The following is a 72,089-nucleotide window of genomic DNA, read 5'->3' as shown; positions in this document are numbered from 1 at the left end:
ATATTTATAAAAATGTGCACATAACTTTTTATACAAAAAATATTAATACTGCTATTCTTTAACCCAAATTTTATGCATTTTGCTCAGTGTATTTTATGTACATGTAGATATATACACAACAAAAAAAGTAAGCCCCCCTAAACCAAATTGTAGTAACCTTTGAACCGAATTATTTAGAAATATGATATTTCATGGACGGTTTTCTACACTCAGTAGGCAACCCCTGGAGGACCATGAGGTTGATCGGTTGAGTCATGCATGAATAATTGAAAATAGAAGTAAAAATGACCATTTTTGAAAGTCACAAGAGTCGTTTTTCAAATTGTGCAAATACAAAGTGGGGCAAAAGTTGTTTTTAGGTGAATTTTATGGTGTAATACTGTTTTACTATAGATCATTTAACCACTTCAGACCAAATTTTGATATCGTATGTTCATGGATGAGTGAGCACAATGTATCGCAGGGGCCGCGAAACAGGGGAGGGGGCTTCTGCCCCAACCTTTTCCAAAAGGATGTAAAAAAAATTAAAAATGACCACACGATTGTGATTTTTCTTACATGATCAGCCCCCCCCCCCGAAGATAGTCACTTTTGGCTCAGTTCCCCCCCCCCATTTAAAAACTGTTCCGCGGGCCCTGTATTGTGACGTATCACCATAGGGGTTGATGGTAGTATCCTCTACAACTTGCTAGATCATTTTAAAATTTGAAAATGTTGGTGGCTCCCCCAATTATAGGCCCCTCCCTCATTTTAAAATTCTAAATCCAACACTGATTTGTCCATACATTCAACTAATCCTGAGAATTTTTTAGGACAATGATACATTTATGCATTATAAAGAGTATTCATTCCTAAGTTTTTGAATGTGCTCGCTCAACCATGACAATGCTAAAAGTTCGGAAAGTGTGTGGTGATAGAAAGGATGGATGATAAAAACAACAGCAATTAGAATCACATATGAAACCGAATTTGCCCCTAATATTCACTTTGTTACCATTAAAGAGAAATTCCAGTAGTTGCAGTAAACACTGATTTCATGAGAAAGTCTGTAAAATAAGGCTTAATTGTCAGTATATCATCGAGCATCTAGATTTGGTACAGTTACATTAACTGAACTTGTGAAATCTTGAAATCTACGCTGAAAAATGTTCACACCGAAGATCCCCAACACAGAAAAGCGCACGTGGGACAATGTATAATTATTGCTTAGAGCGTCGGGCCCGACGCCCTACTCGAATCCTGTGCTTATTTGCTGATTTCTCAGCAATTACACAATTTCTTCCAGAATCCTTTAGCACATGCGTTTTATTTATACAAACAGACATTTGGTGGTCATTTCATTGGATTCTGTACAAACTCATTTTGATATCGTTACCAAAACTAGCATTTACCTTTAAAATGAGTCTGTAACATTGAAAATGTTCCCACTTTGATGCGTGCTCACTCATCCATAAATAAAGAAATCGATTTCATATTTGCACATAATTCTGTCCATAGATTGATTAACGACGTTGCTATAAAGACAGCCTTGAAAACCTTTTACAAGCCTCCTGACTATGTTTCATGATGAGAATGTGGAATTAGTTACAATAAAATGGAATCAAAGTTATGATATTTGGCTTGCGACTTTTGAAAAGTAACATTTTTTTGCCTTATGATGGTGCTCACTGAAGCATGACATAAAATACGTCCATAACATTTACTCAGAAGGTAGCTTATAAAATTTACTACATGCTCATGTAAAAATATATTAACAACTAGCATGGGTTCGGAAATAATTGATGTTTGTTTAAGGGGGGACTTATTTTTTATTTTGTTGTGTATACATGTAATTATTTTAATTTATTGTTGCAACAAACATAATTTTGGCGTATTGTTGCGTAGGAGTGGCGTAGAGTTGCGTAGGATCGGCGTACAGTTTGGTAGTTTTGCGAAGGAGTGGCGTGCAGTTGCGTAGTGTTGCGTAGGCTTGCGTTGACTACGTTAACTTGGCTCTACGCCAACGTACAGTGCGCAAAAAATAACATCTTTAATTTTTGCGTTCCTCCCACGTACCCATTTTGCGTAGAGCTGCGTAGAATTGCGTAGCCATTGGACTGCTGACTGCCATAATGTGTATATAATCTATCTGTGCTGAGCCTATATAATACACACTCAAATTTTATTACATAGCAGGTGGCTTTTAGTCCACTCATTTGAAGTTCACACTTGGAACAAATTGCAACAGAATTTATTCCAATGCCGAACATTTGTTGAGGTCCATAGGAGACCATACTAAAAGTCCCAGAAAATCCGAATAGGGGTAAGTGTTCTAATTTACATAAACATAATGGTTAGTTTTGGTCATATCTTATTTAGCTTACGTAGCAGACGACGCTAGTGTATACTATGTACTCAGACCCGATTATAAATCATATCAATTTCGGCCTCGATACTAATATCAACATTTGCCTCTTCAAACTATAGCTATATAATAAATATCAGTAGGCAAATATTTATACTACAAGAACATTGTGACTATTAATATTAAATTCGATTCTATTTGGATTGTATTAATTATTTTACATGAAGGGTCAAGGCTACGAAACAATCATATGCTAGTCATGTGATGCTGTACACCCATAAAATAAGATGTAGCTATTCCACCTGCCACGTCCCATTATACTACTCTTAATCTATCGAGGTCACTCACCCCCCCCCCCCTATTTGTGGGGAAAATCTGTCAATTTAGAGCCCTGAAGAGGGAAGGGATCGATGCGCTGAGAAACAAAAATTGTTCCAAATAATAGAAGTGACTTAACCATATAGCAGTAATGCCTTTTGCCTGAATGGGGGGGGGGGGCTCAAAAAATGCGGTTTTGTTTAATAAAGTAGGAAAATGGCAAAAAGGGTGGGGAGACTTGGGGAACCCCGAGGGGGTAGGTTTTGCTGAACCAGCACTTCTTTATTCGTAATAGATATACATGTACAGTGCGTATCAAAAAACGGGACAGTTTTGAAAAGTCTATAAAAAATCGTTTCAAATTATTATTTACATGTTGATGTTAATAGATTTTCTGAGATGTTATCTTTTAAAAATGTCATTAAAACAAATAAATTTTGTTCATGCTTGAGCCAACATGGGACGTGTTTGTCGGGGTATCGAAAAGAGGCTTGCACCAAAATGGCAGAAATGAGAAATTTGATGATTAGACTTTTGGCTTATCAGCAGATTTACTCTTATTCTTTTTAGTGTTTTTGCAATAATTTTCAGATGATGCTGTCAAATTTAGTTTTCAAAGTTATTGATTTACCTGAATTATTTTGTGTTTCATTTAAACTTCATTTACCTGTGAAATTGTCTTCTTAAGTAAGAAAAGAAGACCCTTTTCAACCCAAGTAAAAAGATTTGCATTATTAATTGGGAGAGTTTGTAATTATTCAAATCCTTTTATTATGTAAAACAAATTATGTTATGGTACCTTTTATGATTATTAGGTGAAAAAATATGGTATGGTACCTATAAAAGACATGAATCCTATTTTAAAGGGGTAAAGAATCCTTCACCAAGCTTATGTGCTTGATCTAGGACAAACATGAAAAGGCTTCGTATCCTTAAACGGCAATGGTGTAACGAGTCAGTTTTGAAGGAGCAAGATATGGCAGATCGGGTAAAATATATATTAAAAAGTTGTGAAGCCATCAAAGCAAAAATTTCTACTTTAATATTAAAATATAAAATTGTGTGATTTTGACATAATATTCTGAAAATGATTTTGCTTTCAATGTTTTCTATTGTTTTCCTTTCCACATTTTTTTTTCTTGGATATGATTTTTTAATATTTTATTAGGGGTGCCCCAATCTATCAGTATGCCACTGTTCAATGGAACCATAACCTTTGTAGGATTTGAAGAAAGAAATATGCTCTCCCATACCTCAGATTCAAAGAAATGTTCTTGCCTAAAGAAGAAATACTCCAAGCTAAAAGAGAGCATATTAAAAAGGAACAGTACAAGGTAATAAGTATATAAGAAGGATCAGCTAAGAAAAAAACATTCTTGACAAGACGTCGAATAGGAAACAAGGAATAGGAGCTGATCTGAAAGGAAGAAGTAAAAAACTGACTTTCTTTAAACTGGAAAGCCGAAAAATTATTAGTGAGAACCTAGAAAGCTAATTAGGGGGCTTCCAAAATATATCATTTTAATAAGTCTTAAATATTAATAAGTCTTAAAAAATTAATACAAAATAATTATTAGAATTTCTTAATAGTTAATCAATTAATTATTTGATAAATTAATTCATTAATCAAAGAACACAAGATTGATTGACACACAAAATGAACAATCAACTTTAAACAACAACAGAGTTGAAAACAAGTTTGATAACAAACAAAGGACGACGCTCCTTTCTGTCCAACATGGCCTAATTAGCTGTGGAGAGGGGAATACAATCAATTCAAGACGAAGCGAAAGGAGCAAATCAAGAATAATTAAGAATTATAAAGAAAAAATGAAGCGTCGGACCAATGCCCGCGGCACGTAGGAGAGCGCTGAGCTGCGGGGAAGGAAAACGGAGGCAACAGTCTTTGAGGAAACGAATCTGACGGTTCAGAACTTACAATGTTTGTTTCAAGAGAGACCTGAAAGGGAATCAATCTAAGGCCAAAAGGCAAAGGATTCGAATAAGGAATAAAAGCAAACTATATGCCAAAAAAGGATCAATCAATCGTAACTCTATGGTAATCCATCATTGTTATTGTTTACATGAAAATTGCAAAGTGTCTTTTGTAATGAAACGCGAACACACCAAATGTTCAAGAGAACGATGAATGTATTAATACACATTAGATCTAGAAGATACTTTGAACAAACATGCATTATATATAATGGGCATTGTTGGCTTTCCATAGTTGAAGTTGGTCAGACCAATCTCAACTCTTTGTAAGACGGGAGCAAGGATCGATTCATTGCAATCATACCTATACTTTGGCAATAATCAGAGTTCATATCTCCGCATATACCTCTTGATAAACGTTGTTTCATATTACATGCAAAAAGAAAGATTAAGCGGCAGAAGGTAGCCTACTCTTTAATTAATTAATTAAATATTCACTAGATTGTAATAGTTTTTCCACGAAAATTATTTCTATTTTTTTTTAGGTGCAAGGTTTTTTTTTCTTGTACTCACTCGGGTTTTTAGACAGACTCATCTACCGAGGCATATTTCTTTTTTATTTCTTTTTCGTCTCACTTCCTTCCGCTCCAGACAACCTGGAAGCGCCAATGATTTATCGATCATACGAATACAGCCATGAATCGGACTCAATTGAAGGCACGTATATCAATTTTCCAATGACATCACTATGGCTGCAATCGGATATCAGAGAAATGACATCGGCTGTGAAGGTATACGAGTCGTGTGTGAATGGTAAGTAGAATGGTAGTTTTCGCAATTACGGCTCGCCCGCTCTTTTCACTACGCACCCAGCATTCCTATAAAATTCAAGTCATATCACAATGGAGAGTTCAGAGGCTTTTGTCGAAAGTTGATGGAACTGGGCTCCGTGACACAAAGGTTTGCGATGAATGGTAAATATGAAAGAACACTTCTGACTTGTTCCTGGTCAGTATCTTGCGCCAAATTTGCGTGTAAACTTGATCTTGATTGGTCAGTTCATTTAGCGATTGATCGCTAATCTTTGTGTTACGGAGCCCAGGACGCGAAATTACTTTCCCCACCGCAGCTTCTCTATACAAAATTGTGGTCGTCTGCGTTGCCATCAATACCCTCAAATTGCCGGTACCCTTTTATAGGCCTTAGTATAGGCTGATCATGGGGGTCCGAGCCCCCCCCCCCCCCCCTATTGGCGGAGCAAAAAGGGGAAAAAATAAAAGAAAGAAAAAAGGAAGAAAAAATAGGGACAATAGAACAAAAAAAGGAGAAACACAAAATGAGGAACACGAGTGAATACAAGGCAAAAGCGATTTTCTGTCTAGCCTACTTGTGAAAATAACCAGAGATATCGTATCGTGATTGGCGAGGGCACGCATCAGAATTCTATCGAAACTTCATTGTGAAATGACTGGAGTGGAATAACGGTTGTCATAAGAGCCTTGCACGTAAACTTTAATATTGACCTGAAAATGACCTTTGACCTTACCATGTGACATTCGACTGCGGCAAAACATGCCGGTCTCCTAAGTACATCTACCATCCAATTTTTGTTGAAAAGTGACTTACATGTACGCTTGCGGAGTATAGGTGTCATAAGAGAGTCTTGCGTGAAAAATTTAATTTTGACCTGAAAATTACCTTTGAGCTTACCATGTGACCTCCGACTGCAACGTAACATGCAGGTCCCCCAAGTCCATCTATCATCCAAGTTTGATTGAAAATAGACTTACGGTTGCGGAGTTAGGTGTCATTAGAGAGTCTTTCATGTAAACTTTAACGTTGACCTGAAAATGACCTTTGACCTTACCATGTGACCTCCGACTGAAGTATTACATGCAGGTCTCTTAATTCCATCGACCATCCAAGTTCAATTGAAAAGTGACTTCCGGTTGTGGAGTTATGTGTCATTAGATTTGTGGCGGACGGACGGACGACATTTGGATCCCTGGTGGGCGAGACAAAAATGAGGGGAAGGCTTGGAAAATGATGATAAAAATCTTTCATGCCCAGAAGGAAAAAACAGTAAGACCAGTAATTTTTTACTGGTTTCCAATATAATTTTACTGGTTTCTAGTATATTTTTACAGGGCCAGTTGATTTTTAACTGGACCAGTAAAAATCAACTGGAGACCAATTCCAACAATTGTATTCCAGTTGAAGCAATTAGTAATACCAGTTAAATTGTTTTTCATTAAACTGGTGTTACTGGTCCAATAATTGGTTTCCAGTAATTTTTTGCTGGTTTCAAGTATATGTTTACTGAACCAGTTGATTTATGACTGGACCAGTAAAAATGAACTGGAGACCAGTTCAATCAATTGCATTCTGGTTACTGGTCCAATAAATAATGATTTTAATTCAAGTCAGATCATTTAACAAATTATGAAAAATGAATCTTGGAATTCAAAGAAAGTCATTACCGTTATTATTTATCATTGTTATCATCATTGCTCTTATAATTATTACAATTATTATTACCATGATTATTGTGATTTATGTTGTAATCATTCTTATTACTCTTATTGATATTGTAATTATTATCATTAATATCATTATAATTATCAAGTATTAATATTATCATAAAAAATTCCTCTAATTATGATGAAGATCACAGCAAGATGTATTCCTCTGATATAGTCAACTGGTCTAAAGTAATTCAATGTTTGAAATTAAACTGGTCAAGACCAGTAATACAGTAGTGTATTGTTACATTACACAATAAACATTTTTATCATAACTTTATGAAAATAATTTTCTCAGGGCCTATGCCTACACTTTTCCTGGTACTTGCATTGTCTGTTTAATGAGATATATAATCCAGTTGTACTAAAACCTCCCGTTTTCAAGTCAATATACACCAAATATGCACAACAACAATAGTAAGTCCCCCCTAAATCAAATTGTAACTTTTGAACGGAATTATTTTGAAATATGATGTTTCGCCGGTGGTTTACTACATTCATTACGCAACTCCTGGAAAAACATGAGAGTGTTCAATTGAGTCATGCTTGAGTAATTAAAGATTAAATTTAGAATGACAATTTTTTTTTAAAGTCACAAGAGTCGTTTTTTTCAGATTGTGCCAATACAAAGTTGGGTTACAGTTGTTTTTAGGTGGAATTTTATGGTGCTATGTTGTTTTACTATCCATCATTTAGTCAATCCACACTTAATTTTGATATGGTACAGTTGTATGTTCATGGTTGAGTGACTGCAATGTATTGTATGGGCCGCAAAGGGGGGGGGGGGGGGGGTCAGCCCCCACTTTTTCAAAAGCATGTTAAAAAATGTAAAAATGTCCATTCGATTTTGATTTGTTTTGCATGGTCAGCGACAATAGAGACAAGGCGCTGCTTTTCCGACGGCGACGGCGGCGGCGGCGTCAACATCAAATCTTAACCAGAGGTTAAGTTTTTGAAATGACATCATAACTTAGAAGGTATATGGACCTAGTTCATGAAACTTAGCCATAAGTTTATTCAAGTATTACTGAACATCCTAATAGAGTTTCATGTCACATGACTAAGGTCAAAGGTCATTTATGGTCAATGAACCTTGGCCGATTTAGCTGTATCTGTTGAATTACAATCGAAAATTTAAAAGTTTATGGATCTGATTCATGAAACTTGGACATAATAGTAATCAAGTGTCACTGAACATCCTGTGCAAGTTTCAGGTCACATGATCAAGGTCAAAGGTCATTTATGGTCAAAAAGAACTTTGGCCGAATTGGGGGGTATTTGTTGAATTACCATAACAACTTTAAAAGTATGTTGGTCTAGTTCATAAGACTTGGGCATAAGAGTAATCAAGTATCACTGAACATCCTGTGCGCATTTAAGTTCACATGACCAAGGTCAAATGTCAATGAACTTTGGCCATAATGGGGGTATCTGTTGAATTACCATCATAACTTTGCAAGTTTATTGATCTGACTTTTGAAAATTGGACATAGGAGTAATCAAGTATCACTGAATATCCTGTGCAAGTTTCACGTCACATGATCAAGGTCAAAGGTCTAATGAAATAAATAAACTTTGGACAAATTCGGGATCATTGTTGAATTACCATCCTAACTCTGTAAAGTGTATTGGTCTAGTTCATAAAACGTGGAAATCAGAGTAACCAAGTATCACTGAACATCTTGAGTGAGTTATAGTAGTTTTCAAAGTCAGCACTGCTACTATGTTGAATCGCGTGATACAGGTGAGACGGCCAGAGGCATTCCACTTGTTTTCAATAAATGTTCATTGAACCGTGAAACGATGAATATTGTTGAAGATACTCTTCTAAAAAATATAATTAGCCGAAAAAGTTGTATCGTCTTTTAGAAAGTACCTTTTCAAGCCTTCTGTTTATTTTTCATGATGAGAATGTGGAATAAATTCCAAAAAATGGAATCAAAATCGTGATATTTGGCTTGTGACTTTTGAAAAGTGACATTTTTGCCTTCTGACAATGCTCACTAAAACATGACGTAAGATACGTCCACAACATTCACTCAGAGGGTAGCTTATAAAATTATCTACACGCTCATGTAAACATATACTAAAAATCGGCATTGGTTCGAAAATTATTGATGTTTGTTCAAGAGGTTACTTACTTTTTTTGTTGTGTATATATTTCTTCGCGTTTCGAGTTGTTATTGTTTTATGCAGTGACATATGCTGATTTTTCACGACTACTTAAATGATTGCCCCATGTTAAGTTTTTAATATAAATCATTCCTGTCCGTGATTATGTTCGCATTAGTGGATTGGTGAGATATGTCTATTCTCCATGAACATGATGAATACGGTGAGTCCTTGAAATTTCCCTTTTTTCTTGTCTGAATATCAAAAATTTCAGCTCGCGCTTCGCGCTTTCATCATTTGATTAGTGAAATACGTATGGTCTTTATAAATTCCTATAAACAAGCCTTAAAATTTTCCTCTTCAGGTCTGAATTATCTAAAATTTCAGCTCGCGCTTCGCGCTCCCAATATTTCATTAGTGGGATGCGAATGATAATCATTATTACAATGACTACAAAAAGTGCTTCATGTTTTTAGATACAATTCTAGCAAAATCAGCAAGCGCTTGGCACTCGCATTAGATAACTATGGTTGGATATGTAAACTCTTAATGGATTCCTAGAATAAAGTAAAATCTCCTAGTTTGGGATCAATATATACAAAAATTGCAGGTCTAAAAATTGCAGGTCTAAAATCGTGCAGGTCTATTTCACCTCGGCCTTCGGCCTCGATGAAATAAACGTGCACTCGAAATAATTTTATATTTGTCGTACATTAATCCATTATATTGTACAATATTTATATGATATATGTGCTTTGCCTTCAAGGTTTGCTTTAATTAATCAACATTCTGGCATTCGAATCATACTTGTTGTTGTCAGATTGCGTAACCTAGAGCTCGTCACTTTACAATTTTTCATTTGTAGGGAACTGCCATCGTGGTACGTGTTCGTATGGTGTATGTTCTGACATCACTAACGAGTATTCTTGTCGATGTGAACCGGGCTATGGGGATGTAAACTGCGTCCAAGGTAAGGTACTCTTGTGAGGAAAGATATTAAAAATAAAAGATGCAAAATAAAGCATTGATCTGCGAGTGCAAATTAATGGATATTATGTACATATAAGTTATATCTTATGTATACTTGTTGTGAGGGTATGAAGGGGGTGTTTATACAGTATGCCCTTCCCTGGTTTCAATTGCTTGAAAGGGGACGTTTAGCTACTAAATATAGCCGAGCGTTATGAGTTCGGCCCATTTCTGTTACAACACAAATTTTCCCCACAAATCGCAGTTTTATTCAATTTATTATTTTGTTCTTATGTTTGACATCGTATGCCCGGAGAAGTATTTATATTCTGAAAATAAATTGTCGGAGGAATTGCAAAAGAAATGCAAATCAGAATAGGCCTTGGGAAATGACATAAGAGGTTAATGGTAAAAATATGTGGAAAACTGTGAAAAAAATACACTTCCTAATAGATCTTAGAATCAGAAATAAGTTTACATCCTATACAAAAATAACATGCATATTTCAACTCTCCTTAAAATGAGACCTTTCCAATGATATATAACTAGTTAGGGATAACTCTTACTTAAATGGTTTTGGGTATTCATTTTGAAGACGAAATTTCTCATCACAATTTTCGGATGAATATGTAACAATGTCTGATTTACCCCCAAATATTTTGTAGTCTTGCCTTTAGTACTAAGAATGTACTTGCAAACACTTACTATAGAATGGATGAGAAAATCCCTGCAATAATCTGATTAGTTGAGGGCTATGCAAGAATTTTTACTTTGCTGCATGAACGACATCCCGATAATCAAAACGATATTCACTGTAAACAAGCTACCCCCCGAAAAGGGCGATATTGTTAATATAACTTCCTCATTAATTAGTTTGATTGAAGAGTATGGAAAATCTTAACTTGAGTTTTATATACAGATTATAAGTTTATTTCCGTAATTTTGATTTTTGCTGTTGTACCCGGATTCTGTTCTGTATTTATCCCTTCGTAACTATAAGGTGTCAAAGAAATGTGAGCAGATTATTTCTAAGTTTACATTTGAAATTTATATATATTCCTTTTCTCAACATGTTAAAATGTTTATGTGTAAACTTGAAACAATTAAGTTTAAATGATGTCATGTTATATATATATATTTTTACATGTGATATGATGAAGAAATAAATATCACTTAAAACAAAAAAAGGGTCATTGTGATGTCATCGCGCATGTACTGTTACGCTTTTTTACGTCAAAATTTTGAATTTTCGATCAAAGCAGAATGAAACAAATGGAGGATGCATAATGATCTGTACGTCCGAGTACGGTACCTTAATTGTCATAGGGATTAAAACTGCCTTCATACTCGTTAGTCGAGAAGTACAGACATACGATCTAATGTTAGATCTACTGCCCTGGGCTGGCTGTGCACAGCCAAATCTCCACTGCAGGACCAGGGAGCCGCAGGTGCTGGTCCCCGGCGCGGCCCGGGCATACACACTCAGCTACTGGAGTTCGGAGGCTGCCTCAATATATTGTTAATGCAAAGCTGTATATCTGGCATTTTGGATAAAATAATGCCTTTGTGCCATATCCAGTTAAGTCCATATCTACAGTTTAGTAGTATCAAGTTGTAATAGGGTGTGCATACGCAGCGTATAAACCAGCAATCTTGCATCGTCTGCTACGTAAATTAAATGAGCGAACATGACCACAACCATCATGTTTCATGATTTACATGAATCAATTATACTTAGTAGCTTAATTAGGTATTCTTCAAACTCCAAAGTTCAAATTTGGCTCACATTTAATTAAAGAATAAGCCGATGAACCGTTAGGGAACAGAGCAAAAATATTATAGCGTGAAGCCTGCAGGGGGCATGGGGTGAACGCTAGGGCATGGGGTAATCAGAATTAATCCCCCATGCCGGATGCAGCCAGCGTGAACGGTTGTTACTAAGTAATTACCCCGTTCAGCATGCAAGCGGCAAGGGGTCAAAGCCAGGCGAAATTCAATTTAATCCCCCATGCCGGATGCAGCCAGCATGGGCCTCATTACAACCCCATTTAGCACGCAGGCAGCATGGGGTCAGATCATGGCGCATTTTCAAGTTAATCCCCTATGCCGGACACAGCCAGCATGGACACCCACTTCTAGGTAATTACCCCGTTCAGCGCGCAGTCGGCATGGTGTCAAAGTAAAATGCATTCAAAGCTAATCCCCAATGGGACGCAAGCCCCCCCCCCCTGTTTACAGTGCTTGTCGGGCAGGTTCATTTCACGCCCGTCACATGTCTTTTTACACGACCCACTTCAGCTCCAAGTCCGATCCCGGGGCAGCGGGCCCACTGAAACCATTGGAACAAGATAGCTTCTGTGAAAACAGATAAATCAAAGAAACAGATCAGCGAAAGTTTGAGAAAAATCGGACAAATAATGAGAAAGTTATGAGCATTTGAATATTGCGATCACTAATGCTATGGAGATAGCAAATTGGCAATGCGACAAAGATGTGTGATGTCACTTGTGAACAACTCTCCCCATTACTTCAGTACATATTTCACTTGAATTGCCTCTTTTATCACATCTATCCATAACTCATACTGTTCTTTCTACATGAGGGCATGTAATACATATTTTTTAAGAATACATCGTGGATAAGAGTTTGTATCATCATAAGAAAAGCTAAAAGAGACATTTTGAGGGTATTTTATAGTCCACCAAAGGGAAAGTTGTTCATCAGTGACATCACACATCCTTGTCGCATTGCCAATGTGAGGATCTCCATAGTATTAGTTATTGCAATATTCAAATGCTCATAACTTTCTCACTATTTGTCCGATTTTTCTCAAACTTTCTTTATTTTCATTCTTTGATTTTTCTGTTTCTACACAATCCTATTTGTTCCAAAGGTTTCATTCCCCTTTAACTGGAAATACGTATTTCCAGTTCAGTTCCACGGCTCGCTTCCAAATAACTAAATAAAAATATTATGCCACCCTCATAAACCCAAAATCGGGAAGTGGGTAGGTATGTTTTTTTCTTCTGTTGTAATACCTTTGCTAAAGCGCTGAACCTATTAATAAAATCACAGATGGAACTACTACATTCAAACCTGTCCAAAAGCATATCAAAATACACTTTTAGCCTAATGGAAATGAATGAATTCAACGTTGACTAAAGAATTCCCCCCAGTGGACATTTCTTCCACAAGAAGACGCATGGTATTTCGGGTCTCCTTAAAAGAGAAAGAGGGGGGGGGGGGAGATGAAGTGACTCCGTTTTCCCCTCATTACATTCGCGCATTCTGGAAAATATTTGATGTTGTATATAATTGCTCACTCCATGACTCTCCTGCATTTTTTTGTCGGAGTACCTCCCAGGGGAACTCGGCAAAGCAACAATTGTTCTGTCGCTTTCAGTTGATTTCATATTATTAATTTCCTTAGGTAGGGCTATAAAGCCCACTGATTTGATTCTTCATGCTTTATATACATTATTTCGTACGATAATAATTTGATATTATCCCTTATGAAGTGCAAAGGTATTTTCGCTTTCTTTTGTTTTGTTACATGTTAATGTTGTGTACAAGTCAGCTCATTGCTCGGGGGGGGGGGGCAATTTTAATTTACGACTGGATACCATGCGCAAAAGGGATGTATTTTTCAAGATCGAGAGTGTCAGAAAACACTGGATCAATGTAAAGGGTATATATTTCTATATTTCTACACGGTATAATAATCAAATAAATAATATCATGAACATACTACAGAGACGTAATTACTCTCGTCCACTCCAAGCTCCAATGGGTTTTGGAATAAATTACCACTCAGGCTATACCAATCCTGTATTCTTGGCACCATGTACTCTTGTGAGCGGCATCTTCATTCGACAAATTAAAATAATAAATAAATCATATTTTTTTATAATAGTTAGAATTTATTTTTGTCTCTATCGTTTTAATCGTTCAATCTAAAAGTACAGAGACGGCGGAGTTGGTAGGAAGTTTCAGTCCTCACCCCCTTCAGCAAACACGTACAAGTAAAAGCCAAAGTCTATACAAATTTGTGATTTTGTTGGCCGGTCCACTCCCTCTCACAATCAGCCCAACCCCTCTATTATAAAAAAACGCTCAACGGCCCCTGTTTTTTTTTATTTAAAAAATCAGATATTTTGGTTTTGATGCTAATCAGGGTAAGCCCCCAATGCGATTTTGTTTTTGTTGTAATGGGGGAAAACTGGCCAGGACGGTTGTTATTCTTATGTTGTCTACCGCTTTACAAACAGAACATCGGAGAGAAGAGACAAACAAGCAGCATGAGTGTAGGTCAGAACACTTCCATGGGGGGGGGCTAAGTCAAACAAGAATAATTATAAAAAAGCTATCAGTTCGACAAGGGTCTGAGGACCGAGTTGTGACAAACAAAACGTGTTTTTTAAAGTAATCTAACCAAAAAATAAAGTCATGTTCTAATTCGTTCAATTAGATATTCATGGAATTTTAGCAAAAGCGCACTTGTCTATTCCCCCTTTTATCTCTGTCTCTCATTCTCTCTCGTTCGCCGTGACATCTTAGCATTTTTTTCTAGAATTGCCCTAAATGATTCTTCCTTCATCCTTATATGATTTTATCACCTAGGGGAAGCGCTTTTACAATATGAATCACTGATGGATGTTATAAGCACCTGTGTTGTCGGTAAATGAAACAAAGTTAGATACTGGATGTTGGTCGAAAAAAAGGGTATTCATAAAAGCTTTTTGTATTGCTAAGTACGAAAAGCATTCAACAGGTCGTCCTGCTGATAAACACTAATCTTCCTTTTGTTCGGGGCGTTGACCATCTGTATCCTGCTCTTTTCGGAAGGAATTTGTTTGAGTGGCCGCCCTGACATTCTTTTGTTTGGGTAATGCCGATATATCATGAACTACATGGACGTTTCCCTTTTGAAAAGAGCATAAGGTGAATGGTGTGCTAAACTGCTTTCTTTTATCCCTTTTTTCAAAATAATGAGAAGGATGATGGGGAGGGAAAACGTTCAAAAGTGCACCGAGATCAGCTCAAAGTACTAAGACATTACTCTCGTACAAGATTTTTATTTTTCTGAAAATACAATTAGATATCATTCTAGAGATATATCTCCTTGGTGAAACAAATAATAAAACGAAAATGGTGAATAAACGCATAGCGTATTACGTGACGATCTTGCAGAAATGATATTAGCGTATCTATCAGAACAACGATATGGATCAAATTACGTGATCAGGGGCATGTTGTAGAAATAGTTGCAATCCATCGTAACTTTGAAAATCATGCGTAACTTGATTTTCAACCAATCAACAGCGCGCATTTGGGACTTACGGTTGTCTTTTTTGGCTTACGTTTGAACGCAACTCTTTCTGCAACGGCCCCTGGCCTAGTGCGCGCGTACGTGCTCGTCACAAAACTTATTTTCCCCGTCTGACTCCAACGAAAAAATCGAGTAAAGTCGAAATGATTTCCTTTTTTCAAGATTTTCCCCACGTAGGTGTATATTTTTCTTTTTTTTTATTGAAATAGGTTTATAAAGAAAATAGTGGCAGAGGTTTTAGTACATAACGACTTCGAAAAAGTTGAAAAGCTCCATCGAATTAAACCAAACAAATCTTTGGCTTTTGTAGAATTCCGTCGTAGCACGTTGCACACAAATGGTTAAAATTTATCACGGCAACACGCAGGGGGCATGGTGGATTATTTTCTAGAGCAACTGGTGGTAGGCTGCAGGTGGAATGGTGGATTAAATTGGAAAGATTTTGCACGGTAGCACGCAGGGGGCATGGCGGATTGTTATTTAGAACATCCGGTGGTAGGCTGCAGGGGAATGGTGGATTAATTTATAGAGATTAGACGCTGCAGCACGCAGGGGGCATGGCAGATTACTTTTAAGAGCAAGTGATGACCGCCTGCAGGGGGCATGGGCTTCTTAATTGGAGCGTGCTTGAGGGGGAGCCTGCAGGGGGAATGCTGTGATATTTTTGCTCTCATCCCTTAGAAATTTTACATATTGGGTAATGTTTTGTTAAATATTTAGTTTCTAAATACAATGAATATTTATGCTCCCCCTCATCTACCACCATGCACAAAATAAATTGTTCTGGTAACTGGTATAAAGATTCCCTAACAGATGATGTCAAATATGTCCACGAAGCACATACGTGTATACATTGATTAATTCATCTAAAATCTGAAGGTTATTCTGAGGTCAAAGCCAGTCTTCGTTTGGGTCCATTTTTTTGTGTGTAAGAATGGATTCCACCTTATGACGCTGTGCCCCCGACCACCCCCCCCCCCCTTCCCCCTCGAGATAAAAGATGACCTTGAAATATCAAGGTCTCGGAACGTAAAATTTAACAATTGAATGTAGGGGTGGTTTCTACGATTGATAGTGAAAATCAGCCTCACGCTCATTGGTAGGGTCCATGGTGTTACGGACCCAAGAACAGCTATTTCCTGACGAGTTCGTACATCATCGTTGTGGCGTGCGCCTGTAATCTAAGCTGTTGGGAAGTTACAAATTGATGCAGAGGTTCGAACCCTGGTCACGTCTTTCGTATGGTGACGTTAAAGGTCGGGCCCAGACGTAAATAATCATTTCTGATTGATACACGTCTGACAAAACACACACACCCATCATCAGTGTTTCATAAACTCATAATGGGCTTTATCACACATCACTCATTTCCCTCTCTTTGAATTGCTTGTAATTGGCACAGATGTCGATGTAAAGGAATGGATCCTGGATTGGCCCCATGGTAGACAGGAGCTACAACTGACACACAACATAACTTGCAAAGTGAATGTTCCTATGCCTGACTGTGGGATCGAGTACATCCTGGATAATCGTGAAGTAAATGACGACTCTTATCTATCGCTTGTCATACGGTCCTCGGACATTTCAGATGCAAAATCTACATTTCTGACCGATTCCAAAGGCAAATTCAACGAGTACGGATACTTTAACCGGTCAAACATCTGGTTCCAGCTGTATACTGCCGTATCTAAGAAAGGTGTATTAATCGTGTCAGCCAAGTGTGATACGTATGAACAAGGTATTTAATCATAATTTATTTTAGAGTAGATTGCTGAAAAAAGATTGACTTTTACACTAAGAGATAGGGGTGCAAAAAAGGTGCAATTTTGCGGGAAAAGGTGCTGAGAAAAGTATTCGAAAATTCCTTTCACTCCCCACCGCGCCTGCGCAAGCCCGCAGCGGGTGGCTTGGGTGCAAGTTTGAACCTTGCGTATAGTTTAAGCACCTGACGTACTTCATCTTTATCAAAATGCTTGCAAAGTTCAACCTGCTCGGCAATGAAAAAATAACCTTTCTCGTTTGCGAGGGGGTTGGTGTGTGTGTGTGCATTTTTTAAACGTGTAATGACATTGCAATTATGTTGTACTTGCGAAATTGCTCGTAAATGATATTGTATAGAGTTTATAGGGTCTGGAAAGAAACTACGCAGAAATCCTACGTTTCGAGTGGTCTGCAGGTTACCAATATAATTGCATAATTTGCATATTTCATGAACTCGCTACGCTTGTCTGATTGTTTTGGAAAGAGTACTTGTAGAAAAAAAATGATTTAAGCATGTTTCTTAGTTTTATTAGGGGGAATTATGTAGTTTGGAAGAGATAGTCATTTTACTGTTTCAGTAAGATTTTTGTAAATCGTGATATACGGAGAACCAAACATGGCAGTTATATGTGTGTGTTTTGAGGTTTTTAGTACTCCATACACACGATCCACCATTTTGTCCTGTTTGTTTGCCAATTAATCATTACGGAATTGAAGGTAAAATCAGCTAACTGTGATTATGTGCATCGCATAAGAATTCCGCAACCACCTGAAAATTTGGTCAAAAAGAAAAAGCAGACGGCCAGGCACAGTGGCATCCTGATATGGGGTGACATTATTCACCTTATAGGTGCTAATTTGGGGAGGAGTTCCATAGGTACCCCTGTTGCACCCACAAATGTAATAACGCCCACAAATGTAATAACACTTTACCCACAAATGTAATAACGCCCACAAATGTAATAACACTTTTACCCACAAATGTAATAATTTCACCCACAAATGTAATAATGCTCTTTACCCACAAATGTAATAAATTTTGATCGCCCACAAATGTAATAATGACTTTACCTACAAATGAAATAAATTTGAAGGGATTTTTGGCAAATCTGTTCTGAACTAAAATCGTATAGTAATGCGTTCATATAGCACAAAAGTGCAAAGTCTCTTTTCCTGACCGGGTTAATTAACAAATTATAATATAAATCCAAAGTCTTTATTCCAGACCCGGTTGTTTCAAAAATTATAACATAAATCCAAAGTCTTTATTCTAGACCTGGTTGTTTAAAAAATGATAATATGAGCCCAAAGTCTTTATTCCAGACCCGGTTGTTTAAAAAATTATAATATAAGTACAATGTCTTTATTCCAGACCCAGTTGTTGAAAAATAATCATATGAGCCTAAAGTCTTTATTCCAGACCCGATTGTTTCAAAAATGATAATATAAGTCCCAAGTCTTTTCTCCAGAACTGGTTGTTTAAAAAATTATAATATAAATCCAAAGTCTTTTTCCAGACCCTGTTGTTTAAAAAATAATAATATAAGTCCAAAGTCTTTTCTCCAGACCCGGTTGTTTCAAAAATTATAATATAAATCCAAAGTCTTTTTCCAGACCCGGTTGTTTCAAAAATAATATGAGCCCAAAGTCTTTATTCCAGACCCGGTTGTTTCAAAAATTATAATATAAGTCCAAAGTCTTTTCACCAGACCCGGTTGTTTCAAAAATTGTAATATAAATCCAAAGTCTTTTTCCAGACCCTATTGTTTAAAAAATTATAATATAAATCCAAAGTCTTTATTCAAGACCCGGTTGTTTAAAAAATAATAATACAAGTCCAAAGTCTTTATTCCAGACCAGAATGTTTCAAATATTATGATATAAGTCCGAACTAAGATACGATAATGATGTTCCGGTGGAATAAAAATAAGAATCGAGCCTAGTCTTTTCTCCAGCCCCAGTTAATTAAAACTGTTGGAATCAAAGTCTTTGTTGTTGTTTTAAATTATACTGAACGTATTGTGAATATACTCGCTATGAGTATATTGAGAATCAAGCATAGTCTTTTCTCCAGACCCAGTTATTTAAAACTAAAAACTAAAACCCTATAGTAATGCCTTCATATAGCACAAAAGTCCAAAGCGTTTTTCCAGACGCAGTAGTTTCAAAAATTATAATGTAAGTCCAAAGTATTTTTCCACACCCAGTTATTTCAAAAATTATAATATAAGTCCAAACTAAGATACTATAATGATATTCCAGTGGAAAAAAAGAAAATCGAGCTTAGCCTTTTCTCCAAACCCTGTTATTAAAAAAATGTAAATAACAATACAACAACAACAACAAAACCCGTATAAAGACCCCATAATCTTATTAATGCTGGATAACATGGACATATAGCGTAGTCTTTCAGCCAGACCCAGTCATTTGTTTTTCAAAATAAGGCTAAGAGTAAAAATATAAATAACTCCAAATCTAATATCAAGCAATCCTTGAACCTAAGAACATGTTTTTAAAAAGAGTTTTAGAATGTTGTCTTTATTCCAGACCTAATCATCACAGGTATTACGAAACAAAAATCTTCTAACATAAGACCCTATCATATTCTCTTGGAATGACATGAGTTGTAAAACGTACTTTTTTCTCCAGACCAGGTTATCTAAGAAATGAATTAAAAAGGAAAATCAAATCTTAAACCAGTTTTCAAAAGTTACACCCAGTAAAACATATGTCTGTACCCCACACAAAGATTATTTTCTATAATAATACTAAGACCCCTACAAAACATTGTAATTATGCATTTGCAAAGAAAACGTCAATTTTCCAGACTTGGTTATTATTTAAAAATAAAATTGTCTAAAACAAATACCCAATAATGTAACTACTGTGGAATAATATGGAGATCGATTGTAGACTTTCCTCCAGACACAATTATTTCAAGAATAAAAAAAAACAATAAAACCCAACCCCAACAACGAATCTAAGAACCAACAATCCTCCAAATTAATACCAAGTACAAAAGCACATGTTTAGAGCGTTGTCTCTATTTCAGACCCAGTCATTTAGAAATGAATTCAAACAATCTTAAAAACATAAGACTTTGTCATATTCTTATTCCTGTTGAATACCATTATTATTATGCTTAGAACTTCGTCTAGATCCAGCTATTTATAAGATATATTGCAAAAAATCAAAGCTAAGACCAATCTTTAGAATTAAACCCAGTTGAAATGCTTGGGTTTTGAGAGTTGTCTTTACAAATTAAGCAAAAGATTAATCTAAAAACTTAGACACCAGCATCTCCCAAACTATAAAACCCCGTGATAAGGCATACCGTAAGTTGGTATACAACTTGTTTTTGTTTGATGGAAGTGAAATAAATAAAATTGAATTGAATCGAGTACCACAAAAACGTCAAATTAATAAAAGGCGTAAATATTCAGATGTGAATGGTACGCGCCTTAAAAACCCAAAATAACAACAACAACGTTATTCTACATCAATTATATTGTGGCGTCTTTGTTAATATTGTTTGTCTGTTTTTATCGTTTCTAATAATTTCCTATTTTGAAATAACTGCATGGGTCTAGAGCAATGACTACACCATATTTAAAGACTGGGCGTTGTGGCGTGCGCCTGTAATCCAAGCTATGTGGGGAAGTTACAAATTGATGCAGAGGTTCGAGGTTCGAGCCCTGGTCACGTCTTTCGGATGGTGACGTTAAAGGTCGGTCCCAGACGTAAAAAAAATCATATCTGATTGAGACACGTCTGACAAAACTCAAACACACACACACACGTTTGCCCCCTGGAAAGATTAAACCTCAATATGTTGATGGACCTGAATCCACCGACGGGACAGCCTAACTCTGTAACTCTGGTACGGGTGTGGGAGGGGGCTCTTCTTTCTTTGCCTGTCTCTCTTTCAGTCATTTCAAATCAGTTTTTTCCTATCTTATCACTTCTTGATCACATAAATCCTCTCTCTCTCTCTTTCCTTAACGGGTCAATATAACCCCAGAAAATATATCTTAGGCCACTGAGATTATTGGAATTGTAACTAATTAAAAAAAATGCTGAATATATTACAAATGGTGCTTGGTACACTGAAAATTTAAAGTACCGAAGAACTTGTTAAAACGTTATCCCCTCTTGCTAGAATGATTTCTTCTATATAACATCTCATAGATCGTCGATCAACAACCTTATCGTTTACGGGAAGTTATCCCCATATTTTGTGCTGATATCTTATTCCTCAGTTTTTTTGTTTTATATGTTTTTAAAGGTTTTGTGTTTTTTTTCATAAAAAAAGGAATGAATATATAAGAAATAATAATAACAAACGAGTGGAATGCCTCTGACCGTCTCACCTGCATCACGCAATTCAACATAGCAGCAGTGCTGACTTTGAAAACTACTATAACTCGCACAAGATGTTAAGTGATACTTGGTTACTCTTATTTCCACGTTTTATGAGCTAGACCAATACACTTACAGAGATAGGATGGTAATTCAACAAATACCCCCGATGTGGCCAAAATTCATATACCTCACATGACCTTTGACCTTGATCATGTGACCTGAAACTTGCACAGGATATTCAGTGATACTTGATTACTATTATGTCCAAGTTTCAAAAGTCAGATCAATAAACTTGCAAAGTTATGATGGTTATTCAACAGATACCCCATTATGGCCAAAGTTCATTGACCTTTGACCTTGGTCATGTGACCTAAAATGCACACAGGATGTTCAGTGATACCTGATTACTCTTATGTCCAAGTTTAATGAACTAGACCAACATACTTTCAAAGTTATGATGGGAATTCAACAAAAAAAAAACAATTCGGCCAAAGTTCATTAACCCTAAATGACCTTTGACCTTGACCATGTGACCTGAAACTTGCCCAGGATGTTTTGTGATACTTCATTACTATTATGTCTACGTTTCATGAATCAGATCCAAAACCTTTTTAAGTTTTGATTGTAATTCATCAGATACCCCCAAATCGGCCAAAGTTCATTGACCCTAAATGACGCTTGACCTTGGTCATGTGACGTAAAACTCATGCAGGATGTTCAGTGATACTTGATTAACCTTATGTCTAAGTTTCATGAACTAGGTCCATATATTTTCTAAGTTATGATGACATTTCAAAAACTTAACCTCAGGTTAAGATTTCCCCCAACATGGTCTAAGTTCATTGACCCTAAATTACCTTTGACCTTGGTCATGTGACATGAAACTCTAATAGGATGTTGAGTAATACTTGATTAACCTAATGGCCAAGTTTCATGAATTAGGTTTTTATACTTTCTAAGTTATGATGTCATTTCAAAAACTTAACCTTAGGTTAAGATTTGATGTTGACGCCGTCGCCGTCGGAAAAGCGGCGCCTATAGTCTCACTCTGCTATGCAGGTGAGACAAAAAGAAGTAATAAAAATAATACTAAATAAAATTGTAACCCTACTTCTCATACAGTGGGTGGCAAAAATAGTCAATCATGACTTATTGCCAAGTAAAAACATGGAATGGAATGGTTATCCCCTCTTCTTGGAATGTTTTTCTTTTATATAATATATCATAGATCGTCAATCAACAACTTTATCGTTTTCGGGAAGTAATCCCCCTTTTGTTTACTGATATCTTTTTCTCAGGGTTTTTTTTCATATGTATTTTAATGTTTTGTTATTTAGGTTTTTTCATAGAAAAAAAGGAAGGAATATACAAGAAATTATTTTTTTTGAAGGACAGGTCTACTCCAACAACTACTTGATTTGAATAAAAAGAGAAAAATTCAACAAACATAACACTGAAAATTTCATCAAAATCGGATGTAAAATAAGAAAGTTATGGCATTTTAATGTTTCGCTTCATTTCACAAAACAGTAATATATGCATATCTCGGTCGGTATGAAAATGGGAACTGATAACATCACTCACTCACTATTTCTTTTGTATTTTCTTAAATGAAATATGAAATATTTTTATTTTCTCGTCATCGTCATGTGAAATGAAGTTTCATTCCTCCCTGCAACACGTGGAAATTTATTATTTTAACATTTTAACAAGGCAAGGAGGTCCTAATCGTCAAATTCGTAAAAATTGAAATATTGTTTAATTCAAACAATGAAAACCAAAAGAAATAGTGAGTGAGTGACATCATCGAAACTCTCATTTTGATGTAGCTGGCTCATTCATATAACTATTTTGTTAAAAATAGCAAAACTTTGAAATGTCATAACGTTCTTATTTTACATTTCAGCATTGTGCTTGTCTGATTTTTCTCTATTGATTCAAATCAACATTTTTCTGAGGTGGACTTGACCTTTAATGACTTTTATAAATGGGTCTGGAAAAAAGACTTTGGACTTGTATTATAATTTTTTAATTAACCGGGTCTGAAAAAAAGATTTCGCATTTTTGTGCTATATAAACACATTACTATAAAGTTTCAGCTTTTAGTTACCGGGTCTGGAGCAAACACTATGCTTCATTTTCAATTTACCATTAGCGTCTGGAGAAAAGACTAAGCTCGATTCTCATTTTTTATTCCACTGGAATATCATTAATGTATCTCATTTGGGACTAAAATTATAATTTTTGAAACAATCGGGTCTGGAATAAAGACTTTGGACTTATTATTTTTTTAAACAACCGGGTCTGGAATAAAGACTTTTGATTTATATCATAATTTTTTAAACAACAGGGTCTGGAAAAAGACTTTTGGATTTATATTATAATTTTTGAAACAACCGGGTCAGGAGAAAAGACTTTGGGCTCATATTATTATTTTTGAAACAACCGGGTCTGGCATAAAGACTTTGGGCTCATGTTATTATTTTCGAAACAACCGGGTCTGGAAAAAGACTTTGGATTTATATTATAATTTCTGAAACAACCGGGTCTGGGGAAAAGACTTTGGACTTATATTATCATTTTTGAAACAACCGGGTCTGGAATAAAGACTTTTGGATCATATGATTATTTTTTAAACAACCGGGTCTGGAATAAAAACTTTTGACTTATATTATTATTTTCTAAACAACCGGGTCTGGAAAAAAGACTTTTGATTTATATTATAATTTTTGAAACAACCGGATCTGGAATAAAGACTTTGGGCTCATATTGTTATTTTTGAAAAAACCGGGTCTGGAATAAAGACTTTGGGCTCATATTATTATTTTCGAAACAACCGGGTCTGGAATAAGGACTTGGGACTTTTATTATAATTTGTTAATTAACCGGGTCAGGAAATGAGACTTTGCACTTTTGTGCTAAATGAACGTATTACTATACGATTCTAGCTTACAACAGATTTGCCAAAAATCCCTTAAAATTTATTACATTTGTGGGTAAAGTGCATTATTACATTTGTGGGTGAAATTATTACATTTATGGGTAAAGTATTATTATATCTGTGGGCGTTATTACATTTGTGGGTAAAGTGTTATTACATTTATGGGCGTTATTACATTTGTGGGTGTAACAACCCCCCCCCCCCCAACTAAAATTGAAAAAAAAAATACAGAGAATGTTACAAATTATATATATCTAGCCCTACAGATAATATAGAATATACGTATATGTATATGACGGGAGAGTGAAAATAAATGGATTTTATATCGTCAAATTTTCAAGAAGGCTCAAGTGCGTGTAATTGAATATATAGGCATCGGCCTATTTTATAAAGTAAAATCTTATTATAGTCTAGACTATAGTCAAGCTAAAAAAACACGGCTTTTCTGGGATCAGCTATTCTAACTAGCATAACAGGAAGAGAACTTCACTAAAGTTACAACGAGGTGAGTTGGAGTCCAAAGCACGTAAGCAAAACTTACAAATCCATAGAAAATTTTAAAGTAAACGCACCAGAAGGCTCGACAAACTTTTGTTATTTTTGGTAGGGATTCGTTACCTAGTTTGAATCTGTCAGAGAGGTGCAAAGTTGCACCTTTCTAAAGAGGTACAAAGTTGCACCTTTCTAAAAAGGTACAAAGTTGCACCTTTCTAAAAAGGTACAAAGTTGCACCTTTCTAAAAAAGGTACAAAGTTGCACCTTTCTAAAAAGGTACAAAGTTGCACCTTTCTTAAAAGGTACAAAGTTGCACCTTTCTAAAAAGGTACAAAGCTGCACCTTTCTGAAAATTTACAAAGTTGCACCTTTCTAAAAAAGGAACAAAGTTGCACCTTTCTAAAAAGGTACAAAGTTGCACCTTTCTAAAAAGGAACAAAGTTGCACCTTTCAAAAAAGGTACAAAGTTGCACCTTTCTAAAAAGGAATAAAGTTGCACTTTCTAAAAAGGTACAAAGTTGCACCCTGAAGGTGCGCTTAGTGTGACATCAGGGGCCCATTTCATAAAGGTAGAGCGTCAGCGTCAAGTCCAAAAACAGCGTCAAATTTTCACTTGCAGCGTTAAGTTTAATATTTGACGCTGCAGCGCATTTCATAAAAAGTTGACGCTCCAGTAAGAGCGTCAACTTTTTACTGGAGCGTTAAGTAAGGTTAATGGAGCGTCAAATAGGGTTAAATGTTTGACGCTGGTCATGGGGGATCGTCAAGTTGACACTGTAACGGGTTTTTAATTGTTAAGAATGGCGTATGTTGTGCTCAGGCGTGCCCACAGGGCTCTTACAAGAGAACGGATATTTAGAGCAATGTCTGATGATAATAATGCTAATAGAATAAAGAACATATTAAAGTAATGCTTTCTAATAGAAATGCTTTTTTTGTCCTACCGACCGTAAACAATAAAATGCTGAAAAATTCCTCCGAGACAGCAAATTTTTCAGTTTATCCCAGGGCTGGTCGAAAAAAAGGAAGGTTATACTATAGTATAGACAGACTTTAAAAGAAAAAAGTCAAATGGAGAGGATTTTTTTTTGTGGGAAAAAAATCATGAAAATAGAGGAAGGTAGATCTATTATGTGGAATTGTTTAATTGAAGGCCTGAAAAAAAAGCCCTATTGCCCTAAAAATGATAAATTGCTTTTTTTCCGGTTTGTGACTTTCTCAAAAAAAGTCATGGCCGTTGGCATTGTTGAATCCATTCACTGAATGGTTATTCGCCGTTGACACTGATAACTTAAAAATAATTTCCATTATGAACAAGAATAATCTTTTAAGGTCATTTTCGATGCTTCATGCATAAATAGAGCGTACAAATTTACTTGTTTCAGGTGATTTTTAACAGCATTGCACCAGCAGTGGCCTGCGCCTGCCTTGTTGTTGATACAACCTTGCATTACCAACCCAAATAGTCAAGTGTGGGACTGGGATTAAAATTGTACGGTAGAAAATTTGTTGAAGGTGAAATTTCGACGGGCAATAATGAGACATCATCTTTTTCAAAATAATCTTTTCCCTGCCATAGGGCTAATATAAATAAATTCTCTTTTCTAAAACATACCCACTGGAGAAACAATGCTATGTCATCCTAAGGAAAAATAACATTTTCTTCTACTCTACCAGAATTGCAAGCCATCACCTTTGAACAATCACTCTGCTTCAGCGGCTAGTCTTATGCTGCAGACCCTGTTTGCAGTTGCTAAATAATAATTTCGCTCCCGAAAAGTTAACAAGCAAAAAATATATATATTCTCTTTAAATGATCTTCTAATTTTGCTTCTCAAAAATGGGGGGGGGGGCACGGCCGGGCCGTGCCCCCCCCCCCCGATCCGCTAGTGCTTTCTACCTTAACCTGACTTGTGACTTGAATTGAAAACAAAAAAAATGGAGAGAAAGGGGATTTCCCCTAATAAGCCTCGTACAAAAGCTGCTATTCTACCAGAGTTGGTATCATAGCAACTTGCTATGATAGCAACTATTTGTGAAATAGGCCCCAAGTCTGCACCTTAAGGTGTCACGTCGAACCCTTTTTTAAGTGTTTTCCCTGTCTTAGAAATTTTTCTACTTGCTAAAAAAATGATTCTGCATTGGTGAAATGATTACCCTAACATCTGCAAATTTTCTTTACTTCTGCTTCCGTTCCGAGATCATCCAAACTTTTGCCAAGCATCTAAAAATCGCAATATTGCGAGCAGAGATCTCAAACAAAAACACCAGCAATTTTTTGCATTTTGTCCTCCATATGATACAATTATCTTACCTGACCTTTGCCTGACTTTTTTTGAAGGATTTGAAAAAATTACGTCCGCAAGTTCATTTCACAATTTTTTTTATGACAAAATTACCAAAGGCTACCTGGTTGGGTGAGAAAGGGTCTAAAACTATTTGTATTTTGTACCATTTCTCAATCTTGCATTGTACATGCTGTCTTCTTTTCGATTAAGTGCCGCAAAAAAATAATAATAACAAAAAAAATCTAAAAATCGTCATTTTGCGAGCAGAGGTATCAAACCAAAATGTGACAACAGCGGTTGTCTGGAATCTCGTGTGCAAATTTAGTTCACACCATCTTATCTATCTTAACCTATTTTATCATTCTGCCGAGCTATTGTGATTATAGGATATTAACTTCCGTTTTTTATTTACGATTTTATTTCGAAATTTTCGATTAAATATCAACTTAATGATAATTGGTTGTTCTATCATTAATACAGGACAAGAGAGTCTTACACGTAAGCGTTTGAAGGACAAGTCCCTCCCACCCCCAACAAGAAAATTCATTTGAATAAAAAGAGAAAAATCCAACTAACATAACACTGAACATTTCATCGAATTCGGATGTAAAATAAGAAAGTTATGACATTTTAAAGTTTCGCTTAATTTCACAAAACAGTTATATCCACATCCTGGTCGGTATGCAAATGAGGAGACTGATGACATCATCCACTAACTAATGTTTTATTATATAATTATTGTGATTTTCTCCTCATTGTCAAGTGAAACCGTGATTAATTCCTCCCTGAATATGAGGAATTTGCATGTTTAATACAATATGAATCAGTCAAGTAGGTCCCTAATGTCAAATCTGTGAAAAAGGATATATTGTATAATCATAAAAAAATAATAAAATAGTGAGTGATGGACATCATCGACTGATACATTTGCATGTCACTGAGTTGTGCATATCAGTGTTTAGTAAAAAATAAGCGAAACTTTAAAATGCCATAACTTTCTTTTTTATTAGTTATGAAAGTTTATTTTTTCTCTATTTATTCAAATCAACGTTTTGCTGGGGTGGACTTGACCTTTAGTGTTGACTTCGAGATGACTTTGACCTTGCCAAGTGACCTACGACTGCACCATAGCATGCAAGTCCCCTTAATACGTCTAAAATCCAAGTATGGTTGAAAACTGACTTATTGTTGCAAAGTGATGTTTCATAATCTTTGTGACGTCATTTGGATCCTTAGTCTTGCTATCACCTCTAGTGGGCGAGACAAAAATGTATAAGTATCGATAGCGATAAAAACAACAATCAAAGCGATTAACCTACTGGAATGTATGCATTTCTCGGTCATACCGTTCCCGCGGGGGGGGGGTGTTATTTGTTTATTATTTTTGTATGGGAGTGTGCTTCTCGAAACTCTGAAATGGGGCTCTATGGAACTTAATCAAACGGGTAAAGTGGGGGCCACTTCCATTGACGAGTGGATACCATGCGTGACCATGGGGTTTCGAAAACACCTTTTAACAAGTATTTTCCATGTTCTGAAAATGCACCCCTGTATTGGCGTGTGAACCTCCCCCCCCCCCCCCCCTCCCACATATTTAACAAGTATTGGAAACAAAACGGTACCCTTGGCAAGTAGTCCCAGAATTGACCCCCCTAAGCAAGTAAAACAAGATCTTAATTATGTCACGAACGTCGAGTTTACCTTTGCTTTACTGAGTACCATCCTACACACCTCGCTCAAATCGGACTCAAAACGTAGTGTTCGGGCTAAACGTACATCCTCTATGAATTATATTTTAGTTTTTTTATACCCTCGCAAATTGGACCGTAAACAAGTAGTATTCCTCTCCAAATAAATACCCCTTTTCATTACTTTAGTGTTTTTGAAACCCTTTTTATGGTACGTACCTAACGTGCTCTATCTTGAAAAAGAGATCCTTTTAAAGTTTTTTTTTTTGGGGGGGGGGTCACGATTGGTATGCACTTGTAAAAAACATTGTCTGCAGAATTTTGAGATTGCCTTTTGAGTTATTTTGTTTGGCAATAACTTGGCAAATTGGGAAGTGTTATATCTCTACCCCTCCAAAAATATAATAATAATAAATAAATATTAATAATGATACAGCGTGTTGACGTTTTATATCATACCTTAATCACACTGAGACATAGATGACATACAATTTGTGTAGATTCTCTTTTGGTGTGAAGTTTGTTGATAAAATTCAGATTTCTAGACAATGAATTCGGAGATTTTCAAAAAAGATACACAAGCTTTTAGATCACTAAGCATTACCTGAGATAGAATGAATCAACTTACCACAGATCAGGCTGTTCTCAAAGACTCCCATTGGTTGTCCATAAAGGATCGCTTAGTTTCCAAAATTATCCTTGGACCCGCACCAGATTAAAACAAGTATCTACGATGCCAGTATCAACCTGTACGCACCTTGTGATCTTCCCAAGCAATTCTTATCCTCTGCACCATCCTTTAAGAGCAACTTAAAATTGCATTTGTTACTCAGTAGGTACTATAGGTTTCAAGACGGAAATTTCCCTCTATTATTTTTTTTGTACTTATCCTTAATTTTTTGCTTTGTTGTTTTCTAAAAAGTGCCTTGAGCATTTAATCAAAATAAAAAAAGATGCTTTATAAATTCTACGTTTCATTACATATAATCATTATCTAAACAACGTATTTTGCTTGATGAGCAGATTTTGGACAAGTTTGTATATTGCCAGGATCACTTTAACTTGGCATCTAGACTTCAGATTTAGAGCTGTTATCAGAAGTGCTACGATACAGATTTATATCAATCCATATTGTCTTGAACCGAGTGTAGTTGACAAAGAATCCATTTTAATGTCTTTACAGGGATCAATTGTGCATCGAATCCATGCAGCGAAAATAGCGATTGCTTTGATCACGATGCTGGCTATAAATGTGTTTGCTATTTAGCATACACTGGTGTAAATTGCAGTGAAGGTGAGTTAACCTACGTCAAATCAATTGTTATATTATTATTCTTTTAAAGGATAGGTCCACCCCAACAAAAAACCTTATTTGAATAAAAAGAGAAAAATCAACAAGCATAACATTGACATTTCATCATGATCGGATGTAAAATAAGAAAGTTATGACACTTTAAAGTTTAGCTTCATATTACAAAACAGTATATATGCACATTTCGGTCCGTATGCAAATGAGGGAACTGATGACATCACTCACTATTTCCTTTGTATTTTATGATGTGAAATATGAAATATTTTGATTTTCTCGTCATTGTCATGTGAAATAAAGTTTCATTCCTCCCTGAACACGTGGAATTCCATTATTATAATATTTTGTCCTTCAGGCAAGGAGGTCCTAATCATCACATTCGTAAAAATTGAAATATTGTATAATTCAAACAATTAAACAAAAAGAAATAGTGAATGAGTGACATCATCGTCTCTCTCATTTGGATGTAACTGCATGGCTTGTTCATACAGCTATATAACTATTGAAAAAGTGAATAGTCATATTGATTGAGAAAAAGAAATCGAGATCAGTAGAAAGCAATTGAAGATGGGACTACTAGAAATTATCATAATAAACAGTTAAAGTCCCTACTCTGCACACTAAGAATTAAAGGTGCAGTGTAAGGTCCAATTTCGTCTTTTTTCACCCCTATCTCGACGAGGGTTGAATGTTATATCCATACGGGTTCACTTTGTACGGACTGGGGTTCAATTTGTAAGGTTAAATCACGAACCTTCATTAGTCTTGTAAAGAAAACTACAGAAAAGGGATTCTCATTATTATATTTACATGTTACAGCCATATCTGTTATGAAAGTGAATTGATTAAAAGGTTACAGAAAGAAAATGAAGCAAAATTATCAAATGATCAATACCAATTAATTTTCTGCGTAAATCAGTGTAAACGAAACATGTACATTAGGTTACAAGTCTTTGTAAAGAAAGAATAACCGTACACAGACTAATGTCAACGCGACTGGAAGGCCTAGGTCATCCAATTATTCCAATTTACAATGAAACGGGGGAAAGGGTTCCTTTGCGACAGACACTCAACATTGAAAATAAAAATATGGAGAAGGTTCAAAATACTATATATGGAACAAAGATGATGGGAGAGTGGAAATGCATACCAAAATATGGCTTTATTCTGTCAAATTTTGCGTGTAATTGTCCATAGACATCGGTTTAATTAATCAGTAAGGATGTGAAAGCCTACTCTATTTAAAGTATTGGCTCAAAATCGCTAGAAAACCTCTTCCGCTATCAGTACTACTGGCTGACAAAGTGGGAAGAATCTTATCTGCAGATACATCAAAACGGGTTCGACCCCTAACTAAGGTAAAAAAAATCACCGCGATAGAGAAACAGCAAGTGAATAAGTCTCGATGGTCTTGTTATTTAGGGTGGCTGTCTCAAAAAGAACTCTATGATTTAATATGGTGGAAAATGCACCCTAAAAGTTGCAAAAATAAACCTTTAAGGGTGCAAATTTGAACCGTTGGGATGTTGAAATGAACCCTGAGTACTTATAGATTTCACCACTCATGGAGCAGTTTTGAGTCCAAAGGGAGGGAAAACATTTTGAACCCCAATTAGGGATTCGATTTTTTAAACCCAAATTAGGGGTTAAATTTTTGAAGCCTTGGGGTGCTGCTATTGCATTGATCAACCTCTAGTGGCTCAATTTTGAACCTGTATTTCTTAGCGGTTGTATTGCAATGGCACTACCAGCATGATAAATATAAAATCTGGAAACCGTTAATCTAAACACAATGTTCTTTTCATATTTAAATTTTCATAAGGCTCGTATTATTTTTCACATTTTATCTTCAAACTCTAATGTATCTGCCACTTACACTTTCTTTTAACTTTTTAAAAAATCCTCTTTATGTTTCCATGTAGCATATGCGTTAAAGGTGAAGTGTACAACCATTACTACAGCACAGATTGCAATTTTAACTGTATATTCTGTTTATTTTCTTCATGACTAGAATATCTACCGAATTTTATTGAAATGAATTTTATGTCCAATTTGAAAAGAGTAATGAATTGATTGTTAGACATTACCAGCTGAACCCGGCAAAGATGTATATGTTCTTTAGGAAATTATGCTATGTTGACCTGCAACTCAATATTTAATCATATTTGTCATTTTTTTACAGTTCAATGGTGGTTACGAGATTCTATTGAATACATTCAAGCCAACAATACAAACATGACGATCGGAATCTGTAACGACTACCATTCATGTTCGAAACTTGGTTGTAATTTTGTCGCCACGTTCTCCACCTGCAGCTGCGACAACTTATGCGAGCATTTTGAAGATTGTTGTTGGGACTACGAATCTCTGTGCAAAAACAGGGACACTAGAGGGTTCAGCTTTGGATTTGGAGTTGGTGTGGGAATATCTGGCTTTGTTGGTGATCATAACCTGGAAACCATAGAACTGCCTGATTCGGTTCGCCCCAACATGCTTTCATGCGTTAAGGCAAATACTGCGAGTTATTGGTTTGTCACCCGTTGCCCATCAAAGTGGAATAGTTCAGACACCCAGGCAAGGTGTGAAGACACTGCTTCTTTCACCAATGACCTACTGACAGTTGTGCCAGTGTCTCTTGAGCACAGGGCGACTTTCAGAAATGTCTATTGTGCCATCTGTCATGGTTTTCAACCAGCCAACCTCACATCTTGGCCTCTTCTTTTCAACTGCAGTGATGGCTCTGTTCCGCCTTCAGATACTGATGAAATGCTGGATAGAATCAAGAGAGGGGTGTGCAATTATACATTCGAAAATAATTTTTCGTTAAGGAGTACCCCTGCATATCGAGAATGCTTCAACGAAGTCAGAAGTTGTCCAGAAGAGTTTGCAGATGATGCGATTGCTGATGCTTGTGTGGGTTTAGGGTTGCGGGCACCTTTGACACTTTCCAAGACAATGCCATATTTTTTCAATGAATACTGTCTCAAGTGTAATCTTCCAGATCGTCACTATTCAGAGTTCACTTCTTGTTTCCATTATGTCCGCGGGTTGGGGACGACACCTATAGGGTTCCCAATCACACTTTTGGTAGATTTTAAAGGTAATGACGGCATCCATTTCAAAGTTGATGAGAGTTTTGTCCAGCAGGAAACCGTGGAATGCGAAGAAGGAGCTGTCTTTGACATCCTGTCGGGGATATGCCGTTATCTTTCGTGCAGAAACGGCTTATCTCTTCTTAACGGTGAGTGTACCTGGGCTGTCGAGTGTAATGGAAATCGTGTTGTAATTGAATTTGGTGGCTTGAACAATTCAATCAGAGAATGTGAATTATTTCAAGAAAATCATGGTGTGATGAAGTGCCTCACAGAATTCCTTGGGATATCCTTGGATGAACTTTCTTTAGTCCGTGTTTACCCTGACGTGGATCAGTGTATCGCACAGGATGTGAATTCAAAAATGACGGTTGAGGTGCAAGTCGACATGTCATATTCCACCTTGGTTAAACTAATTAATACTTCCTCAAGAGGTGATTTATGTGGAGCGTCGATATTGCAGTTCCAGTTGTATTGCAGTGATGAAGACATGCCTTGTCATTTTGGATGGATGGATGCGAAATACGGCCAAGATGTCTCCGAGGTCGCCTTGAATAAAAAAACTCATCTGACATTCAGAGGACATCATGCAGCACAGAAATATAAATCTGTTGAAGTGAGAAGAATGGCGCAGTTGCAACGTTGGCATGTCAATGCGACGGATTCTATAAGAGAAGTAGTCCAGTTTTGTGTTGACCGCATGGAAAATGCTACCGATCCAGTATCAGTGACTCTTTCTTGTCCAATTATCACAATGAATGCTTCGGAATTCCGTCAGCTTCAAACTGAGAATCAAACAATCCTGGTCCATTTGGTGTCTGGCATGCAATTCAATGAATCTGAATTTTGGATAAGTAAAACTGGAAACATTCAAGTGTGTTCATTTTCATCAGAGAATAGCGGTGTTATAAATATCACCTCTTCCGTGGAGTTTCTACAGTACTCGGACTCTCAGAGCATTCTAAGTACTGTTTGCGTGACTGTCTCCCTCATTTCTTTGGTAGTGACTCTCTCCACTCACATCATGTTTCCATCTCTTCGGAAATTGACCAATAACAAACTCATGATGTTCCTTTGTATGTTCCTGTTCCTTGCTCAACTTCTGACAGTTGTTGGTTCATATGCGTACCCCTTTCCCATCCTCTGTAAGGTTGTCTCTGCAACTACCCATTTTTGCTGGTTAGCTGTATTCGCCACTACCAATTGCCTTGCCTTCGATTTACACCACACGTTTGGTTACAACAGGAGCTTCAACTTTGCGCAGACGAGTCTAAAGTCACTCATTAGGTACCTAGTCTACATCCCGGGTGTGTCATTTTGTGTAGTCATCCCTTGTATCTGCATTGACGCTATCACCCATTCGGAAGTGCTGGATTATTCATATGGTGGTCTTTGTTGGGTTGGTGATGATTTCATGAGGTTCATGGCATTCGGTATCCCAATGGCAATACTTTTGGCAATTAATGTGATCCTCTTCTTTCACACCGCCCTTGGTATCTGGAAGGGACATCAGAATGCTAAGAAGGTCGGGAGGAAAAACATGCGACCAAGCTTCCAGGAGAGATTTAACCTACTGAAGATTTATATCAAGGTACGCATAACGTATATCTTGGCATGCTTAACCAGGCCCTGATCACTTTTGTACACTTTACAAAAAATCTCAGTAAGAAACTCACAGGCGTCTTCATTTCTGCCCAAGAATATTTGAAAATAAAAAGGAAACTTTAAAGGAAAGACATACCTGATTGTTTTCGATTGGCTCTTCAGGTCACCCATGTAATTGAAGTAAAATAGGTTTAGCATATCATATCGAATACCACATGTATGTCCACATGACTGTCTAGACAAGGAGGGGGCACTTACATTGACGAGTGGATACCATGCGCGACCAAAAACATGTAAAATGGATGTCTTTTTCAAGATAGAGCACGTTACGTACGTAACGTAATAAGGGTGTCAAAACGCTAAAATAAAGAAAAAAGGGTATCTATTTCGTTAGGAAAGCTATAGGTGTTTAGGGTCAAATTTGAGGGGGTATTAAATTTAAGTATAAGTGTCTTAAAAAGGATGTACTTTTTGCCCAAACACTACGTGATTAGAGTCCGATTTGCGCGAGGTGGGGTCGTATAATGAACCCAATGTATGTAAAGATAATACCGGTGACCGACGTCCGTGATATAACATTTATTAAAATATCACTGTACTTGTTTAGGGTGTCCATTCAGGGAATACTTCCCAAGGGTACAGTTTCGTTTCCAATTCTTTGTAAGAGTAGGGTTTCACGCGCCGATACTTGGTAATGGGTGAATTTTCAGAATATGGAAATACGCTTTTAGGGTGATTTTTGAGACCCCATGGCCGCGCATGGTATCCACTTGTCAATAGAAGTGCCCCCCCCCCGCGTTGTGTTCATCTTTTCATGGAAAGAAAATGAAGTGAAATGAAGAATTTCCCACAAAGTGCAAAGTAATAACATGTTTTGAAATTTAGTTCCAAAGCCAGAAACCATTTTTCCCTCCTGCTTGGGTCAATTATAAAACAATCACTTCATAGACTCCATTTAAGTAATCACATAGTCTCTATTAATTAAGCTGGAATCTGTATATCTGTCTATCGAGTATGAATTCATATTACCTATTTGATACCTAGGTATCAACTTTGATGGGGTTTACATGGATTACTGCATTCATTATTCCTTTCTCTGGAATTAACGCTCTTTGGTATCTCTTCATTGTGTTCAACGGACTCCAAGGTAAGGTTAATGTTATTTCTGCTTGATCTTTTTTATTCTTCTTCATCTTCCTCATCATCTTCCTCTTCTTATTTAAACTTCTTCATCATTGTAGCTTTTTAATTCTTCGTTAAATTCTCTTCTTCATCGTCTACTTCTTCTTCTTCTTGGCTTCTTCTACTACTGTCTCCTACAATCCTCCATAAGGTGAAGTGCAGTATGTCAGAAGGGTACAGTTCATGTTATTATTCAAGAGAAGTGGAAGATGGCGAGTTCATCTTTGACCTTCTGCCCTCAAGGGCTACAGAAGGGTAAAATGAAAACATGTCACTGTGACCTTGACCTTTGTCATTTTGACCTCGAAATGGATAAGCTTCCTGGGATCCATGCTGGTATCATACACAGGCGCGGATTCCCCTGCCCCCCCCCCCCTTCGGCTGAAACAAAAGAGGGAAGAAATAGAAAAAAAGGAGGGGAAGATGGAAAAGAAAAGAAACAGAAGAAAGTAAGAAGGGAAGAAAAAGAGAGAGGAAAAGGGGGAGAGAAAAGAGGGAAGGAGAGAAGATGAAAGGAAAATGAGAAAAAAAAGCGGAAGGAGGAAAGAAGAAAAGAGAAAGGGGAAAAGAAGAAGGGGGAAAGAGAGATGAAGAGGGGGAAGGAAGAGGAGAAAAAAGAGAGAGGAACGGGGGAAAGTAAAGAAGCAAAAGGGAAGAGGGGGAAGGAAAAGGGAGATGAAAAGGGGAAAGAGAGAGAGAGGTGAGACTGAATGGGCTGGCAATGATGTTGCTACATAGATACCTTGAAGTCGACATTGAAAAAGTTGTCAAGGATTTCGCCACTTCCCATCCTCGAAAGATGAGGCTTTCCTGTGTCATTGATGATCCTATGATGATCCATTGATGATGTACAACAAGTAAAACGCTTAACGTAGAGCAAGTGGATATTTGATAGTTTTTATTTCTAAATTTCTTGAATTACTAGTAGATCCATAAACTATTGATGTCGACATTTCAAAAAATTAATTTTGGTAAGATTTCGATGTTCATTCTCCCAACATTTTCTAAGTTCATTGACCCAGGCCTGCATTAACCCTAAATTCCTTTGATCTTGGTCATGTGACCTTAAATAAACGTAGTCAGAATAATCCGCGATACTTTATTACCCTTGTTTCCAAGTTTCATGAACTATGACATTTCAAAAACTTAATTTTGGTTAAGATTTCAGTGTTGACGCCGTCCCCATCGTCAAAAAGAGGCGCCAATGATTGTCTCGCTCTGCTGTGTAGGCGAGACAAAAATCATGTTTTGTAATATGTTTTAGTACGGGCACGTAGGCATTTCGTCAATATTGTAATGAGTAATTCGTGAGCTTCACAAGCTGAGCACTCCATAAATCTATTCCTAACAAAAGTCGCTCTTGTTTAAAAAGGCTGAAAGTTGTGAATTTTTCTTGCATGAAGGGAAGCACTCTGCACTTTTACAAATGTATGAGAAGCGTCTGATTTAACTGTTGTTTTTATATTGCTTGCAACACTTAAGCCAGTAATCCCAAGTGAAAAATAATATGTATAGGTCCTATGTTTCAATTGGACGGTGAATGGGATACACGATCAACAATTATATAACTTTAGCATTAGTGAGAGTATTATTATTTAATCTGAGCAGATTGAATAACCGAATTTCTTTGACATTTCTGTTAATTTAAAATTACATTTTATACTGACACTGTTTACATTTTGTACTGATACTCTTGATATTTATCCGAACAAATGAGGATTTATATTCTTAGGTGAATGTTCTGTTGTTATTTCTCAATTGGAAAGCCGTTTGCAAATCGGTCTAGTAGTAAAGTCACTAGTTACTAGTAAACGTTTTGCATGTTCTAGATGGGTAGACATTCATACCACAACGCATGTCATATTCTGAAATAGGATGTGCAGTATCCCACCATGTGAACTCAATTGTGAATGGGCATATTCATATATATTATTTACATAAATGTTGACGTTTATTTGCAATGAGTAAAATGAATAAATGAAACTTTTATCGTAATGGTGAGAGTTTCGGATGGGTTTTTTTCTTAAATAATTCTATGGTTAAATAGAAATGCCATTAGTTGCAGTAAGCACTGAAACACAGGCTTAATTGTCAGTATATCATCGAGGATCTAGATCTGGTTCAGTTACATAAACTAAACTTAGTGAAATATTGAAATCTACGCTGAAAAATGTTCACACTGACGATCACCAACACACTAGGCACACGTGGGACAGTGTATTATTTTTGCTGAAATAAAGACCCAACGGAAGTGACCGAATCCGCGCTTATTTTGCTTATTTCTCAACAAATACACAATTTCTTCCAGAATCCTTTGGCACATATTTTTTTATTCATACAAACGGACACTTGGGTGGTCATTTTATTAGATTTTGTAAAAATTCATTTTGAGATCATTACCAAAACTGGAATTTATCTTTAATATCGTTCCTATATATTTGTTTCATGTATAGTAATACGTAAACGACAGCTAGATACGGTTGATGATACGACATCTTTTCGTTTCCAACCTTAAGTGGGAAATCACATTGTGATTTTTTTAACGAATTCCACTGAAACTATTACTTGGATTTACTCAGGCCTAAACTACATTGCTATCATTTACATTTATTGTTAAATCCTGAAATAGTTGATGTATACAAGATACATGGGACCTTGTAATTCACGTTTCACTTGTATTGTATGAAAGAGAGAGATAAGAACTTATCGTCCAAAATGATGCGAACTTGAGACCATTGTTTTCATATTTATATAGTCATTGCCAATGAAGTATATTTTTACAGCATAGTTATCTTTAGTTTTATTTTCTATTTCTTTTGAAAATATATTTGAAATATATACAATTTGAGCAAGATCATAAGATACAGAACCCTTTAGTACTTGATATAATAATAATAATAATGCTGATATGATTGTTGCAAGAGCGGAAGAGCCAATGTATGTTGAATAGGATTGACAATACAACTCGCTGTTTTGAATGGATTTCAAGCGAATAACAAAATATTATATGATATGTCCAAACACTTACAGATCTAAGTAGGCAGTGTACTCCTAATTAGTAAATGCTGAGTGCTGACTAACGAGTCTACCTCAACTCTATAATAAAAAGCATGTATATCTTTTCAAGAATATATTACCCAAAATAAAACATTAATTTTCTTTCATGCCGAATATACAATTTAGTTATTGCACAACCCGTGTTCATACGCGGCGATACAGGGGCGTCATCCCCGTAAGATTTTTTCAAGGCCTGAAACAAATAGTAGAAAAAAAATGTGAGTACCCAGGAGAACGAAGTATGCATGTACAATGCAAGAGAGGTTTCTGTGTGAAGTAACTATACATTATCGATTCGGCAACGGGAAACAATATTTTGGCACGATTATTACTTGACTTGAAATTAGGGCCCCTCAAAAATCCTGGATCCGCGCCTGGCTCACTCTCACATAATTCTGATGAGAAGTTAAATGAGATTAAAAGCATCAAATGGTTAAAATAGAAAGCTTCACGCTCGCATTGATTCGTTTTTTAAAGTAATATTACATTTTTTCATGAACACATCATTATAAAACCATTATTCAATTGCTTTTTCTTCATGTGCCTATGAAATAAGATATTTTAACATGCTTTAAGGCACTTATGATTGCCTTGGGAGGGAGGGGCTGTCATTTTACCGAAAAGTACACAGGGGCGCCAAAATCAGGTCGAATTTGGTCCCCCCCCCCCCACTCCATACAGGATCCGCGCCTGATCATACACTCCAAGCCATATGAGCCTAGGTTAAGTTGAAGTGAAGATATCGCATTTACAATGAAAGGTTAACAGACGGACAGACAGACGCATAGACGGACGGACACCGAGCGTGATATCATAATATGTCCTGTCTAGGACGGGTGTATAAAAAGTGTATTTGTGTGATCTGAAAAAGGTGTGTCGGTAATTGTAACATTTGGAAAAGTACGTGTACGCCTGACTGTGTGTGTGTCAGGGTGGATGTGAGTTTTTGTATGGTGTGTGTTCGTATGGGCGGATTGGGACATTAGGGGGTGTCATTGTGTGCCAGTTTTATTAGTTACTATAACCGTAATTGCACTATCCACCCAGAGCTCTTTTATACACTTCTTCGCAAGTGAAATAATTGATTGATATTTATGTTCCATTCGGGACTATGGCGAACACTACGTTAGTATTTCTCGTGACATGTGTACTGCCTACAAGTGAGTTTCATTATTGTTATTACTGTTTGTTTACCACACGTGTTCATTTGTTGTTGGTTCTCTCAAGCAGGTGTGTACATCTTCCTTGCTTTCACGGTCAATAAGCGGGTTTGGACTCTGTGTAAAGTCTTCATGTGCGGTGACGTCAGCAAGACACCTTCAACAACCTCCAAATCATCACAAGTCAAAGAGAGCACTCTGATAACTGGTTCTGATAGTAGGTCCTTCACGAGGAGCAAAGATGTAGATGACCCCAGAGTGGATATGACGATTGACTAATAACTGATGATGACTGCCGTTGACAAAGATCAAGAAATTTCGATTTTATTTTTTTCCTTCTTATTTCACGTTTTTAATTTTTATTGATTTATTAATTTCAATTTTTGTTTCATTTTATTTTTGCGGGAGGGATAGGGGGTATGCTACAATAAAGAGGCCCAGGTGTAGCTTTAAAAATAGATTATAATGAGATGAGATCAACTCAGTAGATGACGCAGGAACTTTCGTCTTTATGAAGATTTCGTCAGAAGTGGCTTGAAAAATACAAAAGGGATTCAGCATCCAAGTTTGCGTTAAAATCATAAATTAATGCTCTTGAATGAATTATGATAAAGTTGAATAAATTCCATAACCTCATTAGACAGATGAATGAATGAATAAATAAATTAATTAATTAATCAATAAATAATTAACAAAAAAGTAATTCGACCAAAAGAACAATTAGACACATGAAGAAGATACCTGTTAGGTATCATAAATTGATATCATTAAATTAGTGACACCGATGTAAAAATGTGACACACGATTGAGGTAAATTAGAAAATATTTATTTCTCTATATTGATGCCGTTTTAAGTGTCTTAAGTTTCATAATCCAATATGATTCTTGGTGTTTATTTTCTGATAAGTTCTATTCCTACGAAATTAATATCATCTTTGGAATGATTATTAACAATTAAATGGGCAGCAATTGGGGTTTTATTGCGTCTACTGGTGTTTATGTCTGATCGTGTCAACTTATTTCCGACAGTTGATAATGAATAATTTAGCACAATTGTATACTTTTGAAGTCTGTCAACGAATAAAAAAAAAGTGGTTGGATATTTTATTTTAAGTTCACAACAAGACTGGAAAATTTTAAGAAAAATAGCTGCTTTGCCTACATTGTTTTATCAAGGGCCTTTTTAGTCAGACTTTGCTCCCTCGAAAATTTTTAACAAGTCTGCATATAAAGCTCACACCTCCAAATTGTTACTTCATTGTGCTACGAACTGAAAGGGGGTTTGCTCCTATATATCAAAAGTTTGTTGTTGTTTTTTTTTCATCTTATGTATAGTCGTGGACAATAACTGCATACCACAAACACGTAATCATATTAATGCAAAAATAGTGAACTAGCTACCATACACGTTTTTCTTTACTTTGAAAGAAAGAACTGTCTCGCACAGGCGACAATAGGGGAGGGGCGGACTGGGAAATTTGACCTCGCCCCCAGAATTTTTTTCAAATCAGATAAAGAGAAACTTTCCTCACTTTTTCACCAATCTCCCTTGCAGACAATTATGCTAGTTGAATATTTTTTTCAAAAAGATGTGTCGCAATAAAAATCTGTTGCCGCCATTCCTGATGATACCCCCTCCCCCACTCCACCAGACTAGAACTAGTTACAGGAAATTTCAATGTGTTATACAAACCAATTAAAAAAATATGATAGAAACACTTGAGGTACATACTTTTTCAACAATTTTTTTTTTTGGTGAAAATATAATAAATCTGTTTTTCCGTTTCTTCTCAAATCTCAAGAAAAACGCTTTCTGCAGAATCAGTGTTTATATTTAGAAATAAAGTTATGTATTTGGGTGTTTCTGTATAGCTAGAAATAGTTTGGTGGGGATTTGTATAACTTTGACATAATTTATTTACCTATTAAAAGCTGTTTTTCAACTAGATATTAATTACGAATGTGGTAGAATAGAAAAGATATGATAGCTTATTCAAAAACTTTCTTATGTTGGTGATGGATACATAATTCTTTTGATGAATAAATGGCGTGGTTTTAAGAGCAACTATGAATGAAATGAAATTAATACGTTGATTTGCTTCTCATTTCACCTCGTATGCTTCATTTCAAGTCATATAAAATAATGGTATATCATCAAGTGTTTGTTGTCCCTTTTCATTACGTTTTGTTAGACAGGCCAGTTGTGATCCACTGACAAACCTCTAAAGTTTCATCCTTTTGAACGTCGAAAAGATATTGCACGAAAAATACTAAGATACACACCGATTTTAATCTAATATCAGTGGGTTTATGGCTCATTATTCACATGACCAATTAAACACAGGAATTTTAAGTTTTGGTTATTTCTTTTTTTTTGGGGGGGGGGACTTGAGGTCATTTTAATCATGATATACTTTATTGTGAGCTTAGCCTATATTCTTTTATCAGACTTCAATGATATAGATAGTGATTATCCGAATTCAATGTTTTCATAATGTAGACCTACATGTTTTTTTTCAGATCGATAGGAAACAGACATGCCCACACGTGCAGTTTTACATGTCCACAATTAATCAGTCGGTCAAAGGTACTTTTTGAAAACGTTAACTCTATACCTTTATTGCTGATATCTGAATTTGTTTACCATGTGTTGAAGTGCCATTTTATAATTATCCTTGTACATTCTTGTAGATAATCATTTGAAAATGAAGTGTTATAAATCATGATATATTTACAGACGGGGAAAAGGTAGTATGATTATTATAACAATTGAACCATTGTTTTCACCCGCAGTTGTCCATGAAAGCTTGTGTTGGCTGATATGAATTTAGAATTTGATAGAAGTATATAGTTAAAGCCTATAGTTGTATGCATGCAGCAGAGTTTTTAGAGCTTAAAAGCATTTGACAGACAAGTATTATTCAATTTATTTATAGCCTGCTTCATGATGTTATGCGTTTTTTATACAGATATTTACGTATTTTTAATGTTTTCGTTTACTAAGTTTTGATCATGGCGCTTGCTAATTCCCGTGATGAGTCTAAGACGGGCTTGTGCAAATACCACGTCTGTTGAGAACTAGGGTACGGGCATGTTAGTCTGCTGGGCAATCTCTTCACTCGAGTTACTGGTCTGAATGTGCAGCCTACTTATGCTTTGTGTAATGTAATGGAACAGCAAGTTTTGGATATGCTAGTCTTTGCTTGGAGGCACACTTGTTGATCCAAGTTAAAATCAGGGTCTGCGCCTACATGCAGACTAGACCTGTTCTATGGTAGCAACGACCATTAATGTCACTCCAGTTATGTCTTTCTACAAAGTCATTCAAATTTATAGAAAACCATGCACACACATGTACAAAGTAATTCCATTAGCCGACCATTGAAATTCAAGTTCACTTTGACAAAAATTTTAATTGTAGAAATAGCAGAAAACTTGTTTTTGAAGATATTGCTGAACGTTTGATGAGAATCCACGAAAGAATAAAAAGTTATTAGAATTTTAATTATTTGGTATGTGACGTCATATGCGAGCAGCTTTTGTACATATCTTATTGTAAAAATCGATTAAAGTCATTTTCTCAGAAAATTTAACATGTTTTTTATTGAGCTTCAGTAAATCAGTGGGAAAATCGTTTCACACCCGCTAAAGAAGAAAAAAAATATATAAATCACGAAAAATGGAAATACATGCATTTTATATAACCAAACACATGGGGCATCTGCTCGTGCTTGACGTCACAAATCCATAGCCTTTAATTTCTGATAACCTTCTTAATCTTTGATGGATTTTCCTCAAACTTTCACAAATATTTTTGTTATTATCCAAGTTCTGTTATCTTTATGACAAACATTCCGTCATGATAAACCCACATACACAAGGCTACTGCTACGTAGCAAGCTTTCAGTTTATCAAGAAAAAAATAACCTTTGTTTACGATGTATGCCTACTTTAAAGATTTGAATATGTTTAGCAAACATGTATATTTGAACGGTGCCATCCGTCTAGTCACATTGGAATTTGCTTTCACGGTCAATAAGCGGGTTTGGAGTCTGTGTAAAGTCCTCATGTGTGGTGACGTCAGCAAGACACCTTCAACAACCTCCAAATCATCACAAGTCAAAGAGAGCACTCTGGGAACTGGTTCTGATAGTAGGTCCTTCACGAGGAGCAAAGATGTAGATGACCCCAGAGTGGATATGACGATTGACTAATAACTGATGATGACTGCCGTTGACAAAGATCAAGAAATTTCGATTTTATTTTTTTCCTTCTTATTTCACGTTTTTAATTTTTATTGTATTTATTAATTTCAATTTTTGTTTCATTTTATTTTTGCGGGAGGGAAAGGGGGTATGCTATAATAAAGAGGCCCAGGTGTAGTTTTAAAAGATAGATTATAATGAGATGAGATCAACTCAATAGATGACGCAGGAACTTTCGTCTTTATGAAGATTTCGTCAGAAGTGGCTTGAAAAATACAAAAGGGATTCGCCATCCAAGTTTGCGTTAAAAATCATAAATTAATGCTCTTGAATGAATTATGATAAAGTTGTATAAATTCCATAACCTCATTAGACAGATGAATGAATGAATAAATAAATAAATTAATTAATCAATAAATAATTAACAAAAAAGTAATTCGACCAACAGAACAATTAGACACATGAAGAAGATACCTGTTAGGTATCATAAATTGATATCATTAAATTAGTGACACCGATGAAAAAATGTGACACACGATTGAGGTAAATTAGAAAATATTTATTCCACTATATTGATGCCGTTTTAAGTGTCTTAAGTTTCATAATACAATATGATTTTTGGTGTTTTTTTTCTGATAAGTTCCATTCCTACGAAATAAATATCATCTTTGGAATGATTATTAACAATTAAATGGGCAGCAATTGGGGTTTTATTGCGTCTACTGGTGTTTATGTCTGATCGTGTCAACTTATTTCCGACAGTTGATAATGAATTTAGCAGAATTGTATACTTTTGAAGTCTGTTAACGAATAAATAAAAAGTGGTTGGATATTTTATTTTAAGTTCACAACAAGACTGGAAAATTTTAAGAAAAATAGCTGCTTTGCCTACATTGTTTTATCAAGGGCCTTTTTAGTCAGACTTTGCTCCCTCGAAAATTTTTAACAAGTCTGCATGTAAAGCTCACACCTCCAAATTGTTAGTTACTTCATTGTGCTACGAACTGAAAGGGGGTTTGCTCCTATATATCAAAAGTTTGTTGTTGTTTTTTTTTCATCTTATGTATAGTCGTGGACAATAACTGCATACCACAAACACGTAATCATATTAATGCAAGCAATAGTGAACTAGCTACCATTCACGTTTTTCTTTACTTTGAAAGAAAGAACTGTCTCGCACAGGCGACAATAGGGGAGGGGCGGACTGGGAAATTTGACCTCGCCCCCAGAATTTTTTTTCAAATCAGATAAAGAGAAACTTTCCTCATTTTTTCACCAAGCTCCCTTGCAGACAATTATGCTAGTTGAATAATTTTTTTCAAAAAGATGTGTCACAATAAAAATTTGTTGCCGCCATTCCTGATGATACCCCCTCCCCCACTCCACCAGACTAGAACTAGTTACAGGAAATTTCAATTTGTTATACAAACCAATTAAAAAAATATGATAGAAACAATTGAAACACTTGAGGAACATACTTTTTCAACATTTTTTTTTTGTAAAAATATAATAAATCTGTTTTTCCGTTTCTTCTCAAATCTCAAGAAAAACGCTTTTTGCAGAATCAGTGTTTATATTTAGAAATAAAGTTATGTATTTGGGTGTTTCTGTATAGCTAGAAATAGTTTGGTGGGGATTTGTATAACTTTGACATAATTTATTTACCTATTAAAAGTTGTTTTTCAACTAGATATTAATTACGAATGTGGTAGAATAGAAAAGATATGATAGCTTATTCAAAAACTTTCTTTATTATGTTCGTGATGGATACATAATTCTTTTGATGAATAAATGGAGTGGTTTTAAGAGCAACTGTGAATGAAATGAAATTGATACGTTGATTTGCTTCTCATTTCACCTCGTATGCTTCATTTCAAGTCATATCAATTGATGGTATATCATCAAGTGTTTGTTGTCCCTTTTCATTACGTTTTGTTAGACAGGCCAGTTGTGATCCACTGACAAACCTCTAAAGTTTCATCCTTTTGAACGTCGAAAAGATATTGCACGAAAAATACTAAGAAACACACCGATTTTAATCTAATATCAGTGGGTTTATGGCTCATTATTCACATGACCAATTAAACACAGGAATTTTAAGTTTTGGTTATTTCTTTTTTTTTTTGGGGGGGGGGAACTTGAGGTCATTTTAATCATGATATACTTAATTGTGAGCTTAGCCTATATTCTTTTATCAGACGTCAATGATATAGATAGTGATTATCCGAATTCAATGTTTTCATAATGTAGACCTACATGTTTTTTTTCAGATCGATAGGAAACAGACATGCCCACACGTGCAGTTTTACATGTCCACAATTAATCAGTCGGTCAAAGGTACTTTTTGAAAACGTTAACTCTATACCTTTATTGCTGATATCTGAATTTGTTTGCCATGTGTTGAAGTGCCATTTTATAATTATCCTTGTACATTCTTGTAGATAATCATTTGAAAGTGAAGTGTTATAAATCATGATATATTTACAGACGGGGAAAAGGTAGTATAATTATTATAACAATTGAACCATTGTTTTCACCCGCAGTTGTTCATGAAAGCTTGAATTTAGAATTTGATAGAAGTATATAGTTAAAGCCTATGGTTGCATGCAGGCAGCAGAGTTCGTAGAGGTTAAAAGCATTGGACAAGTATTATTCAATCTATTCATAGCCTGCTTCATGATGTTATGCGGTTTTTTTATACAGATATTTACCCATTTTTAATGTTTTCGTTTACTTAGTTTTGATATGCGGCTCGTGCTCAAATTTGAGAAGCTACCATAGTATCAGGGCGCTTGCTAATTCCCGTGATGAGTCTAAGACGGGCTTGTGCAAATACCACGTCCGTTGAGAACTAGGGTACGGGCCTGTTAGTCTGCTGGGCAATCTCTTCACTCGAGTTACTGGTCTAAATGTGCAGCCTACTTATGCTTTGTGTAATGTAATGGAACAGCAAGTTTTGGATATGCTAGTCTTTGCGTAGAGGCACATTTGTTGATCAAAGTTCCAATCAGAGTCTGCGCCTGCAGACTAGGCCTGTTCTGTGGTAGCAACGACCATTAATCTCACTCCGGTTAGGTCTTTCTACAAAGTCATTCAAATTTCTAGAAAACCATGCACACACATGTACAGAGAAATTCCATTAGCCTGCCATTGAAATTCAAGTTCACTTTGACAAAATTGTTTATTGTAGAAATAGCAGAAAACTTTTGTTTTTAAAGATATTGCCGAAGTTTTGATGAAAATCCATCAAAAAAAGTTATTAGAATTTTAATTATTGGTATGTGACGTCATATGCGAGCAGCTTTTGTACATATCGTATTGCAAAAAAATCGATTGAAAGTCATTTCCTCAGAAATTTTAAAATAGTTTTTATTGAGCTTCAGTAAATGAATAGGAAATTCATTTCACACCCGCCAAAGAAGAAAAAATACATAAAACACAAAAAATTAAAATTTATGCATATTATATTACAAAACACATGGGGCAGCTGCTCGTGGTTGACCTCCCAAATCCAAAACCTTTCATTTTGATAACTTTCTTAATCTTTGATGGACTTTTTTGAAACCATCACAAATATTCAAGTTCTGTTATCTGTATGACAAACATTCCGTCAGGATAAACTTACAGACGTTAGGCTACTGCTACGTAGCAAGCTTTCAGTTTATCAAGAAAAAAAAAACTTTTGTTTACAATGTATGCCTACTTTAAAGATGTGAATATGTTGAGCAAATAGGTATTTTTGAACGGTGTCACCCGTCCAGTCACATTGGAATTTGCGAAGACGATTTCAAGCGAGTTTTTCAAGCATGCCGATTGCGTATTCTGCGACGCCAAATGTATGACGCCGAGTAAAAACACGCTTTTGATTGATTGATTTATTCATTGATTGATTGATTTATTGATTAATTGTATATATACATACATACACACACACACACATAGATATATATATATAGAGAGAGATATATATACATATTTTCATTTCTTAAGTCATCTACTCCTATTTTATTTATTTGATTTCATTATATTCATTTTAATATACTTAATTAGGCTATAGTTCAAAAGCACAACTCTCATACTATACATGTATGTAAAATATCACGGAGAGGATGCAATGAGTCCTATGGTTGCACGCAGTATAAACGAACAACTTATAGTGTACTCATGTATTCTTATTAAATTTGTTGGTAAATTAGCAAAAATATAGCGACTTTAACTTTGTGAAGTATGAACCTTTTGATGAGGAAAATATTTGTTAAATATATATCAGTTGGATATTGTAATATTTTGGGATGTGCAATATTATCAGAAGGGGCAATGAAGCCCCCCCCCCCCCACACAGTCCCCAATACGTCTCAAATAGCCCAGTCCTTTTATTGGTTAAGGTTTGATATAACATTTACCTATATGTAGTAACCTCTGATATATGCCACAGAAAACAATTTTGAATGAAATGTGATTCGCTCTTGCTTTACGATTGCTTGACTGGTTAATTTTATTTTGCATTCATTTCTATAGGAGTGCATATTATATCAATTCTAATCAATTTGGTATTATTTTGTTAATCTCATTTTAAAAGTAGTACTTGAGGGGCAATAGTACCCCCCCCCCCCCTCCATTATGATTGACCGACTCGTTGATTGGCATTAATTTCTATAGGTGTACATATATCACGTTATTTTTTTTTCTGGTACTTCTTGAGGGTGCACTTTTACCCCCTTCACCCCCTCCATTATGGTTGATAATCTGATTAAGTGATTCATTTTGTATTAATTTCTATAGGTGTACATTTATCACGTTATTGTATTGATTTATTCAATTTGATGTTATTTTGTTAATCTGATTGTTCTGGTACTTCTTGAGGGTGCAGTTTTACCCCCTTCACCCCCTCCATTATGGCTGACAATCTGATTAAGTGATTCATTTTCTATTAATTTCTATAGGTGTACATTTATCACGTTATTGTATTGACTTCTTTAATTTGATATCATTTTGTTCATTTCATTTTACTGGTAGTGGTACTTGAGGGGGGGGGGGCAGGTGTACTCCTTTCGCCCCCCCCCCGCGTTATGATTGACTGACTAGGTGATTCGTTGATTGGTTGATTGATTTAATTTTATATATTAATTTCTATAGGTGTACATTTATCAAACTATTTTATTGACTTATTTAATGTGGTATTAGTTAATAATCATTTACTGGTAGTACTGTGGAGGGTGCAGTTGTATCTCCTTACCCCCTTGTCCCCCCTCACATTATGAATGACTTGCTGATTGATTTATTTATTTTTCATTAACGTATAAACAAATGCAACTGTACATTGATCACATTGTTGTATTAACTTATTTCATTTGACATCATTTTGTTCATTTTATTTTTTTTTTGTAGTGTACTTGACGGGGCATGTGTACTCCCCCCCCCCCCATGATTAAGTGATTCATTGGTTCATTTATTGGTTTAATTTTTCCCATAGGTGTGCATTTATCAAGTTACTTTATTCACTTAATTAATTTGATATTTTTTAATAATCTGGTTTTTCTGGTATTACTTGAAGGGGCAGTTGTATCCCCTTCAACCCCCCCCCTCATTATGATTGACTGACCGACAGATTGATTAATTTCTTTTTTTATCAATTTATAGAGGTGTGCATTATCACGTTGTTGTATTGACGTATTTAATTTGATATAATTTTTGTTCATTTGAATTTACTGGTAGGAGTTGAGGGGCTGATGTGTCCCCTTCCCCCCCCCCTTACTGATTCATTTATTGATTGATTTTATCATGTATTAATGATTAATTTTCTTTAGAGGTATAGGTATCAAGTTAAGGTATTAATTAGATTTAATTTTTTTTTCTTGTGATTTTACTGTTAGTAGATCTTAAGGGGCAATAGGACCACCCCTACACACACAAATGATTTTATTTTGTATCATACATATAAATGTAATAATAGATCAAATTATTGAATTATCAAGTTATTGTATAAATGTGGTATGATTTAACATAATTTCATTCATCTGATTTTACTTGTAGTATTTATGGGGGCAGTCCCCCCCCCCCCGAAAATAAAATGAATAAACACATAAAATAGCATATCACTACTTATTATAAGCAAACAATATGAAAGCTCATCATCTGGTTTTCTTAGAGACTACATATACAGTGCGTCCCACAAAAAACAAAACCGAGATTTATGGATGATTTATCATAACTTCATCACAAATACAATAGACTAATGACCTATCCTTTCAAAGCTTAGAATCTCCTCTTTCATCTGAAACTACTTCGATTATTTCTCATTCCCGCATGAGTGAGCAAAAACAATTTGAAAAGGGGATACCAAACAGTGACTTGGTGGGCCCTATCTTGGTTTAAAAGGAAAACATTTAAGAAAAGTTCAATATCTGTTCTTTAATTTGACACCTCAATTACAGAAAATGGTCGAAAAATAATATTTTAATAAGTTCTGGTTTAATTGAAATAAAGCATGAATTTCAATATTTTGATAAAATGAAGAGGTTTTGCAGGCTAGCGTTCAAACTCACTCGACACTCCGTTTTGATGACGATCAGTATTAAAAATGCATTAATTTTTTTTTACCGTGCGATATCTTCTGTGAGAAACCGGTGAAAACACGTTTATTTAATGAAATTATGTAAATACAAGCATTGTTTCGAGGGATCGTAACTTTATTAATTCTTGACCATTTTCCGTGATTAGGGTATCAAAGAAAAGAGCAGATATTGAATTTTTCAGTCATGTGATTTTCCTTTTGAAATTCAGATACCCCCCCCCCCCCGCTAAATGAGATTTTGGCATCCTTTCTTCGAATTGTTTTTGCTCACTCACGCATGAATGAGGAATAATCTAAGTAATATCAGATGAAAGATGAGATTCGAAGCTTTACGTTGGTAGGTCATTTGTCTATTTTCTTCATGATTAAGTTATGATAAATCATCACTAAATTACGGTTTTGTTTTATCTGGGATGCACGGTATATTCGTCCGACCTTTGGTTGCCAATCACTATACAACTAATATTTTCTTAATGGTAAAGTAAAGTTGCCACCACTTCACAAACTACACAAACTGTTTTTTGTTTAATTTGACTGGTACCAGCCTCTTGTTATTGGAATTATAAAAGAAGTCTTTACCAAGAAAACAACAGCTATTAGAGAAAAGAAAACCGGCAAAGACAAAATCTACTGCATGAAATAACAAAAGAAAAGAAACAAAATAGGCTTCTACTTGATAGAGAATGAAACCTTTAGAACAAGATAGCGTGTGTGAAAACAGAAAAATCAAAGAAACGGATCAACGAAAGTTTGAGAAAAATCGGACAAATATTGAGGTTATGAGCATTTGAATATTGTGATCACTAATTCTATGGAGATCCTCAGATTGGCGATGCGACAAAGATGTGTGATGTCACTTGTGAACAACTCTCCTCATTACTTTACTATATATTTCACTTAAATTGCCTCCTTTATCACATCTAGCAGTAAATCAAAAGTTCTTTCTATGGGAGGGCGTGTAATACAGCTTTTTAAAGAATACATTATGATTAAATAGTTTGTATCACCATTAAAAAAGTAAAACGTTACATTTTGGGGGGTATTTTATAGTCCATCAAAGAGAAAATTAGTCACATGTGACATCACACATGCTTGTCGTATTGCCGATGGGAGGATCACCATAGCATTAGTGATTGCAATATTCAAATTTCATAACTTTCTCTTTTTCATTTTTTCTCAAACGTACGTTGATCTGTTTCTTCGATTTTTCTGTTTCGACACAAGCCTATTTATTTCAATGGTTTCATTCCCCTTTAAGACTGCTTTAAGAATGAGGAATAATTTGCTTGGCATAGCATGTACATTGAATTGGTATTTAATGAAATGAAAATGGGGACTTAATGACTGTAAATAGATACAGTAATATGTTAAGCTAAAATATTCATGAGAAACACCACTACTACAATTACAGTTATTAGAAGAGTAGATTGTTATTTGAATTTTGTCACACGATCTGAATAAAAAAATGCACAGAAAAGTAATGTTACTTGCCTGTTTTTTTTTTGTGATCAGAGTAGTAAATTCATCATATAAATTACAAATATTGGATGGAATGGTCTTGCCATTTGTGATAAGCTTCGTATTGACTGGCAACAGATTTTGATAGCAAGATTAATGGATCATCGCTGGGTCCTAATTTCTTGTCAGGGGCTAGACGTTTTAGAATGGAGCAGGGTAAAAACAAGGTTATGTTTTATAGGCCCGCTGGGAAAACAATTCAAAAGAGCTGAAGTAGCCTATTTTCATCTCTTCACACATCTATATTCTTATTTTTCCTGCACACTTTCAAGCTCTGTTTTTAAAATCATTCAATCCACCAATTTTCTATGCTCTATAAATTCTTTTAAATGTTTATATTATTCTAGACTCTCCTCAATTTCCCCCTTTGAAATATATGAAGCCCTATCGTTTTCGTTTGGCTTTATACCTCTTCGAATCTCTTTATTTTCAGAATCCTGCTTTTTTATTACTATCCCTCTTTTCACTCTCCTACCTACCTACATGTAATTCTCTTTCTGTATCTTTTTTATTCTTAACAATATACACAACACAAACTACTGTCGACCATCCATAAATCAAATAATTGTCTCAATCAAAGCATTATTTCAGACCAAGGCAGGGCCCTAGGAACAATTGTTTTCAATGGGGGTGCTGAAATCTCTCCTCAAAGGTGGAGGGGGGCGCAATTGAAGCTTCCATTGTTCTTTTACACACCTCTAAGTTCACCACACACACGCACACACCTATGTATATATATATATATATATATATATATATATATATATATATATATATATATATATATATACACTTGGTGAATGCTATCATTGTAATTAAGAGTGCTCGATGTCTGTGATGAGGCAGAGCATGAAATAAAATAAATAAAGTTACACAGATGACGTGTGGTTCACCAGTACTTTATTGATTTGCTAATCGGAGTTTCACGCAGATGCGTAAAGGCTAGTGGTAATACCATTTGAACCTTAACAATTCACTGAAAAAGCGCTCAGAGCGCGCAACCCCATTTCACGCATATGGAGCGCAAGCTACCATGGTAATTTAGCGCGCTGGGATGGTTCCACTCAGAAGAAAGAGAGAGAGAAAGAAAGAGCATTAGAAAGAGAAAGAAAAGGAAAAAGAGAGAGGGGAAAGAAGAGGGGAAGAGAGAGAGAGCGCGGGGGGGGGTGCATGAAGCGACAATGCACCAGTAAGACTGTGAAACTGGGTTTGGCAAGAAGATGCAAAGCGATGCAAGAAGATACGCGCGCTCCCTCTTCTCCTCTTCTCTCCCCTGTCCCTCTTTTTTTTTCTTTCTCTCGCTAATGCTCTTTCTTTCTCTCTTTCTTCTCAGTGGAACCATCCCAGCACGCTAAATTACCATGGTAGCTTGCGCTCCATATGCGTGAAATGGGGTTGTAGCAAATTAATAAAGTACTGATGAACCACACGTTATCTGTGAAACTTTATTTATTTTATATGTATATATATATATATATATAAATATATATATACATGTATATATATATATATATATATATATATATATATATATATATATATATATATATATATATATAATTGTGATGAGCAAGGACCTAAACATTGCGTGGGTGCTTCAGTGAGTGATATATTGGCGAAGAAGCTCAAAAAGCATTGAAGCGGGAGACGTAGCCTGGATTTCTTCAACTTTTTATAAATACAAGCTTTCGGGCATTTAGTTCGGCCTTCTTCAGGTATCTGAAGATGTAAAAGACATAATGGCTTTACATGTAATATGCATATATTTGGATTAATTTACTAAATAGAGGTATATCTTAAAAGAATATGTTTTACATCGGTAATGTTTAATTAGGATTATCCAATAGCTAATTAAACATTACCGATGTAAAACATATTATTTTAAGATATACCTCTATTTAGTAAATTAATCCAAATATATGCATATTACATGTAAAGCTATTATGTCTTTTACATCTTCAGATACCTGAAGAAGGCCGAACTAAATGGCCGAAAGCTTGTATTAATAAAAAGTTGAAGAAATCCAGGCTACGTCTCCCGCTTCAATGCTTTTTGAGCTTCTGCGCCAATATATATATATATATATATATATATATATATAAATATGTATATATATATATATATGTATATATATATGTATATATATATATATATATATATATATATATATATATATATATATATATATATATATATATATACATATTTATATAAATGAAGGTCCTGCGTCGGTTGTGATAGTATGTTATTTTCTTTCGATTGAATATTGCTTCTTGTCGATATTTATTTTTCATTGCTTTATTACTTTGTGAAACTGAATTGTATCACCTTATTGTTATGTTGCATACATTATCTTGAATGCAGAAATAAATAAAATCAAATCAAGTATGAAGCAAAATACAATGTGAATAAAACAACCGTAGATAGAAAAGTTGATCAAATATATGTGTGTGTAAAGTTATACATGTACAACAGCTTTTGGCAACTCTTTCACCCAACGAAGGAAATTATGATTGGTATAGTGTCGAAAATCTGACGGTCAATCGGATTGGGTTCGCCCTAATTAGTAGCCCCTCTGTGTGGTCTAGTGGTTAAGGCACCGGCGTTTAAAGCTGGGGGCCCGGGCTCGATTCCCGGCAAAGACTTTTTTTGGCATCACCAATTTTTTCAAAGGTTAGATAGCTCTGGGGAACCTTCATTTAAGCTACGCCTACCATTGTTCTCTTCATCAATTTCTTTACAATATATATATATATATATATATATATATAGTTATATATATATATATATATACATATATATATATATATACTTGTATATGACAATCACTTCCTAGCTTTATTACTATAAAAGAACTAACATATATAATACAATAAATCGAGCGTGACACGCAAGCTATTTGGGAGGGGATTTCATGTTTTTGTTCTGAAAGTTGAACATTTCGAGCAATGTTTGTGGTCCTGAACAAGATGCAGATGTAACAAATAATAACTGCGAAGACGATCAGCGCGAGCAGATATTTTTTTATATATATGCTCCGGCCTGAACGAAAGGGACGTGTTATAAGGACTGTTTGCAGTTATCCATGAAGACGAGCTATATAACAACAATCAAATAATGCGAGCGCAAAGCGCCAGGAGAAAAAATTGACATTCCGAACTACATGTAAATATTAGACATTCTAAGAACTTTTCTAATCGTGAAGAACAGGACACCTTAATCACTTTTCTAGTCATGAACAGGATAGGTATATAACTATAAAATATTGATGCGAGCGCTTTGCGTCAGCGGAAATAAAAATGAGATTTTAGACCTAAAAACTGGACATTCTATTCATGTTTTGTAAATCAAGAAAATGATGGGTAATTGGATTTCTTCCTACATGAATAATGTGAGCTCGAAGCACGAGCAGACCATTTCTTTATATTCTGATCTAAAACTTAATTATCAAAGCCTCTTTTCTCGTTATTTATCGCACTGTCTTTACATCTTCCCTCGTTATTTCTCTCACTGTCTTTACATCTCCCCTCGTTATTTCCCTCACTGTCTTTACATCTTCCCTCGTTATTTCTCCATTTCCCCACTCATTCCTCCACTTTCCTCTCTCGCTCTTTCCTGGTCTCTATTCTCACCGTCTCTCCATTTTTGTAATTTGCAATAAAGCATAATGAAAATATATCATATAAAAACAATTTCTCTAACTATCTCTCTCCTTCTCCCATCTTTTCTATCCCTCTCCTTTCCTTCTCTTTATCCTTTATTTTTAATATGTTTGCTCTCTCTTAATTCTTTCTCCGACTGTACTCTCCTAGACTTCATTTTTTTGTGATACTTCCCACCACTTTTCCACCCCCCCCCCTCTCTCTTTATCCTTTCTCCCCCCCCCCACCTTTATCTGTCACCATCGTTCTACATATTATTTTTAATAAGCCCTACATATCCAATATACTCATTTGTAAATGAGAAATATGAACTGCATATTTACATTTAATTTCGTTTACGCTGACAAAATTAATTGATAATAAACTTGCATGATTATTTGTGCATTAAAAACACTCTCCTCTTCACCACATTGATGATCTCAAATTTACACTCTGCAAAGATTTCGATCAATTGAAAATAATTTCATTCAGATCGTTTGATAGTTGATGTTTTGATCACTAATTTGTTTACAACTATATATTGTATTGCCAAATCTTTTTCGAAATGTACTACCCACAGTAAAGAAAGATATTTCCTTTGTAAATTTATTTCCATATGACTATAATTTCAGCTTCTAATAGGTAGGAATAATTTGATTAAAGTATATACATTAATAAACATTTTTTTCTAGTCAACAGTGTTCGTAATTTACAATAAAGCATAATGAAAATTATGCTTTAATGAAAATTATTTTAAAAACAAAAACATACTTTCTACTCATCTTGCAATATAGACCAATTTCACTGCCGGTTTATGTATTTGGCCCTCTATCGGCGACGCCATTGCTGCGGTGTGCAAGTGCGCTGCTCGCGATTGGCTCTGTGTACAAATTCAATGAAAGATTACAGATAAGCTCTGATATTGTGTCATTCACTTAATCATAAATCAATAAAATAAAACATGGACACCTGGGTAGACGATGTATGACAATGGCCATATCTGACCGATGAAGGTATGATGAATTTTTGCACTTTGGCTACTTTTTCCCCTCAGTTTTGTCAGTAAAAGTGAGTTGATGACCAAGAATCGTTGTTGGTTTTCATCAGGGAGCTCACTTCTTGTTGCTAGTAAATTGTGTTAGACTAGCGGGAGAGTGAACGAGACATAAAGTGAGAGAGGGGAGAGAGTATTTGTGAGAGGAGGGGAATAGTGAGAGGGGAATAGTGAGAAAGGGGGGGGGGTAGTGAGAGAGAGAGAGGGGGGGCAAGCGAGAGAGTGTGAGAAAGAGGGAGAGTGTAATACAGAGAAGGGGATAGTGAGAGGGAGAGAGAGAGAGGGACTGATATTTCCATCTAAGCATGATCAAATAAATCCCCCTCCCCTCCCCCACAAAAAACACCACCACCACATTTTATGCAGGCCTATAAGTATCCAAAAGGAGGGGGCAAGGCAAGAGAATAAAACAGAGAGGAAGGAGAAAGGAGGAAGGGGAAGAGAGGGCCAGGGCCCTGTTTCATAAAAAGTTATGATAGCAACTCCTGCTGGAATGTTAACTACCATGGTAACAGTGAGAATGCCCATTTCATAAAAAAGTTATGATAGCAACTCTTGCTGGAATGGCAACTTTTATTATAAAAGCCAATCAGGAAGCAGAATTCTCACTTTTGCCATGGTAGTTACCATTCCAGCAGGAGTTGCTATCATAGCAACTCTTTATGAAACAGGGCCTTGAATGGCTTTTTTTGGTGAAAGTTGTCATTCCAGCAAGAGTTATTGTAACAGCTCTTTATGAAATGGGGTCCAGATCCAACAACATAATGCTTTTTTCATCTAAGTAAATCTACCTATGGGCCATCCACCCCCCCCCCCCCACCCTCTCTCTCACACACACACATAAACACACTTTCTTTTCTATCTCTGACTACAAACAGAGTAAAAGGATTCATACAGAGAAAATGTTTCAAACCCCAAATCAAATAAATTAATTAAATTCTAGAAGCACAATGTACTTTATGATGGTGAAATTTACTTTAATTTTCATTGTTTGCCTTGTTTATTCTAGGTATTCAGGATTACTTCCTAAAGCATTTGGCTTGTGATGAAGCACCAAATAATAATTACAGATCATTGATTGAGGGACAAAACTACCTTAGATCTGGGTGGATTGGAGAAATAACCCACCAGTTGCAAAGTTCAGGTATCATAGTGCTTAAAGGAAATGTACGTTATTCACAACATATTAACAATTATCATGAAGTACAAGTGACAATGAAAAGAGAAAATGCAGAAATCATTCAAGTACAATGTGACTGCATGGCAAACCAAGGGAGATGCTGCAGTCACACAGCAGGCCTTGCATACAAAATTAATCAAGCAGCTCTCAAGGGTTACACTGGTGTGGCCTGCACAGACTCGGCCTGTTTGTGGAATAAGTCAACAACACAGAATGTTCTTCCAGACTCTGTTGAAAACATCCGTGCTCGAGACAACACTGCATCAAAGTCCACATCTGTAACCAGCAAGGCACTAGAGACAGATGAAGATGTCATCACACACTTAACAACAGGTCCAGTAGCTGGTCTGGCTGCCATCCCCGGGACAATCTTGAACCATGTTCTGCAGGCTTCAGCAATCAACTCTTCATCAAATAGCTTGGAAGATTTACCACAGAGTCATGGCAATTGTGTGGCCCGTGATTGTGAACTTTGTACCAAGGTGTAAGAGAAGTACATTGCCTGTGATGAGAAGAAACGTGAAAAACTTGCGAATGCCACCTCATCCCAAGATTCAGTACTATGGCAAGATCAACGCAAGATCCGGATAACAAGCAGTGGGGCTTCAGAAGTGCCAAAGAAGGCAGATCCAAAGAAATGGTTAGACAGAAAACTGAATAACAGATTTATTGGAAACTCTTCAACTCGCCATGGTACAGAATGTGAACCAATAGCTCGAAGCTAATGTACCACAAGAAAATTGAAACAACTGGACTAGTTGTTGATTCAACTGACAACTGGCTGGGAGCTAGCCTGGATGGAATTGAGGACAGTGAGACAATTTTAGAGATAAAATGCCCAACTGCAAAGAAACTTGAACCACACAATGGCAGCTTAACAAGCATGCTTCAGGCCAACAAATATGATGTACGTTTTGTGAATGGAAACTATGTTTTACGCCAAACTACAGCTGGTTCTGGATATTATTATCAAGTGCAAATAGCAATGCATTGTTCGGGAAAAAGAAAGTGTAAGTTTCTTGTGTGGACACCATCTGAGCAAGTGATTGTAGATGTTCTGTACAACCATCAGTGGGTGGAAAAACAGGTGAATCATCTAAGAGGAATGTATTTTGGACACTTACTTCCAGCAATTTCTTCTAGGCTAGCTCATGGACAATTGAAGATCAAGGGACTATAATGTAAATAAGTCTAAATTGTATGTGTACTTCAATCAAGAGAGATCTACCATAATATTTACACATATGAGTATTTATGCACTTCTGAGTACCACTTTCATTTACTGTTGATGCACACACAAAAAAGTAATAATACAAAATAACTAAACAAAATAAAAAAAGAACTTTTGGTTAGATCTCCATGATTTTCATGTTACAATTTATCCGATGATAGGAAATTAGTCAAACAGAGCAGTTATCAGCAAGTCTTTCACAGTAATTCAAACTAAGTTTGTATTATCATGTATGCTACTTTGTTTTGAAAATGCAGTTACATTGATGTTCTCTAAATGTACATTGCATAACAGATGACCGGTCTGGACTTCAAACAAAACAGGAATAAAAGTGATACTACCAGTTTTAATCTCCAACCTCTTTACCAGAAATATTTGCAATCACTGCACCCTTAAAACCAGTTTCAGTAACTACCCTTCAGACTAAATATAAAATTTGTGATTAATTAACGTACCTTAATATTGTGAATTTCCTCAAAAGAGAAACGCTTTTAACCACTAATTTACAACTTTTAATTTACAAATTGCAAGACATTGTATGCCCATCTGGCAATCTTAAAAATACTAAGTACTTGAAACTATTTTTTAGCTTTTGTTTCCACCTTTGGTGAGAAAATAGATCTCCTCTATAATTTGTTGTAGATTTGTGAACAAATATTAAAAAAAAGATAACTTGCATAGCCTGAAACCTACTTTGACATTTTACTTTTGTGTTAAAGAAACAATGAAATTATGCATGCATTGTAATCATGTGCTTATTTTCAGTTATTGAGGATGAATAAACTGAAAACTTCAGGTACTTGGCATCTCATATTTTGTTTCAATCATTTAAGTTGATTTATTCCATGCCCTCTGCAAAGTCCAACATGTGCTCGACTTCCTCTTCATCCAATGCACCATCCGCATCATCATTATCATCACTGACTATCTCCATTGGTTCCACCTCTGGAATGTCCACATTTATAAGCTGAGGTTGCATGTTGCAAAGTCCAGCACAAACAGTAACAATGTCATCAACATTTCTGAGGTTGCCTGGTATTATACTGCATAGCAACTTAAAACATTTGAGTCTTCTTATGGCTCGTTCAACATGAATGCGAACATTTGCTAAGCGCCTTGTGTCAGTAACAGCTCTTTCTGGTAGTTGTTTCAGTCCTTTTGTAAAAGCAGGGATGCTAAGTTTTACCCCGGAGGTAAAATACCATCAATTGTAAAACCACGATCAGCTAGTACCTCATCTCCTGGTATAAGGTGATCAGTAAAGCCAGAGTTCTGTGAAATACAAACATCACTTGCTCTTCCTCCAAAAAGCTTGGAAACAAACATAACAAAGCCATTATGTGCTATACAATACAAGGCTTTGTATGTGTTATGGCTTTTGTAGTTACTGTAAGTTTGGGCCCCTTTTTTTTAGGTGTCCAGGTCTTTGCACAAAAATTTCTGTACAATCTATTATGCAAGTTGCATTAGGATAGTTCTCAGAAAACGATGGGGGCCTTATTCTTCCCAATGTGTCTCTTGGCAACCACAAAATCGTATTTTCTCTCATAAATTCCGCAATGACTGGAATCCATGCTGCAAATATGCGAAAGGCTGTGCTTGGGGATAGATCGAATCGCTTTCCCAAATCTGTGAACATAAGTCCAAGGCGAAGGCGCATCAGGACAAGGAGAATTTGATCCGGAATGGCTAACTTAAACTTCATTGGTACTTTGAGAAAAGCTAAAAGGGGCTTGGACATACCCCCAGAACACATCTTTGCTCAGTCCAGTGAAAAATTTTGCATCAGTGTAGCAGAAGATGTTAGCTTTATAGTACTGCCATAGCTGTGATCTCCAGTCATTGGCCATTGAACAGCTGCATCGCATGTCTTGACACTGTTTGGAATTTCCACTGTGATGTTATCTTCTGGAGGCTGTACTTCTTCATTTTCTTCTTCATCTTCAACTTCTTGAGATGTTTTTACATGTCCATGTTCCTATTTAGAAGTACTGGTCTCGCTTTCTTGTTGAAGACATCTCCTCTTTGGAGGTGCTCTACCAGTTGATAACCCCTTCTGTTGGGGAAAACATAAGTGAAAACTTGAGAAATCTTAAAAATAAAGGAAAGAAATGAACAAAAAAATCCAATATAAATATTCTTATTAAAAAATACCAAACAAACAAATGGATGAATATATAGTATCTTTCATGGCAAATAATTTCTCCATTTATAAGCAAAAGAAGTCACAAAATTATATCTACAAAAAAGAAAGAATAATAATAAATGGAAAAGGTTCATTTCTTAGGCCCTATCACCAGTCAGGACCATATTCGATATACCACTAACGAGAATGTTAATGCGAAAACGTTAGTTTCGAGGTTCAACCTGTTATGCAACATTGCGCAATACTTTGGCCACTGTGCTTTAGCTATGGGAAACCGACCTCCGGTTTTGACATTCGATGAAACAAAAAATTATTTCGCGCTATGTACAGGTTGGTTTATTTTTTAGTTCCCTGTGTTGGAAGATGAATAAATGAACTAGCGGTTCAGAATTTTTCAGAATAAACCAACCTGTACATTGGGCGAAATTCGCGTCGAAACAACAAGTTTGAATTTTGGCTAATAAATCCTCAACGGTTGTTCGTACACTAGTCTCGGAAGGACAGTCGTAAGTTCGGACTGTCAACCCATATTAACACATACAGCCAGCACACGATCGACGTATACATGCGTAGCATGCAATATGCATTGACTGCGAGCATGCGCTATTTACATGCAAGCTTGGTATGCTGGCATTGCATAACACCATGAACATGATGAACACTGATGCTTTGTCTTTTCGGAATAGTCTTTTATTCGAATTCTTTAGTAATACCTTGCACTGTGCCTTACTATCTTCCCGTCCCCTTTCCCGTTCTTTAAATAGATATCATTAAGGCATTCGTATAGAAAATGATACAAAAGACAACTGCTGTATCATTGGAGTGTGAGAGGAGAATTGGTGAAAAATATTTATTTTGTGACGACTCAAATAATTGGCAAAAATACGATAAGATGTTTCAACGGTAAGACTACCAATCTACGGATAAGAGAAGGGTCTGTTACATAAACTGCAATTTAGTTTGTTTTTTTCGGGTCGAATCAGCTGCTTTATAGTTTGGCAGTACTCTGAGAGCAACTATTATGGAGGCTGGGCTCCAATCAGAATTTGGGGATTCCAACCTGAAAATCAGTTGGCAGGTTGGAGTTTTATGCAACAGACCCCAGATATGCCAGAGTATAAAACTCCCGCCAACATCTCTTTGGTTGGTGTTCCTGTGCCATATTTGCTGTGTGTGCTTTCATGAACAGGGGCTATATGGAGAGATTAACTTTCATTAACCATACATATATTATTTTTTGGGTTTATCACCAATGACTGTGGAAGCGATTGGTCCCAAACTGGGACGATCGAAGAAAAGTGTGCCACTTGTTATTTGTTGGAACAACATAATAACATGCATTTCTCAGTGATTGACTCATGATGGACAAGCGTGGAATACTCTAATTTGGAATAACATAATTTTCTGTGAAGTATCGCTGTTCTAATGGCAGGTTAGCAATGGATTTCATTTTAAGGTAGGATACATGAACTCCTGTGGTTTAATAATCATAGTTATGCGCTTATTTTACAAATGCTGAGCTAAGCTAGGCTACCCATGTGATTTCTCCATGGGCTGGAAGAGAGGATACAGAAGAGAGGGAGAGAGAGAGCGTGAGAGGGAAAGAGAAGCGGATAATCTTATGTGTATACAAGACGGTACGGGCAGACGGGTACACAATGTACTCTCATACTCATACACACCATGCACACGGGAGTTACGCCGATGCGAGATCGTAGAATGTTTCGCATTTGAGAAAACGCCTGTGAAAATGCTAGTTTTTTCGATCGCACAGAGCGTATCGATAGAGACGCCGACGCCGATCGAAATCCCTCTATGGGCATAAGTAAGCCATGAACGTTTCCACACTAATATTTCCTTAGTGGAAAATCGAATATGGTCCTGACTGATCACGTTTATATTACCTTCCTTCAGAATTCAGGTTGGATGCAGTACTGGCATTCACTTCCTTTTTACATAAATTTAACTTTATTGCCTTGAACAGGTTACTTACATGTGGATCATATCCCATATGAAGAACTGGGTATGGATGTGCCTCCGTCGGTTTACCGTCAGGAAAATGAATCCCACACACCTGTGAATACATAGAAAGAAAATATTTAGCACAGTCCACTATGGGTTGCATGTATTGCCAAATGATACAATTATATAATATTGACTGGCCTTGAGGGGAACATCAAATATATTGCCAGCAAATGAATTATATTGGCCCGAGTCTTTAGACGAGGGCAATATGGTTCATTTAAGGGCAATATATTTGATTTTCCCCGAAAGAAGAGCCAGTCAATATTTTTATTATCATCCAAATCAGATATCTAGAGCAAAAATCATGATAATGGGGATATTTTTTTTAAAATAGAGTTCTATTGTGTCATGTTAATATCGGTCTAGGCTCTGCACTTAACCATTATGACGTACTTGCAAGCGCTCGGATTCAGCGTTGTCTTTATTATGACGTATATTGTTGGTGGGCGGATCCTTATGAAGCGTATCCACAAATGCCCGGATGTGAGACCAGGGAAAATACAAAGGTATATTTTGCCTCGTCTGTGCATGCAAAGTAAATACGCGCATTGAGACCGAGGAAAATACAAACAATATACCTACCCTTCCCGATATTCAGAAAATGTAGGGCAATACGGTTTTGTAAATGACCAGCTCAGATGTCTGATACGGGTGATAATATATTTTATATGCATGAGGAAAACTTAAGAGAAATGATTAGACAGCTGTTTGTATGACACGGCTCACTGAATTACAAGGTGGACACGAGGCTCATTGCATGGACTTTCAAAATGGACTCTAAGCAAATAATTATCCTTGAACTTGAAGTATTTGGTCATGCGTTCCCCACCCCGAGTATTAAAATTCAAATAGAAATCCTTAGCAAAATTTTGCAAATAAGCTTTAAGGGTAATAAGCAGTAGTGGGAAAGGTAGCGCTTTGAATATCTAACTACTTTGTTAGGTGGAATGAAAGCTACTACATGAGCTGATGTAGAATTATTAATTTCGAACACATAGTTGATGTTTTTTGAAAGATATACGTTTAGAAATGGCTAAAATATCAACCGAATATACGTCAAGTTCTCAGTGCGGGCCCGCGTCGAAAATTCCCACAGAGTGAACAGTGTGTGCGCGTGAACCACTATGTGATTAAGCCGAGAGTGTTGGGGTAGGTGGTTTGTAGCGAGGGTATAAGGTAACAGTTGATATACTGTCATTTGAATTAATTTACTGAAAATCATTGGAAATCATGAATAGAATACTAGCTTATCTCACTCATGTCATGTATCTTTTCATGCAAGCCATTATTAGCAACTTTATGCGAACTTTCATTTTGCTACCATTAATTACTGTTTCTGTTAGTGTACTACCCCTTCAATTAGTGCAATTTTAATACCCTTGTACTTGTATTGTACATGTTTTTGTGTACAAGCAGGGACCATAGACAGGACTGACTACCTGAGTGCCTTGTAATGACCGTGCCCCGGGCCCCGCCCCCTCCGGACCCCAACCCGGGCTATGACTTTTCGATCGCGGCATGGCAGCCGCGTCGCGCCGGCCCAACTCACTAATGCCAATGGCACTGTCGGACTCGGCGTTGGTACTGCACTGCCGCAGTAAAACGGGAGCCTATTCTTTACATGTTTTCATTCGTTAAATTGTACGTCAAACTACATAATAATAATGTCACAACAAATTTAGATCTCTTACTACGTACCACACTATCTTTCTTAACTTTAAAGTCCTTTCTGTTGATGTTTTTTATCCACTGGTGACGCATTCCTTCATCACGGCCTGGAAACCTGTGCAGGGAGTACGGCTTCACACGACATACAAACAGGCTTCATGAGTCCAAGGCGAGTGAATTTCACATTCACTTTGCTTCCAATCCTGAAGCTTTCTCCAATTGTTGTGGCAATTGAACACAACACAGCTGCGACCTGAACTTCTCCGATTAATGCTCATTGTGAATCTTACATGAAATCTGCTCAGTTGGTCCAAAATAAAAAAAAATCGAACGAATGTACCAAATACCCTATTGACTTGTGTACTATAAAAGTTGATTCGCCCACCGCACCATTGCGACCAGTCTGCTGCCCTCTCACGTTGTGAAATTGGTCTATAGCCTACACTTGAAAATGATAGATTATAATATCACATGATATCATTATATAGAAATGTTTAGTATGTACATTCGTTACACTTAGTAATAATAAATCATTACATCATTATAAATCATCACATTTATCATAATACAAATGTGTGATATGTGCGTCAGTTTTCCAAGTTTTAAGAAGTGAATTGTAATTTGCTATACAAGAGCAAACAACAAAATATTGAACCAATTAAACAGAGCTGGGATTGTCAAGCGTTTGATTCAATAGTTCCCATGTTAACAACACTTATCAGCCAATGAAAATCAAGAAAAGTCGTTAAATCTGACATATCGCCGGAAGAAAATGAAGATATATCGCACTGTCTCCTGTTTTCTATTTACGAACGAATTTTAAATAAACGATGCTATAGACAATAACAAGAGATTGAATTGATTCTTAAATAAAACATAAACCCTAACTAAACAAAATCTGTACAAAGTTTATTATTGTAAGAATAATTTCAATGGGATTATTTTTTTATAAACATTTCTACATTAACACAATACACCTTAGATAATACCGATTTATATACAACGCATTGAAGCAACATAGGCCATATACAGTGCAAACTGTTTACAAACTAAACGCAGTATTAAATGAAAATGAAATTAAGAATATAGAATATAAATTAATTGATTATACAACCTATTTAATATGAACCCACGAACATGAGCTATGATATGTACAGTTATTTGTCAAATTATCTAACTCTGTCTGTTACACAACAATTATATTTCTGTTTTATTTATTTACAGCGTGGTGCGTTCGACTATCAAATATTTATTATTTCCAAGGGATCTTTATAATGAAATTAATTTGACATCATTTAACATATTTAACGATGTCGATAAACGTTACTGACCGTAGTGGGCATCAACACACAACAGTCGTTAATAAATAACATAGCTAAAATATATTTCAATAATCCATAGGCTTGCTACTTGAAATTTCCTAGAAAGGTAATAAGCAGTCAGGGAAACTCCCGGTTTTCCGAGATCGTTTGAAAAGTCCCTTTTTCGAGATAGTTGCGTTCACCGTAGCGTGAATCACCGCTAAAAACCTTTGCCCTGTGTAGTCTTTCTCGGCTGTTTTCAGACCCTTATGTATGTGTGCGAAACACTCGGTAAGAGCGGTGAAAATGTGTACGCGTGTATACAACCGTGCATTTTTCGGAACATTGTTATCTGTAAAACATGTGCCCCTCTCTCACCCTCTCTCTTTCTTTCTCTCATTTATTGTCAAGCATTCAATTTGATCTTAGTTCATCACTTACCCTTAATCCGAACGTTAAATGTGCCGCAATTAGACCATATTTTTGGATCCACCGTCATGTATATCCGTAATATCCAACTTTCATGTTAATTCCTGAGCGATCTGCTGCACAATCCATGATCAATACATTATATTATTTCCACTAGTGCCGGCGGAAGTCATGGAAATTATTAAGTCGATATGCAATTTCAAAACATGCAAAATACAGGTCTGTACGTCGTAAAACAATCATTGGCTGGTTGACGAAGCCAACGAATTGGAAAAAAGTATACTGTATTCACCTTCAAAACAAACATACTGCAAAGTATTGGGGCTAGCGGTCACCAAATCAAGTGCATTGTAAAATCTGCCTATCAGCTCGACCCATGTCCAAACTTCCCCAAAACGTCCAGCCCAGATGAGTTAAAATATATCATGATGTCATGTCATTATGATCATCACCATTCTCCATTCGACATGATCCATGCTAGTAGTGAACAGGTGTGAGATCAATGGTTTAGATTATGAACATTATCGAGAACTGCATGTCCATTTTCCATTTAGCCCATGATAGCACTAACCGCAAGAGAGCTGGTTAGAGGTTATACCATGGAAACAAATATATTTGCCAAGTCTTTCTTATCAGATATTATGTAATGCCGTACCCAAAATAACTTTCAGCATGATCATGGAAGGTCCATGGTAGTTCATAGCTCTATGCACACTTTGTACACGCAGCACACACAAACACACACACCACACGTTCGGCTACAACATGCAGCGGAGTATCGTGGCACAAAGGATAAACGCAGAGACTAACGTCCTCTTACGAGAACTTTTGCTTGCATTTTTCCATCATAAATGTGTCTTCTTTCGTCAGTAGCATCTAAGCACCACGGTGGCGAATTCTCTTTTTTCGAATAAAGATGAGAAATTTAGTTTTCTTTAACATATTTGAAATTAAAAATCCGCCACCGTGGTGCTTTTTTATATGAATTTTTTAGTGAGGGTATGTCAGAAAACCCCATTCACTTTGTACAGGAGAGCTATTCGGTGAGATCCTGAAAGATTACGTCATGCGACCACAAATCCCTGTTATTCGAGATTCTATCGCTCTCGCAAAAGCGGGAGTTTCCTTCACTGATAAGTGTAATATGATATAATACATTAAACATGTGGGGGAAAGAAATCATATTCAATCTTAGTTGAACAAAAATAATGATATAGGGTATTTATTCTGCACACATATCCACCTTGTTAGGTGCTCAAGGCGCTCCTATATTACCCAGCTAAGCTAGGCGTTCATAGCGCACACAGCTTTTTAAGGAATTACTTCTTACCGGTACCCATTAACCTCACCTGGGTTGAGTGCAGCACACTATGGATCAGTTTCTTGCTGAAGGAAACCACGCCATGGCTGGGATTCGAACCCACGACACTCTGTTTCAAAGTCCAAAGACTAATCCACTGGGCCACAACGCTCCACATTAAGCTGATACGAGGATAAAGTAAAAAAAAGTGTACAGACGAAAGTAAATGAACTGATTGAAATATCCGATATGATGTAATACTTTTATGAATGTTATGAATATGGAGTGTGCTGAGTCATTTTGAGATGGACGTCACCGGTTTCTACAGAATGATTTTGGTCTTGGGGTAAAGGTGTGCAAGACACATTTTTTACTTGTGTTGGAAATTGTGTTGCCATGATAACAGTTAATCATTGCAAAAATAAGGTAAAAATCTTGCAGTTAGAACCACTTCCTCTGTTTTCATCTGATTCTCATGAAATTTGGCACACACATTGGTCTTGAGATGAAGATGTCTAAGGCACATATTTGAGTGTCTTTCAGAAATCTTGTTGCCATGGTAACAAGATATCATATGGTGAAAATTGGGGGGAAAAACTTACAATTCAAACTGCTTCATCAGTTTTGTTTTTGTTATGTTTTGAACCAATTGTCATGAAATGATTATGGCTCACACATTGGCCTTGAGGGAAAGATGTGGAAGAACCTTTTTTGGCATTCGTCTGAGAGTCTTGCCTTGGTAACCACATATAGCCAGAAATATGGGGAAAACTCATTGTGGATCAATCTACTCAGTTTTCAGCCTGTGCTCATAAAAGTTGACACAAATATTCATTTTGGGGTAAAGATTCATATTCAGTGTTAAAAGGGAATCCAGCCTTGGTCATAATGTTATGTGCATGGAAAGGGAGAAAAATAAGAAAGTTTGAAAGAAATTGGACAAGCAAAATAAAGTTATGGCTGCTTTAAAACTAAGATCCCTAAGGCTACTAGTATGTAGAATTCAAATTGGCAACTGGGTAAGTAAATTATGACAAGGGGTGAGGCCGCAAGGACAACTTTCCCATAAGACTAGTACTTAATTATCAGGATTTTTGGTTTTCTCCTAATTCCCAATTCCATTGGGGCTTTAATATAAACCAGGTAGTATGTTGTATGTCCTCATGAAAGAAAGAGTTGAAGTAAAACTTTTGAAAAAAGAAATAAATAGCTAATTAATTATTCCAGTACATGGAAGAGTGGTCCTTGCCTTCGTACATCACTATGACATCACATATGCCGTCAATTTGAAGTCTTCATGGGTATAGTGATTACCAATGTTTATAACTTTCATATATTCACAACTTTCTTATGGTTTGTCCGATATTGTTCAAACTTTGACCTATAAACTTGTCTGATTTTTCAATTTCCTCTAAAAACCAGTGTTTATTTGGGTTTGATTCTCATTTATGACGTCATATAATAGCGCAGGGTATTCACCTTCAATAATATTTATAGGGGTTTTTTTTGGAGGGGGTTGGTGCGGAGGTCTTTAAAAACTGACAACATAAAAATATAGAACGTTAAAGGCCATGACCATGAGGAACTTAAACACTCTTAAAAAAACACCCCTTTAATTTTTTTTTTTTTTTTTTGAGGGGGGGGGGGGCTTTAGATTATTTATTAATGTAAAGCCTCAAACATTCTGCTTTGAAGAAACAAATGATTCCGGTGTCCAATTAATCAATGTTTTATTTGAAGCATGAAGCAGGGGCTGTCGAAATATACTGAAAAAATTAAATGAAAGAAAATATAAGGCTAATATCTATTGTGCACATATGTATATTTTTGATATGGTATTACTGAGTCATGGATTTGCAATTGAATTTCTAAAACAAGTGCAGAAATTTTTGTATATATTTATATTTCTATAATTATTTGCAGGATTAAAGGTATACACTTTAAAATATGTCATAAAAAATTTACTTAGAGAGACAGGAAACAGAAGAAGATGGCATGGTGAAGCTCAAAATCAAGAGTGATGTGAAAGTTAAAAAGAGTAGGAACGGAATATGAATAAAAGACTTGAGTAGGAGATTATAAATGAACAATGGTTAATTGGGTACTGTAAACAATTTTTTTTATCAAATCAGAATGCATTAAAGGATACACACAAAGAAAATTCACGAAAGTGATGATAGACAAATTATATATGAATGGAAAGGTCTTGTCTTTTTATACACAAATATGTCACTAAAAAGTCTTACAGATGTTGTGGAAATGCAAGAAATGAAATTAATAGAGACCCTTCTCAGCCCCCCAGCCGCCCCCAGGCAGACATTCACGCGATCGAAAACAGTCGAGAATAATGACGTCACATGATCGACTACACACTATCTCTCTGTGCATAATACACTGATACACCTTCCTGGTCTCTATTTTTCTTCGAATTTACCGTTTTCTTCATGTGTTGTGATATCCGATTTCGACATCTTCAGACTATAAGAGAACCAGAACTGTGTTACTTTGTCCATTTTTATTGAATTATGAACTGGAAAGACCGATTTTGTCCACTCGACAGTCTTCGTTGTGTTGCTCTGATTCCAAGCTGTACGGTCCCATTCACTTGCTGCCGATGCAGGTTACGCTGTTTGATCCAGTCAAAAGTCAAGGTAAGCATGTTTGGAAACTGTAGTCTGTACTTGTTCTGACGATGCATTCAGGTCAGATGACAGATACAGATCTGATATAATTTTAGAATCATGCATTTTGGCATGACTACTATTAAAATTAAAAAGTCTTTATTTTAGAAATAATGTTTTTGCACAATTCCAGCAGATTTTTCTTCACAAAGACTTGTCAGATTTCTAAATTAATTTGGTCAGGACTCAGGCGATTAAATTATTTAGGAGCACTGGCATGGACCACGGCTGAAAATATGCTGTTTCAGAAGAATGTTTGGCATTATCGTAGTTTTTGTCACCAGTCCATTCACTGCCGTTTATTTCGTCAACGGCGGTGATCCACTCCCATTGACTTTGTACACAACGAGCGCACAAACACCAAATTTCACGATAAGGCCGAATTTTTTCACGATAAGGCCAAATGTTTAAGTTTTTATTATACACAGGTCTAGTACCCAATGCGTTTATGCTCAGGAGGGCCCTAGTCTACAAATGTAGACCCACATCTGCAGTGTGTGTACCTCAGCTGATTCAACGAGTCTGCATAGCAGACTAGGTCTACTGAGGCTCCAGAAGTGGGTCTACAACTTCTTTCGCATACATTCGTAATTCCGAAGCTTCGTAATTCCGAAGGTTCGGTTATTCCGAAGGTTCGTATTTCCGAAGGTTCGTATTTCCGAAGGTT

The 72,089-nt window shown here is 36.0% G+C and overlaps 1 protein-coding gene and 1 long non-coding RNA gene across 2 annotated transcripts; one reads left to right on the top strand and one right to left on the bottom strand.

Annotated features, from left to right (window-relative positions):
• Positions 1-32,594: 32,594 nt before the first annotated feature.
• On the top strand, positions 32,595-40,748 carry LOC121416504. Its single transcript, XM_041609994.1, has 3 exons — positions 32,595-35,056; positions 36,115-36,217; positions 40,540-40,748. Exons 1-3 carry the CDS (start codon positions 32,609-32,611, stop codon positions 40,746-40,748), a joined length of 2,760 nt encoding a protein of 919 aa, XP_041465928.1. The 5' UTR covers positions 32,595-32,608.
• Positions 40,749-61,663: 20,915 nt separating this feature from the next.
• On the bottom strand, positions 61,664-65,828 carry LOC121416981. The gene is made up of 3 exons (XR_005970283.1): positions 65,742-65,828; positions 64,012-64,092; positions 61,664-61,928 (listed from the first exon to the last, which is right to left on the bottom strand). It is a non-coding gene; the product is annotated as an uncharacterized LOC121416981 (long non-coding RNA).
• Between the last annotated feature and the right edge of the window lie 6,261 nt (positions 65,829-72,089).

Source organism: Lytechinus variegatus, chromosome 6, assembly GCF_018143015.1.
Source record: "Lytechinus variegatus isolate NC3 chromosome 6, Lvar_3.0, whole genome shotgun sequence".
Classification (NCBI taxonomy): domain Eukaryota; kingdom Metazoa; phylum Echinodermata; class Echinoidea; order Temnopleuroida; family Toxopneustidae; genus Lytechinus; species Lytechinus variegatus.
Note: the sequence above shows the minus strand (reverse complement) of the source record. Positions and strands in the feature narration are given on the sequence as shown.

Coding starts and splice junctions, on each gene's coding strand:
- LOC121416504 (XM_041609994.1), top strand. CDS start 32,609: ATGACGATCGGAATCTGTAACGACTACCATTCATGTTCGAAACTTGGT. Junction 35,057..36,114: donor TACTGAAGATTTATATCAAG/GTACGCATAACG, acceptor TTTGATACCTAG/GTATCAACTTTGATGGGGTT. Junction 36,218..40,539: donor TGTGTTCAACGGACTCCAAG/GTAAGGTTAATG, acceptor TCTCTCAAGCAG/GTGTGTACATCTTCCTTGCT.